This window comes from Lepeophtheirus salmonis, chromosome 7 (assembly GCF_016086655.4).
Source record: "Lepeophtheirus salmonis chromosome 7, UVic_Lsal_1.4, whole genome shotgun sequence".
NCBI lineage: Eukaryota > Metazoa > Arthropoda > Copepoda > Siphonostomatoida > Caligidae > Lepeophtheirus > Lepeophtheirus salmonis.
Genome location: NC_052137.2, coordinates 41,211,357 through 41,283,445, shown reverse-complemented (window position 1 = coordinate 41,283,445; position 72,089 = coordinate 41,211,357). Strand labels below are relative to the sequence as shown.

General features: G+C 31.2%; 4 protein-coding genes and 2 long non-coding RNA genes across 8 annotated transcripts; 3 read left to right on the top strand and 3 right to left on the bottom strand.

Annotated features, from left to right (window-relative positions):
• Positions 1–6,833: 6,833 nt before the first annotated feature.
• Positions 6,834–11,644, top strand: LOC121121791 (rho guanine nucleotide exchange factor 25). Of its 2 annotated transcripts, none has more exons than XM_040716766.1 (7): positions 6,834–6,924; positions 6,980–7,204; positions 7,264–7,514; positions 8,327–8,486; positions 8,542–8,769; positions 9,914–10,120; positions 11,337–11,644. In XM_040716766.1, the coding sequence occupies exons 1-7, from the start codon at positions 6,844–6,846 to the stop codon at positions 11,595–11,597; spliced, it is 1,413 nt and encodes a 470-aa protein (XP_040572700.1). In that variant the 5' UTR covers positions 6,834–6,843; the 3' UTR covers positions 11,598–11,644. The 2 variants fall into 2 exon arrangements, with proteins under 2 accessions (XP_040572700.1, XP_071746084.1); XM_071889983.1 differs by having other exon boundaries at positions 7,252–7,514.
• Positions 11,645–12,224: 580 nt separating this feature from the next.
• Positions 12,225–14,772, bottom strand: LOC139905950 (uncharacterized). Its single transcript, XR_011781113.1, has 3 exons — positions 12,908–14,772; positions 12,764–12,841; positions 12,225–12,705 (listed from the first exon to the last, which is right to left on the bottom strand). It is a non-coding gene; the product is annotated as an uncharacterized lncRNA (long non-coding RNA).
• A 34,972-nt stretch (positions 14,773–49,744) lies between these two features.
• Positions 49,745–50,654, bottom strand: LOC139905915 (uncharacterized). Its single transcript, XR_011781043.1, has 2 exons — positions 50,515–50,654; positions 49,745–50,452 (listed from the first exon to the last, which is right to left on the bottom strand). It is a non-coding gene; the product is annotated as an uncharacterized lncRNA (long non-coding RNA).
• A 5,737-nt stretch (positions 50,655–56,391) lies between these two features.
• On the top strand, positions 56,392–58,375 carry LOC121121718 (uncharacterized). Its single transcript, XM_040716688.2, has one exon. The coding sequence runs from the start codon at positions 56,477–56,479 to the stop codon at positions 57,254–57,256; it is 780 nt and encodes a 259-aa protein (XP_040572622.1). The 5' UTR covers positions 56,392–56,476; the 3' UTR covers positions 57,257–58,375.
• On the bottom strand, positions 57,716–60,483 carry LOC121121421 (uncharacterized). Of its 2 annotated transcripts, none has more exons than XM_040716346.2 (4): positions 60,170–60,483; positions 59,828–60,106; positions 59,182–59,594; positions 57,716–58,213 (listed from the first exon to the last, which is right to left on the bottom strand). In XM_040716346.2, exons 1-4 carry the CDS (start codon positions 60,351–60,353, stop codon positions 58,082–58,084), a joined length of 1,008 nt encoding a protein of 335 aa, XP_040572280.1. In that variant the 5' UTR covers positions 60,354–60,483; the 3' UTR covers positions 57,716–58,081. The 2 variants fall into 2 exon arrangements, with proteins under 2 accessions (XP_040572280.1, XP_040572281.1); XM_040716347.2 differs by having other exon boundaries at positions 59,915–60,106; positions 60,170–60,460.
• A 4,689-nt stretch (positions 60,484–65,172) lies between these two features.
• Positions 65,173–71,735, top strand: Set2 (SET domain containing 2). Its single transcript, XM_071889809.1, has 7 exons — positions 65,173–65,669; positions 65,768–67,345; positions 67,494–67,742; positions 67,804–68,005; positions 68,065–70,878; positions 71,063–71,371; positions 71,441–71,735. The coding sequence occupies exons 1-7, from the start codon at positions 65,173–65,175 to the stop codon at positions 71,597–71,599; spliced, it is 5,808 nt and encodes a 1,935-aa protein (XP_071745910.1). The 3' UTR covers positions 71,600–71,735.
• The last annotated feature ends 354 nt before the right edge of the window (positions 71,736–72,089 follow it).

Here is a 72,089-nt window from a genome sequence, read left to right as displayed (position 1 = left end):
ACCTTGTTAATATCAGCTGCCTGTTATATGATTTTTGAGGTGAAAGTGAATTACTGCTATAAAGAGGGTATCCTTTTACATTGAAAGTAGCGTTAGTGCCGGGGAAATATTATAGTTATATTTAAATACATATAAATTTATTTTATTACGCTTTAGAGGGAGAGGTTAACACCACGGCGAACATTTAAATAATGAACAAAAAAAGATGCACCAATCGTTTTTCCTTTTCTAATTAAATTCTTCTTGTTTCTTCAATAACTTTTGTGTAATGATCGTTTAAATAATATGTCTCAAGTGACAAACTTAATCGAAAATAAATTTCTAGCTTTAGGTAGCCATATCTACTGATAAGAAAGGACTACAGGCTTGATTTACATATCATTTTATTGGAAACTTAATAAGCTTTAAATTGATACATAATTTAGACTATATCTTGTAGATAAACATTTAAAAAAAATAAAAATATTAAAGCTACTCCCTAATTTTATTGAAGTCTGAAAAAAATACCGACGGTCTTTAAAATGGATGGTACATAAAAATATTTGGAGGTAGATACTTGAAAATTTGATCATTTGTACTTAAAATCGTATATTTTAGGGTGATATTTTTTTTTTTTTTTCTTTTACCATCTGTAATATTTCCGATTTACGCATTTAAAACTTTATGCAAAATTTTGCATTACAAGGGTCTTCAACCAAAATACGGAATGAGCGATAAACGTGAAAACTTAATCGATTGTGCCGAAGATATACTTTTTTATGAATCTGATACCCAATTTGAGTCAAACCACATGATACTTCTGGATTTTTTTTTCTTTACGAAACAACAGAAACTCGATTTTTGAGTAAAATATCCATATTTCGTAACGTGTCATATTGTGCAATCATATGACCATTAGCTACTCTATATTGACTAAATCAAGGTCCAATTTGTCACAAAACAACTACAGATTCTCAAAACCACATGTATTTGACTAATTGATTCATTTGTAGAACTTGAAAATGCTGCAGAGATATTTTTATTTCTGTTAGATGGGACGAGCCTTTACAAAAAGGAGTATATCTATTCTATAATATATTCAGATAACATGTATTACTTGATATTTCCCCATTTTGGCAGTGAAACCAGGGTCGAATCTTAAACCATAGCTTATATAATATTTCAATATTAACGACCAAACAATTTATGACATACTTTGGTCCCTTATGGGATTTATGCTTAAATTTTTGCGATGGGATGAAATAATCAAGAATATTATCCATTATAGCTATAAAAGTGGTTATGATTTGAAATTACTTTTTAAATATAATATATATCCAATAATATCTAAGCAAGAGAGAAACAGAAGCGCCACGAAACCTCAAACCGACAATCAAACTACTTCATCAGTTGAAGGAGGAAGAAATAAAATGATTTAGCACATTTTTGCAAAAATAGTTTGTGTGATAAACTTTAGTCATCAAATTAATTACTTTTAAGACAATAATGATGGTTTATATGGATCTTTTTCACAGAACATCCGTATATACGGATCTGAGTCAAGTCATATTTCCATTGAATTCATATTTGTTTATGACATTGGGATATTCATGATGTTCAGAGATCTCATCTCTTTAGAAAAGGTTCTTGTGCCTGACTTGGTAGATGGTATCTAATTTAATGGAAGTATCAGTCAGTGTGCAGATGTTTTTTAAGGTCCAAATATATTACTTCATCATCCATTAGTTCCAATACATATCCTTCCTTCTGTATCTTGTAACTAGTATGGAATCATTTTATAATTCTATAGGAACTAAGGATATGTTTAATCAAGATGAATAATACTGGAATTAAATGTAGAGTGAGGAACAAAGTGACTTATCATCCTTCATCTGCAGCTCTTCCATTGAAACTCTTTACTCTTACTTAATCTACTCTTTTTTGTCTCTTAATATTCGTAGAAACCTTTTTATTGATTGGGGTCCTTAAGTATCATTGATCTACATAACAAAACAACAACTCATATCTGTGAGATTAAGTCCATTTATAAGACTGTTATATTTCTGTAATTCTAGATACTTTATCTTCACTTACGATTCTCTTCTATCATAGGAAAGCTGCAGAAGACGATCCTAGACCTTGAATTTAATGTGGTCTTCTTTTCCAGATATATTTAGCTGCAAAGCCGCAAAATATATTCAACTCTCCTATATTACCTACACATATGCAGAAATAGAGAATGGGAACTCTTAAGGGATAAATAATTATTGGTGGTTTTATAACTTTTGTCAAGGAAGTCTATAAATGTCCATTTTTTAATAGACTTATATTGGAAAATATGAATTTAGTTTAATACACTTCAAGAGTCAGTAGGTGGGGAGTCATTTTCTGAATTTTTAAATCACTTGTCATCATATTTATATATGACTCGATCGTGAGGATTTAGGATCTCCACATCAATATTCAATAAATAAATTACGGATTACACTAAATGCCTATGATGAGACAAAACTGTATATAAGAACGATTATTTCAGTATTCATTGACACTCCATAATAGATTATGTAAAGCCTATTAACATGACATTAACAGTTAAAATTATTTTCTTATTTATCAAATGTAAATAATGGTTTGATGCAAATATGTATTTATTTATTTGTTTCATTGATTTAAGTTTATATTTTTATTTTGATATGGTGTTCAATGCTTCGTTCCAGAAGGCATCAAAGTCTAACAAAATTAAGTCCAGTGCTTACTTTTCTTATTGTGTTTGTTTTGCTATTCAATATTTTCAGTAATTAAAAACAACAGGTATATATTGAAGAAAAATATATCTTCAACATAAAAATAGAAAATAATATTTTCACTAATTATAATAATTTAAAACTAAAAGTGGAAGACCTATATTTGCTGGAAATTCTTGACGTTGAACCTGATGAAGATCATCATTTTGACTGTTTCATATTTCGGTCAAATTTTATAAGTGCATGACAAAACAATTAGTTATCCCAGTAAATAATAATATTCAAAAATACATAAAAATAACTTTTATTAGAATAATTACTAAAGAGTAAGAAAAGTTTCAAAAATTGAATATTGGAGATTATAATGATGATTTATTTTATTAGAAATATTGATAATGTTGTTCAACCTTAATTTAAATTTCACTTGTCTAAATGTATTGTACAATATTTTTTTATATTAATATTGAATAAATTCACTAAAATCTACTCTTATTTACAATAATATACCTATCAATGAAGTAAAAACATAAGAATACCTCATACCGTATTCCATCTCGCACGCATTCTCTTCCTTCAAGCTAAGTATTCATTGATATATCATACTCACACCCTGTGAGGAATATCTACGTATTAAATCTAATTTCTACTAATCTACATACAATCATAAAATTAGTTATATTTTCTTAAATTAATGATGAAAATATTTGATAGACTATCTATCATTGGAAGTACCCGGAGTTATTTGGTGTCAACGAACAGACACACTCTGAGTTGGAGTAATTCTTACTCATTTCTTTGTTTATTTCCTTCTCCCGCTCTTCCTTTGTCATGGTTGATCTAATGAAACATCATGACAGCTAAGCTGTTCTCCTCCAAAACATTCTTCTAATTATAAAAGATACTCCGTTGATTTTTGATTGTTTTATTTTTAACATGCCCAGAATACACACGATTTTCATCTCTACTAAAGATCCTAGCTTCGTTAGAATTGAAATTGAAAATGTGCAATGAGGAGTTTAAAAATTAGAATCCAGCATCATTCTACGAATTATCAATCTCATGGAATATTCATTTAATTACCATTATGTAACCCATTAGTTTTATAATCATGTTTTACTTAGTTACTTGATCAATTAAACCCAAGGTTAATAGATATGGAATGTTTTACCAAAACGCGTGTACGACTGTAGGTTGACTTCTACCACACTTTTAAAAATAGACGACATATTGTATGGTTCAAGGTCAAAGTTACACAAAAGGTCAAAAACGCATAATGGACCATCAATTGAGAACAAATTGAGATACATATATAAAATAATTTCTTTTAAGCACACAATACAATTATTTAGATATACTAAAATCGGCACTTGGTAGCAAAACCTCTGCTTAAAATCAAATTGAGTAATCTATCTCAATTTGTTCTAAACTCATGGTCGATTATGCATTTTTTACGCTTTGTGTTAGCTTGATCTTTGAACTTGATCTGGAAAAATTAGTGTTAGTGTTATAAATAATAACTATCATTATTTAAATTATAATCACCTAATGAAACTACTTTGTTCAATGGGCAATGCTTTTGGGATGAATTAGTCCAATGATCTCTATTTGCGTAGGTTCGCGTAGTTTTTTGAGAAGTACATATACTTCACGTATATGTTCTTCAAATAAGATTCTTAGGTGAGATGGAGTAAATCTAATTCTATAATAATTATTGATACCTAATTAGTAAAAAATCCATGTGACCAATTTAAGGAACATTAAAAAAATCAGGTATCAAACCTCTTCTTTTTTAACTTCTGATATAATTATAAATAGAATATTGACCTTTATTGGTTAAATTGTGTTTGAATCCCAACTAAGTGATAGAATCAATATGTTCCAAAGAAGAATTGGATATTTAACAGCTGTTTGTACATGTGTAAATTATATGATAAATTAAGATATGAAAAAGAGACAATTCTGGAATCTAACAAAATCTCTAAAATGTCTGCAATCCTACCTCTTAGAAAGAAGTTATCCCCTGTCAAGTATATACCAAGAGTAGACAATATTCTAAAACTTTTACATCTATCATTGTGTAAAAGCCAATCGATGTCTCGGGATGTCGGAACTTTTGAAATTCGACAATTTTTGACAGAATTTTAAACATATTTCTTTGAATTTTCTTATTTTTTTGATAGGTTTTTTTTTTCAGTATTTGATGACCTTTTTTAGTAAAAGTTTTTTTTAGATAAACTTTTTCCAAACAATAAATGTTTTTAATTTATTTGACAAATTTATAAAATGTATTTCTTATTCTAGCTACAAAATTAGTTAGAGGCTGTTGTATCCCCACCCCCCCCCCGATCTACCAAAGGGCTCCACGTATCGAAAAAAGAGAATTTGTGTACCACGAGTAACAAAGTTTGATACCCGCTACTCTAATAGGAGCCTTTACTCAAAATATGCTCATGGATTGGACCTGTTAACATAATTGGCTGGACGGAATACGAAAAATTAATAATCTATAGCTCCCTTCACCTCTATTAGGAGTCGTAATTTAGAGTTACCCTTTTATGAAAGGGGCACATAAATTATTGCTTATCAGAAATAGTTTTAATTTAACAAGCCTTATAAGTTTTCTTCAACTTTAAATGTAGTAATTTGCTCAAATTTAACCTCTTCCAAAAAAAAGCACACCCTACCATTAGTCCTATGGACATACCTGTATTAGTATATTTTCAATGCAAAATATCAAGGTAGATAACCTTCTAATATAATCTTTTATATGGTAGAATCTTTACATTTTATATTAATAAATAGTCGCAAACTTCTTTAGCCCCCTACCTTAGTGAACATACTTTTTATAACGCGGTTTGTGATTTGGGGAAAAAATAAAACGTACATGATAAAAAGTTAAACAATTATAATTATTGCGTTATTTAAATTTTGTATGACTGTTCTATCTATTAAATCCATTTTCTATTTGTATATATTAATTAAAATGCTAAAAATACTTATATGAAGATAAGAATTCGGGAAAAATAAATCCTTATCTTAATCCATTCTCTCCTGGTGATCGTAAATATTATAAAATGAAGAAATGTTTAGAATCCAAATCTTATTTAAATATGGATTATAAAACTCATAAAATACGTAGATTAATACTGTATCAGCTGAATTATGTAGGTTCAATTATTTAAAATTTTAAAAATTCACTATTTACATCGTATATTTTTTTTGAATTTTGAAAAGAATAAATTAATTCGGGTAGAAAGTGGGAAAATAATCTTAACAACATGGGCTGGTCTGTTTTAATGATATATAATTTGTTATTCTAATAGTAATAACATTAATTTTTTACTATTGCTAAAAATTTCCATGAAATATAAATATCTTTATTGTATTGTGGGAATCAAATTAGTACAAATCCGTTTTGATGAGGTTGCAGCTGTTATATAATATAATAGCTGCAATATTAAATTCCCTCAGATTGAAAAAAATAAGAATCCAGGAAGGTAAAAATTGTTAAAATAGTTTCAGTCTTCTAAAGATATCAAGCCAAATACATATAGCTTAAAATCATATTTTTTCAACATGAAGTCAACTGTTGATGATCAAAAGCTCAAGGACCAAGATCTCAGTCGTTAGCAAACAATCCATTAGTTTTAAGTTAATTAAATCCATTAAATAGATTGATCAAAACTAATTTTCCATTTTCGGGAAGTTCAAACTCACGCAAAAATAGGGTTATAAAATTTACTAAACCTCGATTAAAAATGGCTAAATATGCAAATATATTCTAGACCAAGTATTTCATTGATAAATAATGAATTGCATGTAATATTTTTTAATATTTCAGGATCATGCTGAAAAGTATTAGTGATCAAATGTGGGTTCAAAGGATTGAAAATCATCTTTATTAATCTTGGGGTGTTGAATATCCCAGTTCACTAACAGAGTCTATTCCATTTCTTAAAGAAAACGACACTGAAATTGATAAGACAAAAATAATTGAATATTTATTATTAATTCAATTCTACCGGATATGCTTTAGCTATTTAGGGTCAAAGATAATCCCCCCCTGTTCATTTTTTCACAAATATATGTATATTTTTACATTACATTCAGTTGCAAAGTAATGGCTGACGTAGAATCTGTTAAAAATAGAAAAAATGAAACCAGAAAACAAGGACGATACAAGACCATTTCAGGGATTTTGGTAATTTAAAGTTACATCACTTACCAACCCCAAATAATAAATCCATCCTTTTCAGAAAACTGTGACTGGAATAAGTCATTTTCGTCATAAAAATGGAGAACCCGTAAGATCTAGATCCTTTGAAAAAATACCCTCTACACAATCAGACTCTGAAACTCCAAATGAAACCACTATATCAAATATCGAAAGAAAAGACATATCCCACATAAAGAAAAAAGAGTTTAAACGCCGGCACAGTGAGTTTAGTATAAGTACTTCGGCAAGACCACGGCAACCTTCTGTAAGTTGAAAAGAATATATCAAAGTAACCTCTGGATTTCCTTCAAGTTTTTTTAACAGATAACCATAAAAGAGTTGGATGATAATATGCGTAAAATGAGCTACAACAAGGCCAAGAAAAAGCTAAAAGAACTTCTTGATACAGAAATCCGCTATGTGGAAAATGAACTACATTTGATTGTAGATGGCTACTATGCACATATTGATGAATTACGAAGAAAGAATGTTTCAACGTTACCAAAAGCTTTTTTCAATGGTTGTGATTTGATCATTTTTGCGAATATTAAGGATATATATGACTTTCACTCTCGGTAATCATTGAAATTATTTAGTTAATTTTTTACATTGTAGTAGGTTCAGTCATAAACCATAATTTGCATGTACCATAAAAACTCGATTTCTTTATAAAAAAAACCTAAAATAACCATACAATCATATCACATACTTGTCTTGGAATACTATTATGTCTTGGCAGTGGCCTCATAACTTTTTAAGTTGGTCCAAGAGTTCCTCTTCCATCAACTTCTTCACCACACATCAAAATCCCATCAAAATCGTCCTTACAGAGTAGATGATTGATCTTCATGAACAGGAAACATGCATTCAGGTTCAGATCGAGGTTGTAGAGGGCTTGTTTAACGATCCGGACGCCTCTACTTTTCAGTTTTTACTCAAGAGCTGTGTGTACCCTAGATGGTGTGTCAGGATCTGATAATCGTTTTTTGTAGTAGACAGACGTCTGCTGTAACTTGTTGAGTGCTCAGCCAATGGTTGGAGTAGATTAGGTCAGAAAAACGGGGGATATTGTCGAGGGCCTGTTTTCCCCATAGACGTCCTGGACGACCCTTCTTCTCCAGAGTGCAAGTGCCATCCTTCATGGCTCTAGTCCAGTTTAAAACAGTATGAGAAAAATGATGATGACAGATTTTTTCGTCTAGTGATTGTGAGAAAAAAAGTCATGCCACTTGTAAATTATTTATGACTCAACCTAATATCCAGGATTAATATTTCCAAATATGGCAATATAAAAATTTTGAGTCATTCTATTATCTCAAAAACATTACTTCCTCCTATATTTATTTTTTTATTCTCATATTTCTATTTACATATATGGCTGATACAGAACTTTTTTACCCGAACTAAAAGCCGCAGTGGATGATCCTATAACGTTGAAAAATCTTTTTGAAGATAGGAAAGATTCATTTAAGTATAAGTATGGTCGTTATTGCGTTAATAAACCTCTCTCAGAAGAGAAACTAATGGAACATAAATTGTTTTTTGATGTAAGTGTTTCTCAAATCTACAATGTATATATTCAAAAAAATATTTTCTTTATAGAATATTTTGAAAGAAAAAAGTTTAAGTAGATCTCTCAATGATTTGATGACAACCCCCGTGCGAAGAATTCAAATGTACTCTCTTTTACTCAAGGATATATCAAAGCTCATGGAGAAAGCAGAACAATTCGAAAAAGCAAGGCAAATAAATGAAGCAATTGTTATAGCATCCGGAATGGCTAACTATGTGAATGATATGATGATTGTTGGACGCATCGATGGATTTTATGTTAGTATAAATAGGGAGGTCCGCAGGATTATATATATAATCCTTGATGAGACAAAATACAGTTCAAACTAAACAATTGCTTAAAAAGTAACACGTGCTACATACACGCACTATATCAGGGGCATTTATACCCTGGGGGAGGTAAATTCAAAATATTAAACTTTTTGGAAAACAATTTCAAAAATCCATAGCTATTCTAAAATAATTTATTTTTTTGGAGAAAAATTCAAAATTCTTCAACTGTTTACAAAAAATTAAAGTTTTTGGAAAAAAATTTATTTCAAATATTAATATTTAAAAAAAAAAAAGTTGAAATAATAATTTTTTGGGAAAAACCCCATAGCTATGTACAGAAAATTAAATTATTTGGAAAAAATTTCCAAAATCTATAGCTATTTACAAAAAAATTATAATTCAAATATTAAATTTTTGGGAGAAAAATTTCAAAAATCTATAGCTATTTACAAAAAAAATTATAATTCAAATATTAAATTTTTGGGGGAAAAATTTCAAAAATCAATAGCTATTCTTATATAATTAATTTTTTTGAGAAAAATTGTAAAATTGTGTAATTGATTGGAAAAATAATTTCACAAATTATATTTAATTTTTGAAAAATAATTTCAAATATATACTTTTCTAGTTAAAAGAAACAATTCTTTAATTTGGGGGGAGGCTACAGCCCTCCAACCTACACCCTGCGGATGTCCCTGATATTGTATGTGTATGTAACACGTGTTAGGAAAAGTCCCTGGTTTAACAAAGAAACACGTTTTTTTTCCCTTCACAATAGCCCTTTTAAATCACTATTATTATTTGCTGTATGAAAGGAGTCCCCTTAACACTTTTGAATCAAGCCTGAACTGAATTTTGTCTCATCAGGAAGCAGTCTAAAATTAATGCATGAAATTGTTTTTTATTAATATTGTTTTGCAAATAACAAATGTAGCCTCACACTTAGCACAATAACTCACAAACTAAAGAACAGATTGTCATGGAATTTTGACTGCTGTCTTTTAAAGATTAATACTTTCAGAAAATAAGGTTAATTAAAAAAAAAATAAAACCTAATGTGAAACTTGGGGTTTTTCGGTCCATGTGCTAAATTATTTATTATGTATTGTTTTATTTATACAATTGTCAGGGAGATGTTACCAAGCATGGTCTTTTATTAAAACGAGGAGTGGTTGAATGTGCTGAAAAACCCCCGATAGGCCAAAAGAATTGGAAATACAAAAAATGTCATATATTCTTATTTCAAGAGTCAATTGTCATATGTACGGATGAAGACAAATACAAAGAAGTTAATGTCAACACCATCCCTGAATTAAAATATTGGCATCACTATCCAGTAAGTTTGCGGCTAATAACAACATATAACTTAGTCCTTTTGAAAAATTTAAAAGTTCAAATATTTGTTTCGGCTCTGAATTTGATCAAATCAAGAAAGCCTTTCAAGATTTGTTTCCCCTATTTATCTGTTCATTTTTTTAAGAGAGATATTCTTTAATTGTTCGTGATAAAAATCATAGATTGAAGGAAGGGGCAGGAGGGGATGTAGCCCCCTCTGGAAACGCCTCTGTATAATCAAATGCAAATTGGCACAACTTTTAGAGGGAGGACATGTTTAAATTTTAACGCCTCTACACTGCAGATTTACAAAAGTAAATATTTTCTTTTTAGTTCTTCGTTAGAATAATTTCAGATATTGCAGTTCTTTTTTAGAATAGAGACTTATGTTGTTCTTTTTTTTTTTCATTAAGCAGAGCTAGATTATGATTCTCCTTTTCAGAACATATCCCCCCCCCCCATCCACAAACACACAAAAAACATTAAGGAAGGTTTGCTTAATAGAATTTTTTTTGGAAATAATAAATAAAATTATGTGAAATTAGGAGTAAAAATTTGATTTTCTGTGAATAGCTATGGATTTTTTGAAATTTTTATTAGAAAATGTAATATTTGAAATCTAATTTTATAATTTTTTCCCCAAAAAATAATTTTTTGTGAATGGGGATTTTGTTAAAAAATTAATTTGATAAAGAATTTTTTTTTTTGGTGAAATTAGGAATAAAAATTTAATATTTTGTTAATAGCTATGGATTTTTGAATTTTTTTCCCCAAAGTTTAATATTTGAAGTTTGAATTTATAAACGTTTTTCCAAAACAGTAAATATTTTGTGAATAGGTGTTGATTTTTGAAAAAAAAATTAATATTTGAAATTCATTTTCAAAAAAAAATTATAATAAAATTTAATTTTCCGTGAATGGCTATGAATTTGAATGTAGTAAATTTCATTTTTCAATTTGTTTACAAAAATTTAATTTAAAAAAAAAATCAAAAATCAAAAACCCTACTTCTGCCCAGGGTGGTTATTTTTTTAAAAATGGGAATATGTATATTAATATTTTAACACAATCTGGGCCTTTAGAAAAGATATCTAATACTTGTTTTGTATTATGGGGAGCACCCTAACTTTTGATTGCCCAGAAAATACTCCACCTCTGCGTGTAATGATATCAAATATAAGTTATAATTAAATACGTCTTCTTTATCTACCAAATAGATGAATAAACTCATCATCGCAGAAATTTCGGATGAAAACAACACATTCGAATTGAAGAATGATCTCACGGATCTAAGAAATGAAGACGATGACAACGAAAAATATGATGATACAGATGAAGTTGATAATAAAGAAAATGACCATTGTATCATCTTCAAGTGTGAGGACGAAGAATCAAGAAATTCCTGGTATAGAGAATTTAATTTGCACAAAAGTTATCTCAGCAATTTTGCTGATGCCCTTTCCAATCCTGTAATGTGATAAACGACAATCTTTTTATTAAGTTTATAAAATAATTAAATTAGAAACTTCCTCTTTATTTTCTTACTATTCACACAACGTTACCATAAAAAGATTCACATAGTCTGTTAAACTTCTAGATACAACCCATCACACCGGAAATCAATCCGGTATCAGGCGGTAAAGGTTCATCTATGAGTTTCCAACTTCATTATTATATTATAATAAATCATAATTACACAACATCTTAAAAATCCACAAAAGTTGCTTCTCCGTGGATCTTTTCTTTTCATAGCAAGTTCAGGCATTTCCTGCATTGTACGGCCACAGTCATAGATAAGATGGAATGGTGTTTCCTCATCTTCTTCACAGAGTTGACAGATCGGGTTCAGGGTTATACCCATTTTAGAAAGATGTATATTAAGTAATATGTCACTACTAACCCTACCAACTATACTTGAGATGTGATGTCTCTTGTGTTTGCGAATTTTTGTTCAAATGTATTGCTTAGATTGGTGGCAGCCATACAACTGTTGCCAGATAGTTTGCGACTCATTCAAGGTACCTTTTCAAATAGGTTTCTTAGCCTGACACACGGAATTGGGGACAGAGACTGGCGTACCCCTTTCAGCACCCTCCTTAGCCAAAGGCATCAGCAAACTCGTTCACTGTGCTATTATTATGACCCTACATCTTTTCAACTGTGATATCAAACTTGGAATTCTCAACGGAATTTTTACAGCAAGGAATTTCTTCTATTAATATATTTATATTTAAACTATCTATAACGGACAGGCTATCAGATAATATTAATATTTGACAAAACAAATGGCAGATTACTTGCTAGTTTATTTATAGCTTCATCTTCAGCTTGGAATACTGTGTGTGTATCCTCAAGTCTTAATGAACATTTCTCAATAACGGCGTTATGTTGTGTTAGGGCCCATCCAGCACTTGTGTGACAATTTATTCTTGATCTGTCAGTATATCCACCTATATCACATTCATTTATTTATATATTCACGTTGTCTTTAATGTAGAAAGAATCTTCATTTTCTCAAATCTGGGTCGGTTCGGATCCTTAGAGTTAAATATTTGAGTACCCAAACTTTCAGATTCAGATCCGAAGCTAAAATTAGACGGATACTTGCCTCAAATTGTGTTAACATTTTTGCCAAAGTTCAGACCTTAACAAAATAATGTATAGTCCGGATGAAGGATACATTTTTACTGACTCCGAAGCAATTAATGTCCCATTGCCATCACTATTAGAGCATAATTATAAGATATTATTATAATTATTGTTATAATATTATTGGACACTTCGTTACCGATACCGTATCTTGCAGCCTCTGCCTCGAAAAGAAACAGAAAGAAGGCCATGGATCGACGTGGCTCCAAGCACTTACCAAGATAAAAATAGATACTACGTTCAATATATATATATTTTTTTTTTTAGAACTAGGATTAAGCAATACTAAAAGCTTTCTAAGATCCGAAAAATCGCTGGATCTTTGATAAGATCCAATAAAAGTTCGAGTACCCGAAGTCGGTTCGAATCTCGGATCTTTTTGTGTAAAAGACAAGATTACTTATACCATAACCATTTACCCGTCCTATCCCTAATTGTATTTTATTGACAGCTGTCGATTTTTTCTACTTCCTTTTTCTTTATCAATATTATGAATGTTGATTGGTTGAGTTCTAATTATATCTGGTTAAACTGCAAGTCATTTCCAAAAATTATTAGTTTATAGTTATTTATTTGGAAAGAATTGGCTGATTATCAACTGATTTTGTACCGTTTATCTGTTTCTTTTTGGAGGAAAGGTTGTGAGGTGCAATAAAAGTAAGGACTTTTTTTTTTTTCAATAAATCACATTAAGCTGAACAACATTCTATAAAATTTATTACATTTTAAAAAGTAGATAAATCATATGGTAAAGATTTAATAACTATTTACATGCACATTAATCATCTTCACTAAACTGCGTTCCTTTATCTTTGCTCCAAAGTTTCATCTCTTGATCCTGAACTGGTATATTGAGTACTTCCTTGAGTGTTTGAATCTTACCTTTTAGAAGATTCATGTTCCAAATGATTTCATTCGCCTCGTTTTGTATTTGCATTTGTCGACTTTCAATACTATTTCTTTTCCTTTGTTCCAAAGACTCAATGTCACTAAGAAGGCTACAGAAGGATCTATCCCAACTCATGGTTTCTTCACAGACTTATTTAAATTGTATTAGTGTTAGAACTTTTATTACTATTAAACAAACAAAAAAAAACTAACATATGCGTGTGTAAGGCATAAGGAAAAGAAACAAGGACAATATTACGAGTGGTAAAATAACAAAATATCTCTTTGTTGCCATAGTTTTCTACTTAGCAAAAAAAGTTTTGATATAAGAATAATCTTTATACTAGTGACCTACATATAATTTTACTTATTGATCAAGCAATTAATTTATCAACTCTCCTGAAAATTCCAGAGTACAAACACTCCAACTGATCTAAATTATCCTTCACTTTTTGTAAGTTAACATTGATGAAGGACATTTTTGAGCCCATGTCACCTAGTACTTGACCAAAGGATTCATTCACACTTGCAATTATGTCTAGATTTTGTTGGAAGGTCTTTTTTGTTCTAAAATGGATTCCTTCGCAAATGTTACATTGTAATGGATTATACTCAACGATGAAGGCACATCGCTTTTTTTTCATGGATTCAGGAGTGGGAAAGAAATGTTGGTCTTGCTCTGATGCAACTTTTGTCAAGAACAGAGGATCGTCCTCTTCTTCATCGTCCACGGTTTTATTTTTATTCTTTTTCTTCCTTCGTTTCCGTCTCCGTTTTCGACCTTTCTTTTTTCCATCCTTTGAGAGCCCTAATTTACTCGACACTTTTGTTTTCTTTTTGGGACGTGTCTTTTTTTTCACTTTGGATATGAGAAGATTTTGAACATATTTGGCAGCACTTCTTGGACTAAGTTCCTCTGGTGGTTCAAAATCATTTCCATTCAGAATAGATGAAAATTGACTAACATTATCGATATCAATATTTCGTCTATATCTAATTTGAAAAATTCTTTTTTTCGATTTTTTAATTGACTTTGATAGAAGGGTTTTTTTAATTTTCCGAGATGGAATCCTGGATTTGACTGAAGTTACTTTGCCCCCATCTTCAACTTCCACATTTAAACTGAATTAAAAATGAATTTATTGAGGTAAATTATGCATTAGCTGTAATAATATTATTGTAAATATCAATCAAAAAGATATAACATATTATATTTAGAGGTATCAACGGTCATCCTGTTAAGTTACATTTATTATAATAATAAATGTTTCTTGTACAAAACACTAGCTTTAAAATAATAAATATCTTCAGAGTGCAAAAAATTAATAAATGATGAAAATTTCTAGTTATATCACCTAAAATCTATATTTATGTGAAGTCTCAGGTATTTTTTTTATAATTTTTCATTTTGTATGAATTAAAAAAGGGAACAGGACATCTTCACCATTAATTGACATCTTACTCCAAGTGAGCAAACCTGTCCTTTTACCCCCTAACATTTCACTCCCCCATCCATTTTTATCATTATTATTGAGAAGTACAGCTAGTAAACGATAGAGGGACAAGGTCATAAATGAACTTTATGGTTGTGAGGAGTAGTTCTTGGGTAATACTACATTGGAGTTCGATTAAAAAAGTAATTACTAATTAGGATTCACAAAAATGATCTGTAAATATTTTGATGTGAAATTGTTCGTATCCAGGTCTGAACTACCTCTTTTGTTATAGAAGCTCAGGCAAAGTGTACAAAGGGACTTGAATCCTGGAGTCTTGGGGGATCACTATTTATTAAACCATTTTCAAAGATAAGTAGTTGATATTTCTACTTAATTAAGTCATCAATGGGTGAGGGTTAGGGGAAAAACAAATCATCACTGCTACCGCTTATTTATAACACGGGATAATATGTTAACTTTACATAAACCTTTGAATAGCTCTAAGGACAGCTTGAACTCTGCATGTTGCAGTTGTCGCCACAGAAATAAGATTTGCCATGATCAGATATATTAAAACAAGAAGAAAAGGGATTTTTGAAGAACAAAATATTGCTTGTCAATTGGATTAGAGACTTTCCAAAATCCCAGATAAAATAATAATAAAGTTTATATAAATTGTATTTACAAGCGATGGTATCAAAAGAAGTCCGATACATCATTAATAATTACGTCATTAAGTGAAATTATTATTTAACCTTATATGGATGTTAAATGATTGAATGTTTGGTTGTATGGTTGCTATTTACTGTAATAGGGGGTAAAATGCTTAGGGCAGATTGGTCGGGGACTTACATCCTAGGGAATAAAATAATAGGTGTTATTTTTGCAGAGATCCAAAAAGCCCAAGAACGTTTAAAAAGATCTGGGGAAATACTAAGTGATTATTTTTTTTAACGTCTATTTGCGTCTATTTCTAGCTTCAATACTTTGCTAATGTGCAAAATTAAATAAAATAACAGTCAATTTTAACAACTCCGAGTGATTTACAAAGACATTTCTTGGTTTTGTATAATCGAAATTATTATACAAAGAAGATTTAAATAATATTTTATAATAGTTAAATAACATTTCACTACTCAATACTAAATAAATCTTATATATTTTTTTCAATAGAGTTGATTTATGCAAAATGACAGTGAGGATATGGTCAAAGCTATTGACCATTAGTGGCCAGATATTTTGAAGCGATTGACCTTCATTTCCCAATGGTCTGATCATGGACATTGACACATTAAATTATATATCTTACATGAGACAGACCGAATTTTATTTTCAAAGGAATTAGAACGTTATTAGGAAGCCTTTCTTTCTCAAAGAAAGCATGCCAAATCAGCAGTCTCACATAACCGATAAGTTTTTATAACAGTGTCACACGAGTTTTAGACAAGCAAGGTAGGCAAACGTCTGGACACTACCTTTAAATGTTACTGCTTTGAAGTCAGGTAAAATTAACTTCAGGTGCTTTCTTTTCATTAAAAGATATAGTGTATTTATTATAATCAGAACTTATCTTGTAGATATTTAGTAATTAGTTAAATAAACAATCATAATTTTACAATATTCAAAATATTGTACGTAGATTCAATACCTTAATTTGGAAGCATTTGGCTATTAATTAATCTGCAAAAATTTGTAAACAATTATTATTCCTTGCATTTTTCTGGAATTATTAAAAACGATAAATAATATAAAGGAAAAAAAATATTCGTTAGCAATTTTTAGATGAAATAATTACTAGAGGTATATGTAATGTTTTATACAAATTACGTTGCAGGCCCATGAAGTAATTTCCTATAATAATTGAAATCTTGTTTCTACGGAACTTTTATAGTTTCACTAGTCAACCTCAAATAATTTTTGTCTTAAAATCGCCATTAAATTTTGTTGAATTATGCCTTTAAGAACTTTATACACATTTGAACCAAAAATAATATATCTTTAATATGAGTGCAAAATCCTTTAAAAGATGTATTTTTGAACTATACATTTGTTTTAAATTATTACTTAATATATCTTAAAAAATAAAATAAATAAATACTATTAAAATTTTGAAAGAATAACCATATGATTTCATAGAAAATGCTTAGGATACTAAAAAAATATTTGTGATAAACTAATAAAAATAATACATGAATTAGCTATTGAATCCCAAACTTTATTTTGGATATAATATTAGCTAAGTATTTCACAAGAATGATTTTCGTTCATTGGTAGCAATCTACCTTTTTATATTATAGTTTAGGAAAGAAGAATCCGCTAAAGCCAGGTCTCAACTGATAAGAAAATTTGTTTGCTATAAAAGAAATCTGCCTTATAGAATTAATTAAACACTATGATCAGAGGCGCCTGGAGAGGGTAGGCTGTAGCCCCCCTCGCCAAATTAAGGAATTTTACTTTTTACTTGAAAACTTTTTGGTCAGAATGAAAAAATATTACGCAAAAATAGGGAAAATAGCATTATAGCAATAGATTTTCGAATTTTTTTTTCAAAAAATGAAAATTTGTTATCTAATTTTTTGAATTTTTTTCGAAAAAATGTAGTTTTTGTGAGCAGCTGTGACTTTTTGAGGGTTTTTTTTTTAAATTTACTTGAAAAACTGTGGATTTTAGTAAAAAAATCAAATAAAGTAAGATTTGAATTTTCATTTTTTTAGATTTTCGGTAAATAACTATGGAAAAATAAAGGCTAACTAATTCAAATTTCCACAAATATCCGTACTACACTATTACACAGCGTAAACCTCACTTATACAAATTTTTGAATTGTATTTGGTTATCAGCTTCCGATTTTTCTGAACTACAGCCCCTCCCGCCCCTGAAGTAAAATTTAGGAGTATTGGGCCAGATTCATTTATTGAAATAGAATGAGCTCTTTTTAAGCTGTGAATACTTTTTAACAATTATTGAATATTTATTCCATAGTTGAGAAGAATTGGCTAACTCTCGACTGATTTTGGGCATTTTTTATATTTCTTTTCGAATGAAAGGTTGTGTGGTATGAAAAGGTAGTGACGTACAGGGGTGTCCTTTTGGGGAGTCACAGGGGTTGTAGTCCCCCCCCCCCCATTGTGCTAACCTTCTTCTAGTAACCTAGATTTTTGTGCTAGTGAGGTAACGCCGTGTGCTGTATACATAAATAGTTTTAAGTGAGAAAAATACGGAATTAGACAAAAGTAAGAAAAACACACAACCTCTTACAGTTAATACTTAGCTCAATACCTCTTCTTATAAAATATCTATGTTTTAGACCTTTTTTGCCAATTAAAAAGCTATACCACTTACTTATTAAGAGAGGATTCTGAACTACTTGACATCTCATTCCTTGCTTCAGAAATAATACATTCTTGATCCCTTGAAAATTCCGGATTTTGAACTTCTTCTATATTGATTTTGATTGTCCTTTTCGAAATCCTTGATGAAAAATCATTTTTTTTTAAATAAAATATATTAACAATGTAATCATAACTTAAAATATATTCTCAGGACATCCTGAAAAATTTTAATTACTAAATGGATTTGACTAAAATTTAATATACGGTATTATTAACATTAGAGTAGCTCAGACATGAAATTTTGGATCTGTAACAGAATCCAACTCTGAGTTCTAAGGTCTTAAAAATAACGAAATTTTCATTTTGATGAATATTTGATAAGGGATATCTCATTATCCAAAGCAATGATAGTCAAGAATACATCATTAATGAGCTATCAGTTAGTTCTGGGGTGACCAAATCTGTGGGTAGATCCGGTCTTTGCCGTCTATTCATATGGATCGCAGAGGGTAATTGAATTTTCTTTATAAAACGTATAGAGCACGAATCTTCGAGATAAAATTTAAATTGAATATGTTTTTGGGGAAACTAGAACATATTAATTGCTGTGTGACTTACATTTACAATAGTTGTTGTCTATTTTATACAAATTTTATTTTATATAACTAAAGAGTCTCTTCGTCTTGCTATATGCATTTCAAGAAATATATATTTAGTTTATATGGAGCACCTGCAGGAGGTCCATTCATTTTCTCTCCATCTCCGTTTGGGTATCCTACAATGATGTACCTACCTTTCCCATTCTTTCATTTTCAGATCCCGTTTCCTTTACTCTTTATTATGGCAACTAAAAAAGTAAAAAGTGGACACCGATTGTCACTTTTAAAGAAGAGTGGGGAGTAAAGTATTTCTTTGTGGAGACAAAGGACCAGAAAGCTAGTTGCTTAATATGCAGCAAAAGTGTTGCAGTTTCGAAAGAAGAAAATCTTTGTCGTCACAATGAAGCAAAACATCTACCAAAAGTTTACTGGAACGTTACACTCTAAGAATTATGAGGCCATGAAATGTAATTTAGAAACTCAAAGAAACTTCTTCACTAGATAGTTTGCTGAAAATAAATCTGTCACTGTTTGAAGTCACAAAACATAAAGATTATGTGAACAATGCTCGCCATTCTTTCATTTATCAGGCCCGTAGTAAAAAAAAAGTTTGGTGACCCCTGAGTTAGCTTAACAGGCTATGCATATTTTTTTTTTTTGTTTGGTTTTTCTTATGAAAAAAAGACTATCATAATTTTGTATATTAAAATTTTCAAGGTATAGGGTCTTATAGGTTTTTTTATATATATAATTATAAGAATCTTACCTCTATATGTATATTAAAATTTAAAAAAATCAAAGACAATATACCTTAAAAACGTCAAAAATAAACTCATGGTTTACTACTTATTCTTATAACATAAATCAAATAAGTTATAAACATAAGTATGGTTAAGCTAACTGATAGATTTTCAATGATGTATTACACTTGCATTGTTTCATTGTATATCACTAATCAAATATTCATCAAAATGCTCATTTATTCCTATTTATGGCCTTAAAACTCATAGTTGGATTGATAATCAGATCCAAAATTTGATTTCTAACTTTGTTTAATATAAAATCTGTTTCCTCGTGAAAAATTTTCATATATACATATTGTATATACAGGTCCCTCCGTCTGAAATGTAACTTTTTTTTAAAGGAGGCGCCTATCTCCTATTTGTTATATTTCGATGTTTGTCTAAAGAAACTGTATACAAAAAATAAGCAATGTAAACGGAGATATGAGGGTGTCATAATTTGAACAAATTAGCAATACAGAGCTGCAAATCTGGAGCCATTAGCGCGTGGAAAATCATTATCAGATATCTCTAAAGTGATGGGCTGAAACCGCTGCAATGTGTACTGAGAGGCCCGCCAAAAGCTTCCTCAAGGTCCAGATTAAGGCCAAAGAGGCTAAGAGAATTGTTTGAGGTAGCTAAAGCACCATTGAAGGCAGAAGTGTCCAGGTGACCGTCAATTACATTGCTCGTGAATTTGAAAGCAGCCCGACTACTATATCTCGCGTGGTGAACCAATACTTAAGATTTAATGCCTAAAAAAGAATTCCTCGTCAGGATTTGAAGCCTTTGGATCGATTAAAGTGTGTTACCCGCTGCAAAATCCTCCTCAACAAGCTTGAAGAGCATTACTCTTAGCCTCCAAACAGCCACAAATTTCCTCCCTGGGCTTTCGTATTTTTAGGCACTCAAAGAGGAAGCTCTCGGAAGTCTGATACACAACAATGGATTGGAAATAAAGGCTGCATCATGACTCCTTGGGGGAACCTAGAGCCGAGGTTTTTAAAGAACTGTTGTGCAAAGTTCCGAACCATCCTGGAAGTGGTCATTAAGGCAATATGAGGCTATATTGATTGACAATGTAAGTGAGGTGTCCCTTGACTATATTAATATATTTAAATTTTCCAAATTTAAATGTATTTCTTGCAATATGACAATTTTTGTAATTTTCAAAAAGTATTGGATTTTAGACGGAGGAGCCTGTATCAGAAAATATAGTTATATACTTTTCTTTTAAATAGACATTTAAGTTTAATTAATTATACAATGAGCATACAATGTTAACTTTCAATATATTTAGATACACTCATAGAAGGAATCAACAAGGTTTGAATGTATCATTTTTATTTGATATGAAATTACGCCATTATAGAACACATAGGGACACTTTGAATGAATACTTGACTTTTATTGAACACAATTACCAGTGATTTCATTTATTTTTTAAACAAAAACTAAAAATAGCCTTTACCTACTCATAATAACACACATCCCATTCCCTAATAAATTAATTATGACAATTATTGCATCAGTCAATTTAAAGTAGGAAATGACAGTCCTTCCATTGTGACGCAATCTATTTATGTATCTAAATATCCTATACTTATATAAATTGGTATGTTTTATAATGTACATATAAATATTTGTGAAGTAATATAGTAATGCATTCTACTAAAATTAATTATCTGTCATATTTTTGAAAAATACATATTATGTATTGACAATGTCTCATTAGTTATAGACTCTTCCATGTCGAGACAAAATTTAATTATATACTCTAATACTACAAAATACACCCTTCATTTATGGTTTGGGAACAGTTGTGTTTCTGTTGAATTACTTTACATTAAGTAAAACAAGGCTCGAATTGTAGGATGATGGTGGAATGCCTTCCCCTTATAACAAAAATGGTCTAGAATCACCCCACCCCAATCAATGAGAATGGTCTAAAACCATCCCCGCTTAATAAAAATGCTCGAAAATCATCCCTTCTAAAAGAAAATGATCTAAAATCATCCCTCCCTCAAAATGAATGGTCTAAAATTATTCCTCCTGAATCAAAATACTCTAACATCATACCAACTTCTATACAAATGATCTAAAATTATCCATCTTCAATTTAAATTGTTTAAAATCATCTATCCTCAATGTAAATATTCCAAAATCATCCCCCCCTCCTCAGTAAAAATGGTATAAAAACATTTAAAAATTTGCAAGGAAATTTTATTGCAATAATATTACTCATACTTGAAGGTACTCCCATCGGAAAGGAACACACAAATATGCTTAGATATTTGTCATAAATAATATTAAACAAAACTATAATTTGTTATTATTCATCATGAAGTCTGATCAAAATACGGTCAATATTCCTAACAAGCAATTTTCCTCCATGGCAATTTTTCACTGGCAATTTTCCCCAGGTCAGTTTTCCGCGCATGATAGGCTATATATGTATATTTGCATATTGTATTAAAATTGCCCTGAAATCAACAGTATTTTTAATATTTTCTCGCGTGAGAAATCCTTAAGCCTGCAATAATAAGAATCCATCACTGATTATCCCCCTGGTTTGTTTTACAATTCGCCGCGTAGGTAAAAAGTACTAAACAAAAGTAAAAATTTACGTCTGATCCTAGGCCTGGGATCTTTTACTCAAGAAGCACTAGCGCTGGAATGTATTTGCAAGTGGGACCAATGGACCTCATGGGTCCATCGCTAATAACGTGAAGTAACTAAAGAGGAAGGGACAAAAAGGTATTTGACCATGGGTCTTTAATAAAAACAAACAAAAATATTATTTTTTATATTTGACAAATGTCAAAAATTTAAGGAAAACTATACAATTGATTAAATATTTATATTTGATCAAGGACCGTACAACATCAATCTTGTGAGATTCTTAGTGTAGTGTTGGATTCGAGTCAAAAATTTCGATTTTGGCCGAGTTAGCAGAACATACCAATTTTTTTAGTTTGGTCAAGTTTGAGTTTTTGATAATTTCCACTGCTAATACCAATCTGCTTCTCGCACTGTGTGTGGCGACTAGGGTAATGTTTTTCTTAGCAATTGATAGATTTAAGATATTTTCTACAATATTATTTATATGAAAGTTGTAAGAAATTACTCTCAACCTCTCAAAATTTGCATAATCGGGATGACTAAATTATAAAAGTTGACCTTCAACTAATAGCCAAACATTCCCTTATTAATGTATAAAATAAATTAAAAAGATATTCTCAATCTCATTCTACGTTTATTATACGCACACTCACACGTTGTTACTCAAAACTTAGATCATCTCTCCTCAAGAATGAAAGACTAATTATAACAGCTAGAGAATATTAAAGAAACATTTTTTTTAACTGATGTAAAAGCAATTTATATATTTTACAACGCAAAATTAAGGCATAAAACTGCAAGTATTTGTAGATCATCTAAACAACGATTGCTATTACAGTATTAAACATAAATATACTGAGGTATATCAGAAGTAAATTAGTTCTGTTATCAAATAAAACATGACAAATGCTTTTCTCAAGAATTATGACGCAATGATAATTGTTTATGCATTTATTCAAAACCTTCAGATCTTTTTAAGCATATCAAAAGAATTATTTTTATTTTTTGATAAATTAAAAAATAATTCGATTTTAAGAGTTCTTTGAGTTTACAAAAATCCTTTCTTCCATAATTATTGCACTACTTTACGACCTCAATGAATAGTTTTCTTTGACAGATACCCTAAGCCTAAATTCATTGGCCATTTTATTTTTTTTCTAAATAAGTTTGAAGGATCCTTACGTCCTAAGTCTCTCTGTATTTTGAGGACGGAGAATGACTGTTCAATAAATCCTCCATGAATTTTAAAAGATTAACGTTCCCCTCAATTTTCTTACATCTACTTGGTGATTTAAGATGCTTTAAAATGGACTCCTTATGACAAGCTACTGCAATAACGATAGTTAGTCCTTATCTCGGGCTGAAAACTTACTCCAGCTCAGTATCGGTCCATTCCAGTTCAGTCCTGCATGCCAATTCTAAAACTTATAAAGGCTGGGCCGTTGTGATTCTTTTTTTTTTTTCAATCAGTTCTAGTACTGACAGTCTTAAGGACCGGTTCCAAGACTGGATTGCACCGAATAAATAAGGACTGACACACCACTAATGATAGGCATCAACATGCATTAATTTGTTTTCCGTAACTTATTTCATTGATTAACTCTTTTGATCTGCTCCATTTAATTATAGAGCAGAGCTACTCAGTATTTAACTATTATAATCAAAAGCACAGTTAGACAAGTTCCAACATTTTTATAGGTCCATAAATTTGTCACCTTGACCTTTATGCTCTTTAACTATATGATTTCCTCCTGAAGCCTTCCGTCCAACAACAATAGTCAGAAGATCCGCGGACCACTAGTTACTTAGAATACAGTTACTTATAAATTTTTACACACATTCCTAATTTAAGCCATAAATGATGTTGTAGTAATTATAAAATTACTTCTCTGGAAATTTTTTATTCACTTTTGTATACTATTTTGAGAAACGACATATAAAGATATTATGTAAGAGCAGGATATTAGCAATTTTTGAACGTCAGAGCACCTCAAAAGAAACCATTGAATGTTTACGGGGAACCAAATCTATGAACAGCGTTTATTTTTAAGAGATCTTGTATATATGTATGGTACCCCTGTTTTAAGGTACTTGTATACCTAGGATATTGTGCCATAGAATAGAGCTGAATGAGGACGTCAGATAATAAACGATATTAATTTAATTAAGACTAAGTAGAGTTGATGATTTTGTGTGAAAAACAGTTTTTGCGTGTGTTCTTTCTTGTTTTTTTTTTTGCTCATTATTTAATTTGTCATTGTGGTTTTAACTTTTGCCCCTCTAGTAAGCATTCTCGTCAATTTTTGTTCTAAATTGTTTTAAAAATGCATTATAAAATAAATATATATGAAGTTAAATATAATTAAAATATTTTTCCCTGAGCCAATGTTTTTTTAATTGTAGAAGGTGGTTCTCCTTTTTATAACAGTAAATTACGGTTTTGTACAAAAATCATATAACCCACTGCTAATATTAACAAGTGACTTCATTCAGTAGCACCATATGTTTTGCTCACGCCTTCTCCTTGCGCTCTTTCTTTTCTTTCGAAAATGTCAACACTATTTAATCATAAAACCACCTGCTAATATTAACAAGTGACTTCATTCAGTAGCACCATATGTTTTGTTTACGCCTTCTCCTCACGCTATTTCTTTTCTTTCGAAAATGTCAACTCTAGTTATTACATAATGTCAGACGTGGGATAATGAAGGAGGAAATAGTGACGTATACTTTGACTCTTTTGATAACTATATGAGCTGTATCCGAGACAATCAAGACTCTGTCAGTACATCTATATTCCTTTCAACAGCAGGACAGAAGTATACAGAAGCAGTGAGCTATCAAACGCCAAGAGATTCGATGACAAGGTGGATAGAGGGAAGTTCGAGGAGACTTATTAAAAAAGATACATTACTTCATAGACAAACATATCATTCCAACATCGTTACGTGTTGATAGATATATTTCATTTGAATCGGGTAAATTAATGAGAGGGAAAAAGTAATATTACGAAGAACAATTACATATTTTTTTAGTGTAATTATTCAAAGAACTCCCTTGGATCTGAAAGAATCGGAACTTGAATAGTATATAAGCAAATGTAAATACAAACTACTAAAATAAATAAATATATATCATGATCAAAAATACATACTTTAGTAACTGTAACATAATACTTGCAGTGAAAGGAATCGCAAAAATATGCATATAATCCTTTTATTGCATCAACAGAGTTAAATTATAGCAAAGTTCTTTATTTTTTGTTAAAAAAAGCTCAACTTAAAGCTTTTTTTATATGAAGCAACAGATGGAAAACTGAAGGAGAGAGTGGAGCTAATTAGCGCAGCTTTTACTTTTTGTCATACTTCTCAGATTGTAGGAGTGATACTGAGATCTGAGCTTCTTTTTTTTTCTAAAGTTTAAAACAATATTCTATGATATTTAAATCATATATTTAAATTAGTTAAGAGTACTTTATAGTGTTGAGACTACGTCCAGCACCGATTTTTTTCGCTTCGGTCCTTAGTGATTCTTTATAGACCGATTTGGACCAATACTTCGGTCCAGATCGTGGTCTCATACGGTGGGTCGATTTTTTTTCCGTCTCATATATTATGAGAGACCAAATTTCTTATTTTCTAGATCAACCGTCATTGATTTTTCAAAAAAATCTCAAAAGTACAAGACATTCTCTAGAAAAAATACAGTATACATATAATATAAATTTATTTATTTCGATTATACTAGAAAATCAGTTGTGTAATACATAGTACGTCGTATAAGTAATAAGAATTAAGAATCCGTCACCCCCCCATTGATTTGTTTTATTATGTGGACTTCTATGTTCTCTAAGATTTAGAACCACATAAAGATAAAAGGAATCAACGAAAGATATTTCTAACTTGATCATCCATCTCAAGAGAGATTCGAATTCAGAATTCTGTATTCCAAGAGAGACGACGGGATTATAATTCTTCCGAACTCTCTCTGTTTAAACTTTCTATCACGTCATTGTACTTGAAAATACATATGAGGTCATGTTATAAGCCAAATTTTTCCTTAGGACCGATCTAGACAATTTTTTCTTTTGGACCGATCAAGACCAGATTCGTCCTTTGGACCGATTTAGACCAAATTTTTCTTTTAGACCAATCTAGACCAAACACTAGAGTACTTTAGCTGTAATATCAAATATATTATTCATGAAGAAAGTAAAAGATAAACACTGAATTATCGAAACAAAACTAAATTTAAGTATATTTCAAACAATGTAACAAACATATGTTTATTAAATCTCATGCTTTGTGACGTCAGATTTACGCCCGGGAAATTTTTAGTCTTCTTTCGTATGTATATCACGTTGTTACCTTTATTGTATGATGCAACCTTTCCACGAAAACGAAACAGTCAAAATCAGCTTGTAGTTAACCAAATAAACAATGACACCAACTGTTATTTATATTCTAGGCGTAGCTATAACACATGGCCTCAAATGTCCCGGACTTAAGAAAAAAAATAGGGGTTTTTTCCTTCATTTTTTTTTTCTTCAAGCCATGGCTTAGCTTGAATGGTTTTTTTTTCACATCAAAAAACAGTGTTAAAGTAAAAACGTAATTGTTTTTTGATCCATTGTTTTAGAAATAACATAACTAGCGTCACACTTAGCCCAATAACTCACAAACTGAAGAGCAGATTGTCATGTAATTTTGATAGCTGTCTTTTGAAGGTTGGAACTAACTGAAAATGAGGCTAATTATTAAAAAAAAACAGCACCATCTATGTGTGAAGCCCGGAAAATTTTCACCCATGTGTTCCTTTATTTATGATTGGCAAATTTTAAATTATTTAAATTTATGTTCTGTTCGATAACTTGTTGCCAAAGAGAATCCAACTTCATAATGTTTTTTTCGTAGAAACCCTTGTCCCTATTGGAGAAAAAATGTAATAAAAATTTTTTACAGGCCTCTATTGAGGCCAAATTTGTACTCCCAAACGTGTTGTCCGTGGATAGAGGCAGGTGAGAGTAACTTGTTTACAAGTCTGGACTGTAAAGTGGATCCATAAAAACTTCCCATCCGAGCTCCCGGAGCTTCTGACGCGTCATCAAAGATGTGTGCAGCTTGGAGTTGTAATATTGTGTCCTATTCACTAATACTGCCCGATTCTGTTAGATCGCCAGCTTCAAACGGTCGAGTTGTTCAGAGTAAAGGGACGAATTGACGGGGGGGCGGGGATTAAAAATCGTTCCAACCAATATTGTGCAACATGACCCAAAAAAGTATCGACCCTGTATAATTGCAAATTTTGTAGGTTGCTTTCGAAGCGTTTTTCCGTTTCAGTGTGTTAAAATGTAAAATATGGAGAGTTTCTTTCTTTGAGGCCTCCTTACTCGACGCACTATAATGCACGACTGAACTGTCCAATCGCAATACTGTGTGAAAAGCGTATGTAGTATATACTCACACATTTACAATACTTTATTTTACGATTCGATGTGACCAATGATGAACAAGATATAAATAGCTTATGAAAGGGGAGGGAAATACAAAATTGATTTCTCCCATGGCTAATTTATACCATAAGGGATCAATAAGAAAGTGTATTCCTGTTCTTTTGGAAACGGGGAATAACTATAGAATAACTTATTACTTCTTTTATTTATCAAAAATAATAAATTATGAAATAGTCATGACATATTAAATGAGACGAGGGAATTAAATGCTAACACAAAAACATTGGGTGTTTTTGTCATAGCAAAGCTGGGATATTTTACTCACTATTGTACAGAGCGCCAGAAATTTTCCACGATCAAGAAACAAAACAAAAACCTTAATAACTTTTTATTAGAAAAGTATAATTTTAAAAAGTTATTAAAAAAAAAATTACCAAATAATCTTGCCAAGAATTATTAAATTAAGACCTATTACAGCCTCCATATTAGGTGAGAACTTGGCTCAGGTCGCCTCAAAATAATTGACGGACATGTTGGCCCATTGCTTCTATATACAGGCCTTAAGATCATGTATATTATTGGATGATGTCTTCCCAATCTTGCATTCTAACACAATCCACTCACTGAACTCGAGGGGATTGAGATCAGGACTGGAAGAGGACCAGAAGGGCTTGTCCCAAATCAACACAATACTTCTTGCAAATGTTCTCTGTCTTCAAGACAGTATGGCTGGGGCGCCGTCTTCGGTCCACACATAGTTGTTCTCAGGATAGTTAACCTTTAACCAGGGCAAGATTTTCCACCTCAGGACCTTAGAGAAGTCCTCAGCATTTTCTCATCGGGCTTGAAGAAGAAGAGCTCCATTTTCTTCCCGTTAGAGGCAACGACTTCTGAGCACATTTTTTAGGGTGGATGTTTTCCAAACCTGGTCGACTGTGAAGTTCTTCACATTTACTATTTCCATACCATTTATTTTTAATAGAAACAGGGTCGACGGAAAGTTCTGTTAAATGTTTATTACAACCAGACCGGGTTTACCCTGAGCAGTGCCTAGATCATCCATCCCATATCTTTTATATAATCTTAAAAATAATGTTTTACATTAATACAAAAGCACACAATTTATAAAATATATTTTTGCCTTCAATTTATTGAACCCCCACTTCGTTCTGGTAGTCTTATAATTGAAATTTAGTTCAATAAGTCAAAAAACTTGCATTTTCTCAGGAGAACTTGCAATGGCATCGATGATCTTCCAAAGCGTCGTGGGCATCGTTTATTTTGCGATAAAATACTTGCTCAAGTTGAATTGAATAAAGTAAATTTAAAAATCGAATCTGGGTCGACAACCGTCAAGTTGAACACCCTGATACAATTATATATACAGACAGAACCAAAGAAGAGAAAGGCAACACAGGTGTGGAATGGAGTATCACTCAAGGTGACAAGTCAATTCCTCAATTATACGCATCATTGAATAACAAAGAATCGGTTTTGCAAGCAAAAATCATTGCCATTACACAATCAGTGGTAGTTTTTCTTAACCAAGACAGCCATCAAAAAACGTAATAATTCGATCAGATTCTCAATCGGCAATTGCTGTTATTCTAAATCTGTTTACAAGAAGTGATACGGTTAAGATGTGGTACTTGTCTCACATAAAGAAAGTGGCGAGACCATCCTCTTTGTAAAACAGATTCAATCAAAGAATATGAACAGATTTTAAAGGGTCGCGTCAAAATATGAACTTACTTGTTCAAGGCTAGAAAAGTAAATTTTTTTGTAAAATTGCAAAAATTCCAAATTTGGGAAAAACCAAAAGCTACAGCCACCTTGTTAATAGATGTTCATTATTCTCCAATGAGAAGATGCAAGAAGGGATTAAGATCTTCCTCTACAAAAATGAAACAAAATATTGATAAAAACTCTAAAATTGACTTGACTTTAAATCAGACTGATCCAAACCGATTTTTTTTTTGAGACTGTTCAAGACCAAACTTCTTGAGACAAGTTCGGTCCACTAAAAACCAATACGGTCTAAGATTTACATACCAAAAGCTAACACTAGTACGTAAATTTATATATTTGGAGCACACTGTGTGACGTACATACGTCATTTTCTAGGTAAGTTTTATCGTTGTTTTACAGGAACTGCATTTCCCTTGTGTTACGTTGATTGTTAGTAAAGGTGATGAATTGATTATTATTTTTAACATGCTATTAGGTGAATGTATCTACTTAAGCTTGTAAACAAAGAGAAAGAATTACGTAATCTTTGAATCGTTTCCAAACACAAACTTCCACTTCTGTTGATGTGCTGTGCTGTAATAGAGTAATTTCATGTGACGTTAGCTCTGTCGATGCCCCCCCCCCAAAGGATTTTTTTTATTCTTACAAGAAAATGTAATATTTGAAAAAAAAAAAAATTCAAAATATATTATATTTGAAATTTAATTAAATTTTTAAATTATTTTCTGAAAAATATAATTTTTTCTAAATAGCTATAAATTTAATTTTTGTTTTTTTTTTCAAAAAATTTTATATTTGAAATTTAATTTTAGAAATTTTTTTTCAAAAATTTAATTATTTTCTGAACAGTTCTATATTTTTAAAATTTTGTGCCAAAAAATTTAATTTCTTTGAGAATAGTTATGGATTTTTGAAATTTTTCTCCGAAATATTCAATATTTGAAATTTTTTTCCATAAAATTTTATATTTGAAATTTAATTATATTTTTGAAATTTTTTTCCAAAAAAATTAATTTTTTGGAAAAAACTATTAATTTAATATTTGAATTTTTTTTTTTTTTTCAAAAAATTTTATACTTGAAATTTAATTTTACAAAAATTTTAGTATTTTCTGAACAGTTCTACATTTTTGGAAACTAATTTCAAAAATATAATTAAATTTCAAATATAAAATTTTATGGAAAAAAATTTCAAATATTGTGATTTTAAAGGCATTTGATGGAGTTTAATCAAGACTAATGTTCTCTCTATCGTTATTTAGGACTGGAAACTGTGTTACAGTCACTTTTAGTTCAGTCTCAGTCCGGTCCAGTTCAGTCCTGTATATAAGTCCTAAAGAGGATGACTTGATGACGTCACTCAATTGATTTCTTCTTTTTTAATCAGATCTAGTACTGACGACGGTTGTTACTAGCTTTCATCAATTGGGCAGGGGTCTTGGCTTAGCCTACAAAATTATTAACACCGTTATATAAATATATACAGTGTGAGGCCGTTGTTTAATAACTAACTTTGAGCTCGCGCAGATAGATGTTGTTTATTATGTTGGCGGCTAGCCAGAGATATTTAGTGTCAGTTAAAAACTGGACATCGATCATCGAAATACATACTCCTCAATCATGGAAAAGGCAGACTGTGTTTGTTGCAATCCGTTCCGGATGAGATCATGTTGAGATTGCAAAATTCTTAAACCTGGACGGGTCCATTGTCTGGAAATTGAGGAAGGAACTGAAAGACTTTGGAGGTGGTTATGAAGCCAAACTGCACAAAAAAACAAAAAACATTGACGTGTTAGTCAGAATTTGTGTTGACTTTGTTGGATCCATGTTTGAACTCCAAGTTCAGCAGACCTCAACCCCGTTGACTTCATTATGTGGGGTGCAGTTGAGCAACACACCAATAGATCCTCCTACGAAACAAAATATGAGCGGATATCCTGGAGGAATTTCATAATCTGTCAACTGAGATGTTCATCAAGACCTGCTTCTATTTATTAGGTCGAGTCGATGCTATTATTGACGCCAAAGGTGATTATATAGAATAATATTAATTTTTATTTATTCAGTCTTCATTGCACATGGATTTTTATTAAGTTTAGGAGAAATCTTTGTTTTTTTTTTAAAGCGTGCTAGTCGTTAAATAAAGGTTGCACACTAAATATCTGATTAAAAATATGTGAGACTTCAGATACTTTGGGGATGGGCCTTGAATCCTCTTAAAAAGTGGCTAGCGACGCCCTGGTACTGACTGTCTGAATGGGTGATAGTCTTAAGGACTGGTCCAGAGATTGAATGAACAACACTAATCATGTCCATTTTCTGTAGTAAAAATAGCTGCTTTGAGCCCCAAAAACATCGTTTCCATTAATTATCATGTAATTTATGACATCAGTGGAAACTCTCTATAAGAAATAACCAGGGAAACAATTCACAGATTGTGTATAAATTAATACTCAAATCCCCACATCGGGATAAATATAAACTTTGACAAAAAAACTATGGTCTATCATTAATGTTAAATGACTTATAAAATAGTTCATTAATTCTAATTATATATTTTTTTAAATATATGAAAAAAGGTTCCACCCAATCAAAAAGCATTAAAATAAATGATTACTAATTAAATTATTAGATTGTCAAATTAACAACTCATCGTTGGAACATTTATAGTGATCATTGTGCATGAATAACGTAGTCAACTGTTGACATCAGAACAAATAAGTAACAATATCTTTACAGTCAACAAATTTATGTTTACCTATGTAGGTATAAATTTGTAAAAAAAACAAGAAGGATTTTTAGGGGTTTAAATATTGAAATGAATAAAAGAAGGGTTGATCAAAGGAGATAAGAATTTGAATGAATATTTGTAACTCTTATCTTAAGTTCTATGAATGATATTTTTATGACTTTTTTTGTAAAAAAGCAACAACAACTTTTAATACTTTTTTTCTATGAATGATTTTTTTTTGTATAAAAGAGATTTTTCCTGAAATTTATTATAAAATATTTTGTTTTGTGTATGTGACATTGAGCAAGACTTTTTTGTTGTTGTATAAATTACATTCTTTGTTAGTTTTATTACTTTTTTGTATAAAATCATTTTTTATTATAAGTTTTTAAAAAACACATTTTTGATGATTTTTATTTGTATAGAAAACATTTTTATGAATTTTTTTATGAAATACATTTTTTGTGAATTTTCTACTAAAAGAAATAATTTATGAAACTTTTTATTAATGAAAAATGTATATCAAATTTTGTACAAAAGTTTTTTTTATTTTTTCTATGCAAACTATAACATTTTTTTAATACTTTTTTTTTTGTATAGATGACATTTTTATGGAAGACATTTTTGGTGATTTTTTTTTGTTTTTGGTGTGTGTATACAATATTTATTATCACAAGTGATAGGAAAATTAATCGGAATCGGAGAATCGTTTTTTTTTTCTGAAATTAGGATCAGTATAAGACAATAATGTTCATTTTTTTGGATTTTTTGCTTTTTACTGAACGATTTAACAATTGAAATTTAACTTTTCAATTGTTTTTCCAAATAATTTAACTTTGTGTGAATAACTATATATTTTTTTTATTTTTCTCTGTAAAATTTAATATTTTTTTTTTTCTCTGTATTTTTTTTTATATTTCTCTGTAAAATTTAATATTTTTTTATTTTTTCTGTAAAATTTAATATTGTTTTTATTTTTCTCTGTAAAATTTAATATTTTTTTTATTTTTCTCTGTAAAATTTAATATTTTTTTTTTATTTTTCTCTGTAAAATTTAATTTTTTTTTTTAAATTTATATAAGAAACTTAATTTTTGATTTTTTTTTTTTTTTAATTTATATAAGAAACTTAATTTTTTTTTTTTTTTTTTAATTTATATAAGATTTTTTTGATTTTTTTTTCGCATTTTTTTTTAGAACAGCTGAATATTTTTAAAAAAATTATCCAAAAAATTTTATATTTGTAATTTTTTTCCAAAAAATTTTATTTTGGTGAATAATTGTAGATTTTGGAAATTTTTCCAAATTTTTTTTTTGAAAATTGTTATAGGTTTTTGCATTATTATTATTATTATTTTTTATTGAGAATAGATGGAGATTTTTAAAGGTTTTTTCAAAAAATTTCATATTTAAATTTTTATCCAAAACATTTAAATTTTTGTGAATAATTGTGGATATTAAAAGTTTAAATTCTTCCGAATTTTCAGTAGATGTATGAAAAAAATTTAAATATCAAATTGTATATTTACAAAAAATTTCAAATTTTTGTCTGACCACCTTAAAAAAAATAGAAAGAATTGGAATTGGCATCGGTAATTTTTTCTAGAATTGCATCGGGATCTGGTTTAGCGATTTTTTTTTAATTGTCCCATCACTAATTATGACTTCTTTTTTTTTTTTGTAAATGTAAGACATTCTTTTTTTGTGTGTATATGACATTATTTTTTTACTCTTTTGTATAAAATACGTTTTTCATGATTTGTTTTTTTAGAAAACATCGTTTTTATAAAAAAACATTTTTATTACTTTTTTTGTTTATATGACATAATTTTATTACTTTTTTGTATAAAATGCATTTATTATTTTTTTTTTAATTGTTCTGTATAAAGTACATTTTTCTAGAAAATAATTAAACTCCAAGTATTGACGAAAAATTCCTCAATTTGAAGATTTAAGTTGCATTAAGAAATGCATTATCTTCAATATACTGACTTTGATCGAATTACTACTAAAAGAATATGCACTCCACTTTTTCATATTAGTCATCATGATTGCGTTGCACAAGACAAACTTAATCATTAATCCGTATTAGCGTGTGTGTGAATAAAATTAAGTATTTAAAGACGTAGGAACATTTTGAGCACTATGCACATAATTTGATATTTTAGTTGGTATATAGTGCATGTGAATATGGGTGAATTTCGTGGCGTCATGTTGAGGTACTTAAGTCTTCACATCTTTCTTGTCTAATCTTTGTTGTTGTATTGAATTTCTGTCTATGTTTATACAATATACATATATAGGGCATCATAAGATAATGATGAGTTTTCAATCTAAATTAGTATGTACATTGTTCTGATTATAATGTATAATCGTTTTATACTCAATTACCTAAGAATTATGTATTATTACATAGATACATTACAAGGTGGGGGTTTTATATTCGGAAAGGATAATGTACCAAGTTGTTCATTATCATCTGGAGACATTGAATTTATAGCTTCTACAAAAAATAAAATTAATTAATTAACAATAGACTTTCAACAAAATTAATACTATAAATAGATGTGTATCTGAGTTATCTTATTCATTAATGTAGCCGCCGTTAGCGGTAATGATGGCTTGCAGGAGGTGGTGGAAGGACAGGCAGACGCTTGGGATATAGTCCTCTGTCATGGCGTCCCAGTGCTGTATGACAGTAGCTTTGAGTACATAGATGACGGACACTGTAGGCCTTTCACTTGATGTGTACCCAAAAGATGTAGTCAAGAGGGTTGGCCTCAAGGTTCTAGGGGGGCTAAAAGTATCGAAAAAGAGTTCAAAAGACTCATTCAAAAGAGTTTTGTAACTGGAGGATATGGGTTTCTCTCATTGCTGGTGTCGAAAGTGGTACCTTGACCCTCACAAGGATCTTTCCACCCACGCTTTCATAGCTCTCAGAACAGTCTGGTGTGGAACCCGGAGATCTCTTGTATGGGCCCTCATGAACTTGAGGAGATTGGCCTGAGCTTTTTTCTTTAACTCAGTTTGGCCATTTTAACAGAGCCCTTCCTCCTCTATAATGTTGAAAATTCGTCAATCAAGTTCAAGTGTCATATTCTCCTCTTGTGCCTAAGCTAGAGAGCTCAGATTTGTTTTGTTTTGTAACTATTTTGTTTAAGCTTTAAAGTATCAAAATATGAACTAATTTCAATCACTCAACCTACATTAAGTATTGAATTAGTAAGCGTTCATATTTCAATGGACCATCTGGTATATTACAATTTATTGCGCAAAAGTAATTCAACAATTCACAAATACTTTGCTTTTATATGACGGGATCTATATTGAAAACAATCACTCAGACCAACGCCATCCAGGTTCAACCTCAGCTTCTAACCTACCTCTGATCCTGACACAAGCCTTGATGATGAACTCCTTGTCCATGTTGGCCACTGCGTCGAAAATGGAAGCCTGCAACAGTATTATGTGCACATTTATTGAACTATCTCTCCCAAACGCCCCACACATCCTAGTCCTAGGGGTTCAGATCCGTATAGTTGGAAGGCTGCATGTCCATTCACTTTCATCGTGTGTTGTATTGAATTATTAGCCGTTATTAGCCTAATATGATCATTACTTTTTCTTGCTGATAATTCCGACCCATCAGACTCCTTTAAAGCATTGGTAACATCGTAACAAGTGAGATCCGGAGCTTCCAAAACTCTATAAAATCCTCAGGCGTGCACCCGGCACGGAGGCACACAATAACAGCAGTACAAAATGTCGAATTCAGAGGATATCTCACGGATATTGTATTTTTTCTTTTACAGTTTTGACAGCTGTATCTGATCAGCACATAGTGCACATAGATTTCAAGGTTGCAAAGGTATAGAAGTTCAAGCTGGCTCCGGATTTAAAATCCCTACCCTGTATATTATATATCTACACTTAACTATATTTATGTATATAAAGAATAAATATTATATAATTTGAGCTACTCACTTTTCCTGCCTCAAGGTATCATATTGCGATTGCATTAAATTTAACTCAAAACATTTTATAACTTATAAAATTAGACATCAATCATTAATATGGAATAATCAAGCTGGATTTTCCCCACCACATGATGTGTTAGTTTATTCAATTAAGTGCGAGTACGATTTGCTTCAAGCATTCGCTGGCTACAAAAAATGAACAAGAATATTTTTCCTTTTTTCTAATTGCATCATATCGAAATATCAGTTTTCCCATTTCGATCCGATATATCAGCCCACGTCTAAGTAGAATCTGGGCCAAGGATTTTGTTTTTTCAGAAAAGAAATTTCGAGTAGGATATATAATTTTTTTTTTTTTTTTTTTTTTTGATTATTTCACTTATATTTTGATAATTAATAATAATTTGGTAATTTTTTTTTTTTAAAAGTGGAAATTTAATTTATGGTTATGAGGAAAGTTATACAATGATCGATATGCCCAAGATCGTTCTTCCTGAGTATTCAGAGGTGGAAAAAAAAATACAATCGGCTATTGGATTTTGTTCCCAAAATAATAGATATTGACCTAAAAAGACATATCGGCTAACTATTAAGAATAAGATATGAGATGTTGAATCATTGAACCTTAACGAATATAATGTATAATAGAATTTGACTTAAAAAAACATATCGGCTAACCATTAATAATAAAATATGAGATGTTGAATCATAGAACCTTAACGAATATAATGTAAAGGAGTTAAGAAAAACTATTTTTATTGTTAGTAAATCAATTTTTATCGAAAATCAAAATATTTTGAGTGTACCTCCTGGTATTTTGATTCCGAATCTTAATTTTTTAAGAGACAAAATACAATCAAATCTGGATGTAATAAGAATACGCTTATAGTCAATGTTCTCTCAGATAACAATTGTTTACTACATAAAATATATTATATGGAAGAAACACAAAGAAAAAAACCCGCTTAAAGTTAACTTTTTCTTCACTTTTTGAGTATTAACATCATAGGAAGTAGGGGAGTCCGCAGGGGGTGGGCTGGAGGGGCTGTTTTTGAAATTTAGTATAATTTTCCAGAAAAATTTCGTCAAATTTAATTTTTCTCAAAATAGCTGTTGATTTTTGAAAAAAAAAATTCAAAAAATTTAATTTCTAATTAACAGCTGTTGATTTTGAATTTTTTGAGATAAGTTATGGATTTTTGAACTTCTTTTCAAAAGAATTAGTATTTAATTTTTTTATCAAAAAAATTAATACTTGAAATTTTATTTTCTGTGATTAACTATGGAATTTTTTGATTGTTATAAAAAAAATTAGTGTTTGGAATTTAATTTTCCAATTTTTTTTCCAAAAAATGAATTCTTTGCGAACAGCTGTGGATTTTGAATTTTTTTGAGAATAGCTGTGGGTTTTTGATTTTTCTTTTCATGAAAAATCCAAAAACCAAGCCCCTCTCCCCCTGCAGACGGACCTGGGTAGTGTTTTGTTGTTCCTTATTTAGGACCAATGGCCGCAGTCCAGTCAAATTTCACGTGTCGGTCTTTATTTATTTTTTAAATTATTTTGTTATACATATATTATAATTATAAAAACACGTAAAAATATATTATGTTCGTTTTATATTTTATTACAATGAGAAAATGAATATTTTTTGGCAAGATATGTGCAATGTTCTATGTATACATATATCTTATTTAGCTAAATAAGCTATCGATATTTGTATGAAAAAATCCAAGGACCAATAGTACCGATTCTAGTACTAAACTGTATAAGAACGAATAACTAAATACCGTCACAACCCTCATAGGAATTATTTATGTGAATGAAGGATTTTTTCTTTTATAGATACATATCAGAAGTAATATATATGTACCTGTTTTTTGCCAATGTCACCTCACATTTATACATATTATTCAAATCATTCTTCAAAGACCAATCATAATTTAACTATTCTAATTTAAAATATCAACTTAATGTAAAAAACGGACTGTAATAAAGATTAGTTAGATTTTACAAAAGCTTACTTTTTGAATGTGTTACCAGTTGTTGAGGGATCAACATCAACGCCTTCTACGTCTTCCTCAAAGAAGTTGGTCGTAGATTCAGAATCATACAAGTCTGAGTCCAACATGATTGAGATCTCAAATAACAATAATCCGAGCTTATAATATTTACTTTTAACACACACAAAATAACAAATTATAGGAACGTCTATTGTTTAATTTTTTTTTTTTTTTTTTTGCTCTCTTTTCCTTGACCAATATTCCAAAATAATGACCTTTTTCCCCCCATCCCCTCTCTTTTTTAACAAATAGTTTTTGATCAAAAAACTGTCATCAAATTTATATTTCGTTTACAGTATATAATTTTGACGGGTGATATGAAAGGTGAACCCCCAACCCACCCTTTTCTCTAATAATAAATAATATTGTAGTAATAAAAATATACAATATCTTGTTCAAATTACTCTGTAGTATATCAAACAACTTGCTTCAAATATTTTTTTTAGTTTGTAGTACATAATATTCAACATTAAATGAAATTTTAAGGAAGGGGACTTTGTGAGATTGGAAAAAAAATGCCTCTCTCATTATTTTTTGTTGCATATTAAAAAAAAACTGTATCTAATTTGTATATACATCCTGTTGGTAAGTGAACCACCTTTGTAATATTTAGCAAAGTCACAGATCTTGTTCGGTTTATATTTGAAGTAGAATAACTTTTTTAGGAGAGTCCATAATGTACTTGCTTTATGTAATAAATCAAAGAATCCACGTAACAATACAGCGTGTCTAAGCAAATCATGAATGAAAATTTGGAAAGGTTTTATTGACTTACCAAATAATTTGCCCATTCTCCCCCGTAATATCTCTTAGTAGAGTTATAAAAACAAACTATTCTTGTGAAACGAATATATTCATCATACCCAAAATTTAAAGAAATACAAGGTTATACAAAACATTTTTATCACTGATGTTTGACCTCCACCACGCTTTTTAATAACAACGTCATAGAGTATGATTAGTTGAGTGTTTTGTTTATATTTTCCATCGTTTAAAGAAAAAAATATTTACAATCTTAATTCCCCACATTGACAAGGTCTTCATTCTATTCAGGACATTCAAACCCATTGAGGATCTTCTACGTTGTTTGTGAAGCATATGAAGCTAAGTTTTAGTTTCTCAAGAGGATAACTTTGCCATAGTAGACGATAGTGAGGAACAAAGACGACTGTCTGATTTAAATAAAATCTATTAGGAAGATGAAATTGAAGGCTTATTTTGTGTTGACTCTTTAGCCTTGTCATCATCAATTTTATAATTCAATCCAAGATCAAATATACACTGGCAAGAAAAAGTTTGGAAAAAAAAAAATACTTTTTTCGTTATTTTCATCAATATTTATGACTTTATCAATATTTTTTATTCTAACCCGATGAAAATTATAATGAAAAAAATAGATCCATAAAATATTTTTTGTTTATTTGTCTGTAAAAATCCAGCTGTTTTTGGACAGACTTAACTTCAAATTATATGTTTCTCTCTGGCAAGTATGAGAGATTGGTAGTGAATTCCTTAAGAAAGGTTAGCATATTATCCTGAACACCCAAGCCATTCCTTCTGAATATAGATTAATTGAAAGTAAGTCTGTTTTTCAACAAGACAACGACCCAAAACATACATCAAAGCTCTGCAAAAACTTCTTGAAAAAGAATGAAGCCTCTGACATCTAATCTACTTTGCAATGGCCAGCTCAATCTCCTGATTTGAATAAAATAGAGCTATTGTGGGAATACCTAAATGGAAAAGTTCCCCACAAGTAAGTGAAACATTTTGAAGAATGCTTGGAATGATATCACACACCTACATATCTTGAAAAACTAACAGCGAGAATGCCAAAAATCTGTAAAACAGTTATGGTGGCAAAGGGAGGATGAAGCTAAAATTTAAATAAACATATTTTGGTTTTTTACAAATATATGTTTATAGCCATATTGACCCTTATTTTTTTTCATTTTTATAGCCTAATTACTGTCTTACCTGATGATAAAGTCATAAGTAGTTAGAAAAATAAGTGAAATTTAATTTTCCTAAATTTTTTCTCGCCAGTATAGTCAATCTATATATATTTGTAATTACTTATTAGTTATTTCTGTTGACTGTCATTTGTTAGGATGCCTATCAGTTATGACAAGCATTCTTCATCACATACAATTTCTAAATTAACCTTGTTCAGATCCAGAACAACTGCGATGGAGATCAAAAGAAATCCTGTGTCTACGGACCTTGCCTCTACAAGTTATGATGTCCCCTACACCAAGGGTCTTATTACTTAAGTAAAAAGCTGAAAGATGACAACAAGAGCCTTGAGAGGAAGCCTGGAAGTGGTGAGCAACACCGGAAAAGAACAGGCGATACCCCAAGTTTTTTGATTTCCAATGGGGCTCAAGATAAGTGCGGTCGTGTATTTGGAGATGAAGAAGACAGTGGTGTGGCCAACTATCCGAAGGGCAATTATGTTTTTTTGAGAGTTGAAAGAAAAAATTTCGGGCCATTTTTCAGAGAATTGATATTTCCATCATTTTATTGGCTGACAAAAAAAAATAACCTACAATTTGTCACTAACAACTAGTGATGGGATGATTCGAGAAAAAATCTCAATACCAATTCGAATTCGAATCTTGTGAAAATTCCCGATGCCGATTCTTTAATATTTTAAATGAAAGTTAAAAAAAACATTTTCCCTCCAAATTTCAAAGCATTACAATCCATAAAATAAATGGCGTACCTTATTTATTGTAAATAATTATTAAGTTCAATAAAGGAATGCAATTCCTCTGCCCGACGAGCTTTTTCCAATCCAAAAGTTTCATTAAGCCTATTAATCCCACGTCAAATTTCCCAAAGTCGAGCTTTCCTAGATCCCATATTTTTTTTCATTTCTTCGAAAACTAATGAATAGTTAAATACCAAGGTTAATAGAAATACAAAGTACGACTGATCTTTGACTTCCAACACACTTTTTAATATTGACGTCTTAGTGTATGAGTAGCAGTGTGTTTTGCTAAAATCTGTCTTTTTGCACAGTAGTCTGTACGATACATCAAATTGAACATTTTAGGAATAGTGTCGTCAATAGTGTTGTTCTGTGTTTTGTTAAAATCTGCCCGTCTTTCCCAGCAGTTGGCAAAATAAATCAAATTGAAAATTCCAGCAAGTCCGATTATCTTATGGGTTAACTTCATATTTCTATTAACTTTGTTAAATACCAGTTATAAATAGCAAAACATAAGAATCGCAATCGGAAATTGAACATTATTTTCCCAATGTGACAAAATACAAAATACTATGATGCACTCCAAAACCAACGCGTTTAAAACAATGACGAACCAATAAGCCGAGAACAAGTTCTGAAACTTCAAAAACACCCGAAAAATTAACAAAAAATGTATAAAATAACGAAGAAAAAAAAAATAAGTAAATGACTATTTCGAACTAAAAGATTTGAATTTTTTAAAATTGAAAATAATCTTACACAAAACCATTAAGAATCCTGCTGAGAATTAAGGATGGAATTAAAAGTGTATTACTCCATTATTACTAAATGATATTAAAGTTTCAATAAAAAATATTTAGAAATGTAAATATGTTTAAGTTCTTTTTTAAGTTAGTTAGTTTTGCTTAAAAATGATTTTTTTTAATAATTTGCAATGAAGTCAAACTAACTTTTTGAAAAAATACATTTTATAGAACTACACATAGTCTGTCATGATTCTTTTTTTACATTGTGCCTCAAAAATCATTCCTTCCTATTCAAAAAAGAATAACAAATACGTAAACACTGTATGTTAAACGCGTATAGCGCGCACTATGAAAACTCCCTCTTTATAACAGCACAATTTTCGAATTAGCTACCAAATATATATATATATACATATGGTTTTCGTATAAAATTGAAACTCATTAGTATGCAATAAATTATTATAAAAATTAGTAATACCATCCGTTTTTTCTCTATAAATATAAGGACGATTAATTATAATTTCTTGTCAATATATTTACATTCATTCGAAGTACCCTTGTTTTAAATTGCCCATGCCTAAGATAGTGTACCCCTCAGTACTCATTAAGTAGCTCGGTGCCACCAAGATTTGGACTTATATGCCTGATTTTCTAAAAAAATGCCTAATAAATTATATTTAAATTAATTTATAATCGTTAAATATATATTGAAATATTAAACAGCCCTTACATCTACCCCTTGCGCTTTGTAGTTTGGGGTGTCTTAGAAAATAATATCTGCCTCACTCCTCATCTCAACATGAATTCACTCCGACATAAAGGACTCTAGGCAAAGAGATGACACTCAAGGCAAGGAAGGTAAGGTTTAGTAGTTCTCAATTCCGATTCCGTTAGAATGGGAAACTGCTACATGTCCCTCCAGGCACGCAGCCAGTGTGAGGGTGGAGGGCAAAGTGAAAGAGTTTGAGAGGATTAGATTTGAGGATTTTAGAGGGTGAGCTAGGCGTGCTTCATTTATCACTCTTCTCTTTAATACATCCCAGCCTTCGTCGGTAGTAAGAAAAATAACAAAGTGATGTTATATGAAAAGCGACATATTGCAAAAAAGTGTTCAAACCCTGCACCATTCTATTTCGTCAGTCTAGCAGTCGCGTTTCGCTACTTGGTTTAAAGCTTTAGGTAGTATTAATAAGTTTGAATAAGCAATAATAACGTATATAATTTATTATAATCTTAAATATTTTATATTTACATGTTATTATAAAGCAAATTTGAAACAAATTCCTTCAAAATAATGGGTCATTCTAGTGTCTGAGGATGCAAAAATAGAACTGAGTCAAATTTCCAAAAGTATTAAGGAAACAATCACTTTTTTAAATTTCCCAATACCAAAAATCCAAAAGAAGTCGCAAGAAGAAAAAAAATGGATATCAAATCTTAAATATCTTCCTAATTGGAAACCTGTCGACCATTCTGTATGTGAAAATCAATTGGAATCATAATTCCCTTTCCATAATTGTTCAAGCAAAAAATATATGAATAATAAAGTAAATTAAAGTAGAAAATGTACAGTACTTGACTCATTCACGAGAGAACAGGAAATGATTCTCTAAAATGCTTGAAATAATAATATCTCTAGTGGACAAAAAAAGTAAATTTGACCAAGATATTATTTTCCCACTAATAATGACGTTAGCCTTCGATGCGCTACTTGGTTTAATGCTTTAGCTCCGACCTACCATCATGACAGTGTAGTACGCCATGGCCGTTATCGTCAAGAACTGTCAATCTGTTAGCCGGCGTGTCGAGGCTTATATAGGAGCACATATTTAATAAAAAATATATTTATATATAGTATTCAAACGTATCACAAATAGGTTTTGAAGTGTCTTTTCTTGGTTCTATTAAAATCACATTGTTCGTAATTAAGTCATGTTACTGCAAGTTTCGGGTTCCCCACTTTGTAATCTTTAAATTTTTTGCTATGAGTGCGGTATTCAATATATAACCGTTGTAGGTATGAATGAGTAAAACAATACATTGGAAAATGCCTGTTGCATCATCCTCGCCAAGAAGTAACATTGCAAATTCAAAATGGCTTCCATTTTGAATTTGAATACGTCATAATATTATTAATGCTCAAACAATAGTCAAACATTTATACACAAATGATTTGAATGATAGTAATAATAATATTTATTGTCAAATAAACATGTAATTGAATGCATTTAATAGTGTTGCAACTCAGTCCGATCCCGATTTTTGTTAAGTTCGGTCTGAAGTATTTTTAAACAGGTATTTCGGTCGAGATCACTGTCTCAAACCGTGAACCAAAATTTTATACCCCAATTATACGAGTTGTACATACATGAAATCCTTTCAATGCCATCATGTTACAGATGTTACAACCATTTACAAACCGAATTTTAAATGAGACCGATCAAAAAAGAACTTATTTTGTGGGATCGAACTAGATCGAATCTTCCTTTAAGACCAATCCAGACGGAATTTTTTTTATGAGACCAGTCGATATTGAACTTTTTAATTAAACAAAATTATTGAGACCTCAGACCGATGTATGATTATCATAGCGAAAGCCAACACTTTTGCAAAATGAAAACTCTACTTCTTCTACAAAATGCATCAATTGACGCCTAAGTAATTTCATAGCAACTAAAAGATACAAGATGCAGGAATAAAAAAAAATCATGTTTTATTAAATATGACAATCAGTTAAAAAGTAAAAGTAATTGTAGGGTGGACGTGGTTTCTTTCTGGAGGCAAGATTCTATCGTTATCCTGAAAATACAGTCCGTTGCTAACATATTTTGTCTGTCATAAAAGAATTCTAAATTAGTGCAATATTTGCAAATCAGATAATTGGAACTGGATGTATTCTGGAAAGCCCAACATTTTTTATACATTTACAAAATCCCCAATGACTAATGATTCAATTAGCTAATTATCCACAATTAAAAAATAGGATATGTTGATAATTTAATTTTGCATCTTTTTTCAATAAAAAGTTATTCAAAGAGAAACTAAAAAAAAAAAATATGTCACTGGCTATTAAAGTTCAGTGCATGGACGATAAGGGACGTCACCTATTGGATATGGTTTTCAGAACTATATAAAAGCAAAACTTTAAACATGTACTATCATTATGGAACAAAAATTAAAGCTTGTATGATTTATCAAATTTATTTTATTTCCTTTTAGAAAAAGGAGGTTTTGTTGAGGCAACCTGTAGGTAGTTTATAAAACGCCTCTTCCTGATAATTATTAAATGTTTTAATAAGAAGAATAGGAAATTAGGAAATGTATGTAGATTATAGGACAGGGGTAGGTAACCTTTGAGACATGGAGTGCCAACTTCAACATTTATAATCAATGGTTGTGCCACTATCAACAATAATGGTAAAAAAACACACAAACTATGTGTTCTAATTTGCGTGTACCAGTGAATATGCATCTGCGTTCCAGTAGGGGCACGTGTGCCATAGGTTGCCGACCCCTTTTATAGAATTTGCATACTCACTTGCTTGAATAATTCATATTATAGTACCAAAATCTTTGATATTATGATTAAATGAAGCTTCACGTTCTGAGTATGCATGTAATGTGTCGTTATATCATTATCGATAAATAATAAAGATATGTGAGTACCAGAGAAGAAGCCCAACCACAATAGTTCATTACGTAATTAAATGTGTTTTTAATGACATCCGCTTTGTACATACAATTGAACACCCTCCCCCTATTTTTCTCCTCCATATATACATTAGTATAAATGATAGACAACACTATAGTTTACCTACTGCTTACGTATAAACGCCATTAGAAATTAATTGGCTAAGGAATTGTAAGGTTAATTATGAGGCTCGAGTACTTTAATCATTTGGCTGACTTTGCTACAATGATTTATATTGGTGTTCCATGGAATTATAGAGAATGGGAACCCAAAACGTGCAAAAGGATTTAATTACAATCCTCGTTATTTTTAATCAGAAGGTTTCAATACGAAAAAAAATAAACAAGTTTTGTTTTATCGCATGCACGTCCTTACCTTTATTATATGACGCAACCTTTCATTATAAAAAAAAGATCTTAAAATCATCTGGTAGTTAGCCAAATAAGTCAATCATACCAACTGCTATATATCATCGTCATATTATTTCTTCACCCTTTTTAAAATGAATTACATATATATATATATATTTCGTAATATTAAAATCTATATAGTATTTTAGCCGAAACTGTATTATAATATATCTCAGTAATATTCAATTAAAAGCGTGGCTCGAAATTTGTATTTCTATATGATAGCCAAAATTTCTTCATATAAATAATTAGAAGGCCAATATTTGTTGAGGGATCAACAAGAAATTGTATTCATGTTCTTTTGGAAATGGAGCATAAGTTTAAAATAACTTGGTTTATTTATCAAAAAGAATACATTATGAAATAACCATGACGTATCAAACAAAAGGAGGTAATCGACAGCTGACAACAAGATACATAGGGTATTTTAGTGTTAGCGAGGTAACACCGTGCATGTCTCTAATTGTAACTGCAAAAAATGTAACCTTGCGTGTGTTCAATCTCCTCCGCGCTGGGGTTAGTGCTGAAAAGGCTGCACATACGCTTTGCATCTAAATACGACCTCCCTAGAGCAACAAAAGTCCATTATATCTCCCATATAGCCGAGAGGAATCAACATTTCTGTAGCAAAAATATGGCTTAATTCTCCACTGCCTCCTTGTGGCTCTCCTCCAGTCCAGGAGGTTGGCTGGAGGGGCTGTATCTCTCCCCCATTATCCAAATTTCCAAAAAATCTCATTCTTCAATTTTTTTTTCCAAAAAATTAATTATAAAGGAATCGCTTTGGATTTTTGGATTTTTTTTCTTCAAATAACGTAATAACTATAATCTGATTTTTGAATTTTTTTGTAGATGGATATGAATTTTCGAAATCTTTTCCAAACAATTTAATATTTCAAATTAAACTTTTTTGCAAAAATTTAATTATTTTATAGTTTTTTGTATTAACAGCTGTGGATTAAATTTTTTTTTTTTTTTTTTGGAAATTTAGTTTTTGGATTTTTTTTTAATGATTCAAAAAATCTGCGTATACCCCTTAGTTTGGAGTGTGTTGGAGAAGAATACACACACTACTCATCCAAATTTGGATTCTCTCTGAGCTGCCATCATGACTGCGTGGTACGCCATGATCACGGCCTTCATCTTCAAGAGCTACCAATATGTTCGCTGTTGTCTCGAAGCTATTGTTGCTGTTGAAGGAGAAGATATCACTATTAAAAAGCTTGGTGGAAGTATAAAATCAGTCCGAAAATGTCCTTTGACCTTGTATTTATATTGGCCTTCTTTTTCTTTATTTCCCCTCTTGAAGGAATTGAGTAATAAATTATGTAGATTTTTTTCCCCTTTTATATTCCCCTCATGCGGGGGAAAAAGATATTCCTGATCTTTAGAATTCATTGGATGTATTGTACACTATACAATGAACATGAATAGGAAAGAAGGGTAAAAGTTCACAGTCATGAAGCTCAGCAATTTTGGTGAGTTTAGTTTTAACACTCTATAAAAAAAAACAATAATGTATATTTATAGGTCAAAATACGATTTTTTTGTAAGTCCTTCTTCCTATTTCACTCCGACCTCAATATATTTTACATTATCACACACACACGCACTAAAAAAAGATAAATAAAATTTAATTCATTCATTTTGGCCCATAGTAACCTTGCAACCAGTATAATGTATAATCTACAAAAATATCAAAAGAAAAATCTCCTTATTTTGTATATAGGAATGAATGAATTAATAAATATGTAATAAATATCTTGATAACGTCATTGATCATCCTCATCAAAATGACTAATTTCGAATCTCATCGTTACTCATAGAAATAACTACTCACATAAACTTGTTGTAGGACGTAAGTACAACATAATATAATGCATAATTTGGAACAATGATGTTCGCATATTTTAACCTTCAAAGATATAACCTAGTTACCAGTTATCTTTATAAATTGATGTACATATTTGTGTACGCGTGGAAAGGTGAAAACATATTAAATATAGAATGCTAGAAGGTTAGGTAGATCAAACCGTGAAGCTTTCCATAATGGTGAGTTCAGAGCTTTTCAACAAAAGAATATTTAATGTTGGATCGCTCTACAAAAAACTAAGAAGACGGCAGTCTTATCAGTCCGATCCTAATAAAATGTGCAAAATTCTATGCAGCCTACACAATTGTTGGGTGTAAAGCGGCGAGGCCACAAAGTAATATTTGTGCCTTAAAGAGACTGTTGTGTCCATGACGAGGTTGGGAGATACCATCTACATATTTAGTACCAGGAATCCAGGACGACCAAGAGAAACGAGGAAGAGAAGACAAAGAGGAATAATGCAAGGATTGGTTCAATAGGAACACATGTATATTCTTGTTAGATATCTTAATCAACACTACTCTGATACATACATACAAGGCATGGCTATTTATACAAAGAATGACAAAGGCTTTACATAGATACAGACCACATCTTAAGAAATCATATTATTAATAATAAGAGGGCGAGATTAAAAGGGAAGGATAACCTTTTAACATACACCACAGAGACCCAAAGGAGTGTGGGAAACTAGGAGAATATCTTTGACTCTTCATAGCATGAATTAAATAGAAGATTCAGGGCGTCTGGCTAGAGGAGCTCTGCCCCCCCCAATTTTTATAACAAAACTTAATTTATGAAATTTAAGCTAATTTTACAGACAAAAAAATTCACAAAAATTTAATATTCTATGAAACGCTATGGATTTTTTAATTTTTTCTCCAAAAAATTTTATTTTTTAAATATAACTTTCCAATTTGCTTTCCAAAAAAATTAATTTTCTGTCAATAATTATGGTTTTATGAAATTTTTCTCCAAAAAATTCAATATTTGAAATTTTTGTTCAAAAAATGTTATAATAATTCCCCCCCCCAATATATTCCTACTGACGCCTCTCAGATAACAGATGAAATAATAAACAATAACTATTATTAATAATAAAATTTAAATAAATGGCGGTGACGACAAAAGAATTCTGATACATCACTAATACCTACGTCATTAAGTTAAATTAATATTACGTTTGTATGGCTGTTGAAAGATTGAATATTTGATCCTATGGTTGCTATTTATTGTAATAGGGTGTAAAATTCTCGGGGATAGATGATGGCTCGGGGAGTAAAATGCAAGGGGGTAGTCGTACAGAGGCGTAGGAGCCCTTGAATCGTCAGTGCTAGGACTGGTCTTATCTGTCATTTATGGTAACTACAACAGCTGAAATGACATAGATACTAACTTCGTCATTTCAACGCTTGAAGTTTTATCATAACCTTTTTCAAAGAGACATTATACCTATAGTTTAGAGTAAGATGTGTGTGGCTAGAAATTATAATTCTCATGTAATATACGTTCTATTAATAATTTATTTTTTTGTTTGTCTTAATATTCTTCATTCCTAGCTAGGAAGTCTGGAAGAGGGGGCTGATGAGGAAATCAGTCCTAGGCTGATCCAACTCTACAGGCATCATTATAGTTGATAATATTGTAGAGAAAAACGCGTGCAAGGAGGAGGGGAAAAAAAGACATATGGTATCATTGTTTAAAATACTGATGTGATTATCATCTGCCTGCTTTATTATGATTTTTGAGGGTATAACGAATGTATTTATTAGCAAAATGTTTAATGAAGATATACTACGTATAATTGACTTCGACGTTTTTTATCCGTTACAGTAGATTTGAAAACGTCACACTCCATGAAATTGTAATTCATTATGAACCTTATTCTCAGAATAATAGCTAATGAAACGACAAAGTAGAGTATTTGAAATATATTTGAAGCTCAAAGTTTAAAAAAGAAGGCTTTAATTAAATATAATCTACATACTAAAAAATAAACCATTAAACATTTAAGTTAAATATACAAAATTAAACAATTAAAATCATATAACTATTAATAATAATAAATTATAAATACAGAATATTGAAATAATAGATTGATCCAGATAATTTTTTCTTGTTTTAACATCGGAATTCAGTTAAATATGTCATAACTTTAGGTTGCAATACACAAGCGAGACGTGGAGTTTAATCAAAACGATAATCACCCCTCTTCTTCATGTGGAAGTTGTTATATACAATTGTGCACAGGATAGATATATCTCTACCGATGAGATCTAACTAATTATTAATAATAAAGTAAATGTCAAAATCATAAAATTAGACAATAAATATATTAATAAAAAAATGTTAGAAATAAATTCATCGTAAAGATTTAGAGCAAAAGCTAATTATGTATCCGGCGATATTACTCCCTATTAAGAGCATCAAAAAAGATTTCCCCCCGTTATTTAGGTATGCTTATATAACAACATACTATTATTATGAAGGATATACACAATTGTTAATTATAATGCAACACTCAATGTAACTACCCTCGTTGTTGTGACCATTTAAACAGTTGTTTTTGCCTTTTATGAGTTTTCTGAACGCCATTTTTTGGAGCCCATCAACCATAACTAAGCCTTAAGTGATAAAAAAGTAATATTTATTGACTATGTAATATTGGAAAACCTAATTATCATACCCAAGTCTTAAAGCGAAGTAAGTAGTCTCAGACAAACTAGTTGCAAACCATCCAAAGCTACTACCCCCGTTGTTGTGACCATTTAAGCAGTTGTTTTTGCCCTTTACTGAGTTGTGTATCATAATTCTTGACATGTTTAGCTAAAATAGAATCATATTTTATGGTTAGATTTTAAAAAAAATTGAATACTTACTGTGAGATAGTACAAAATTCAGAGTTCCATTTCGATATTCGTAAATACTTTTTACTGATAACTTGATCATCATTTGGTGTGGATGACTCAAAACATTTTTATATGTATTTCTATATATGACATCAGTACCAACATCCTCCATTAATTTAATGATGGTTCCTCGGGAACCAATATGTTTACCCTTGTATTTCTCCATAAATTTTTTGAACGTAGATGATTAGCAATGGATAAGGTTATATTACATGCAATATGCATCGTTGTGAGATCAAAGTTAAAGTCTGACATGATGTATTTATCATCAAATTGATTTTATAGATGAATATCCATACTCTTGTTATGAGATGAGGATAATGAGTGGCGTGTAATTTTAGACAGGGGACTAAAGGCACATTTATATCGACAAATCCGACAAACCATCTGTTTCTCATCCGGTAAGTATTTTCCAAATTCCTGGGCCTCCATTTTCATAAATCCAGACAGAAGGCGACGTTATTTTAGGCATTTTATTCAGTTCTCTATCGACTATCCCCATCTAATATTATTATATTAATATTGAATAATAAAGGCGGGAATGATAACGTTCATGATTGATAGAAGACGATGTATATTATTTAATCGATGATGCCATAAGTAATTCTTCTTTTCTCCTCGCACGCTTTTCTATTCTTACCAAAATTATCACCCTTAGGCATCATATCAATACGTGATAAACATTATTCAAAGTGATTTCCTTTTACAGAAGTTACAGGCTGAAGTCTGTTGTTAGAAAAGGTATTGCTCAGACGAGGTCCACTTCATTAGAAAGACCTTCAAATGCTTTTTGTATCCCCAGTCGTCCTTCACAATTTAATATTTCCCAAATCCATCAAATTCAAATCCGAACTGGATGGAGATCACAATTAGCATTTCCAAAATCCAGGAAGATGAGTTTTATGCACAACTTCTCTGTATTTTTGGATTTGTGAGAGGAAGCACTATTTTGTTGACAGGTATAAGCCTATTTTCTGATGTGGAATTACCACATAGCAAGATATATTTCCCTAAGATGGTGTTCATGTACACAATGCTGTTAATTTTGGCCTTCTGAAAGATCGGAGGCTGACAGCACTCCAGAAAATTACTGATTGTGGTTTAAGCGTCTAGCACATCCAGAGGGCATAGCCTTCAAGAAACCCCATCTACATTTGGATACACTGAAATTCTCCCTAATTTGGGAAGATGAAAACATTTCTATGAAGGTAGTGCCTGCCTGCTGAAATGCTGTCCCTAACAGCTTCATTCTGTGACTTCTACAAAAGAAGTTCATTTAAATAATTCGTTTTTGTCACATATTAATATATCCAGTGGTATTCATGCAAAATTTTGCCTGAATTGAGTGTATTTCTTCAAATTGGTAACACAGCTTGATCTAAAACTGTAGTTCTCAAACTTTTTACATTGTGTAGCACATGAGAAAATATCAGTATCTTTAAGTATCCCCATTATTTAGAATTTGAAATCTTTTGAAAGAATGTTGTGACTTGCTCATCATTTTTATAACCCACACACCCCCTTATTGCCTTGTCCACGCATCACGGATTGAGAACCATTGACCTAGAAATACATTCTAAAGTCTTTTATATTTTCCTAAATAATAATCTGCCAGTGTTTTGTAGTATCTCGGCGTTGTGGTCTCTGATGGAAAGAAGATGCCTCCGTTCTTTTTCAAGGCTGGACAGAAAATCGGCCAGGAGACCTACTATAAAGTACTTAGGTATACCATCTCACCATGGCTGAAGAACAACTACCCAGAGGGTAACTACGTGTTGACTTAGGAATGAGCCTCCTCTCACAAGTCCACCATGTGCCAAAAGTTCTGTGCAGATAACATGGATCGATTCTGCTCCAAAGAGATATGGGCCCTTCCTCACCAGATTTGAACACACTGGACTGTTCTATATGAGGCACTTTGGCGAGGGAAATCAACAGAACCTCACACCCAAATGTGGAATCACTGCAGTTCTCCATAGTGACTACATGGTACAACATGCTAGAGGAGTTTCCCATCAACTCCTCCATGGCCTTCAGGCGACGTGTAAAGGCTGTGATGGATAATGAAGGTGGCCATATTGAGTGAAACAAGTTTTGCAAAAACCTTGTCTCCATGTTTTCGTAACATTATTTCTTTGCCTTTTATTGAAAATATAAAATTGTTAATTATTTTCTAAATCCATCTCTTGAGTACACGTTTTGTTGCCCTACCTGCATTAGTCTGCGGCTTCTAGTTTAAGCTGGAGATTAAACTTTATGTGAAAAAAATAATAAAGTGTCAATTTCTTTCAAAGTTTAAATGATTTTATAATATTATGAATAATTTTAAATGAAATACTTGGGATGAGGATAATGAAATTATTGAAGATTCCATAGATGATGCATAAATTAATGGTGTAATTACCTCCACCTATAAAGTTGTTTTTCCCGCTGCTTGTTTGTTTGTTTGTTAGTCACCAGGATTACAACAAAAGCTTCGTTTCAAACTTGGTACAAAGATTATTTATGGTCACAGTAAGAGGCCATTAAATTTTGAAAGGTCAAGGTAAAAGTTCAAGGGAACACAAAACGTAAAAATGCATAATCGACCATAACTTTGGAAAAAATTGAGAAACAAATTCAATTTGATTTGAGGTGGAGGTTTTGCGGTCTACTGTTCTACTATTCTAGTGTATTGCTATTTTAATGCAAATGACTAAAATATGACTATTATTTGCCATATTATAAAATTCAAATACCCATAGTTATATTACTTATAAATATATGTATAATAACCGTGAAGTTTTAATAGTTCAAAATCAAATGATATGATCAATTAATAGTTGAGCAATAGAATGACGAATGTTGTAATCAAATAAGGGATTTTAAGGAAAATAAATTGCAACTTGTACATCCTATATGTATACTGTAGAGTTTAAGTATATAAATATATTATGTATAACATATAGCTAACAGGATGAAATAATGTTCTATTAACATGTACGAATATATGTATGTATTGAATTTCAAAATATTATTAAATTTCTATGTTGTATACGCATTTTTAATATTTAAAAAGGTATATTTCGTAGCATGCCTATATATATATAAATAAGAGTATCTATATAAACAGGCCTATCTCTCCTCACACACAAAGAACTTTGAAATATGTAAAGAGAGAGAAAAACTCAAAAATGTAATGTTGGAAGAAAGTTGATAAAAAAAAGCTTCGACAAGGGAACCAAGTATGTACTAAAGATACTTTTTTATTTTTCTATACCAAAATCCCGTCCATAACAATAATGCCAGGTCAAAGAGTGACTTCGCACAGAAAAAAATATATACACCTATCAAAATCTCTTTTTTCCTTTGGGTTTAGATCAGTGATTCTCATAGAGCTACACGGATTAAGTATAAGTAAAATTTATAGAATTAAAATGACGTTGTTTGTAAGTGCAATCTCAAGAGGGGTTTTTGTTTTCCAAAGCTTCTTTATTATTCTATTCTTGAAGAGAGAACAATAAATAAAAAGTAATCACTATTGAGGGTAAGAAACTCTGAGGATTTGTTGTGGAGTTATAAGTTGAAGTCCTTGTGGGACTCGGAGTAAAATTGAAGATTGACATCGTTGTAATTCCTGCATATACATTGCTATATCAGGGGCGTCCCAGGATTATATACATAATATATATTGGGGAGTTGGAGGCTACATCCCTGCAGACAGTCCAGTAGATAGCGAGTGGAGTTTGTGTTTATTTATCTCATCTAATGAAACATAATGACAGCTAAACTTCTATCCTCGCAAACCTTCCTCAATTAGTAAGGATGACCACGTTTATTTTCGGTTTCTTTTTTTAACATACAGGCATTGTATACTATTTGAATCTCTGTTTATATTTCCATCTCTATGAGCGCTCGGGAATCGAACCTACGTACATTGAATTAAATAGAATAATTTATCCAGAGCGCGTTGTCCATTGAACTACGTTGCTCCACCGAGCAACTAATTTTGCTCGAATATTTGGGTCTATGATTTTTTAAAGGATTTTTTTAATGATATTTATTATTAAAGACATTTCTTGATTACCTTGATAACCTCACAAAGCCTTAAACTATGCATTCTGGATCCCCGATTGGGAATCACTGATTTAGAGTCTCATTATTAAATACTAATCAATATGTTCGAAATAAATGTTGGATAAATAAAGGGAAAGTTTTACTTTATTGACTACAACTCATAAACTTTGAAGGATAATTACATAATAGATAAATACTTTAAAAAATTGTATAGTTTAAATAGATATTATATTGAATTAATTGTGTTAAAGTTTACTCTACGTGCCAATTCCTCATTGACCATTTCCCAAAAAGTAAACGGTTGAACTCTAATGCAACATTGGAATAAAAGGATGTACGTCTATAAGTATTTTTAGTACTCTATATCATGAATTTTTAATGGATAATTATTTATCATTGTCCTTGAAATAAGTTTCTAACTCATACATACTTAGTAATTAGCATGTTGCATTGCTGCATGCTACTCAAAACATTCTACGTCTCGATCGGAGTAATAAAAAAGAAGAGACAGAAAATTATATATTACAGATGTTTTAAGACAAATCGAAAAAATATATTTATTTACTCACTTTTAGTCATATACTTAGGACGTACATGCTAGATCGTATTTGCTTGTAATAGTGGACATTCTGTACACAATATGCAAAAGCTTCATCGAGCATCACTTTTGTTTAATGTGTAGTATCATTCAAAAGATGCTGGACTCCTATTTAGGTTCAAATGAATCCTACCAGTTAATGATACTCCTCTATAACTACCAACAAAGTTATATATGGAATGAACATGCCTGCTATGTTGAGTACAAATTGTAACTTGTACAAGCAGATTGTACTAGTTGCAACGACAAAATGAGAGAAAGCTTTTCAAATGAAGAGTTTACAGTACTCACAATTAATGTTATTTAATTAGATCTTTGGTATGTCAAAGAAGTAAATTTTAACTTGTCTGATGAAAATTAATAATTAATTAATGGATGAGTATACTATGACGCAATGGAATTCAGCGACCCTTATAGTTCCATCTATCCCTTGTGAATATAAAATAATTAAGTAATTTTATCTGATCAAATAAAATGATATTAGTATCAACTAGTAATTGGTTATTAAACGGAATAAAGTGTTATGATTGTAACTTGTACAATCACCACGTACAAGTTACAACTTGTATGCAAGACCTAGGTACATCCTTAACACTTATAAAACACTTGTGAATGAAAAATTAAGAGTCACACGCACATCCATGCGTAAAAACGAAGATAATATATTAATTCATATAATTTTTGCTTTCATAATATCTCTCATGTCATTCATACAAAATTTAATAAATATACATTTAAGCTCAACTTTCCTCAAAGGAAATCCAGGTGCCTACATTAACTCTATGGATTAAAATGACCCCTGGCCCCAATTTCTCAAGGGTGGAGATAAAAAAATAAGTGGGACAACAACCACTTTTTATCAACATTAAATTTAAAAATAAATACGTACATACATACTCGGTAACTCAGTCGTCATATCCACCATACAATATACGAATGCAATCCCTTTTATAATATGTAAGTACCTACCTACTTACGATAAAACACTTCAGCGTGCCTTCATAAAAAATTTGTTCACGCAATGTATCCTTAGAGGAATACAAATTTTTAGTAATTAAACAACGTTTCATGAGGATCCATCCGTCATGTCCATGTATAGTAATTTTAATCGAAGGCTCCCATCATGGAAGAATAACGACGAAGATGAAGAAGACAAGTTTTTTTCTTCCCGATATTGGGATGAATTTAAGAGACGCAGTAAGAGAATGACTGAAGAAACAAATGAAATTTGGCAAAATATGGACGACTCTCGTCGTCTTGCGTCTTCGTCCATGTCCATGATGTCTTCATCCATGGAAAAAAAACGTTCACCAAAAGACTATGGAAAAATATCGTCAGGGAATAATAATCCTAGCAATAGCAAGAGAAAAGATGGCGATGATGTAATGAAAAAGAAAGATGATGAACCTTCATGGAGAAGAAGTCAGAGTCTAAACAGAAATGAGTCTGGCTTGGGAGGGAATTATAAACGTAAAATACGTTTTGGGGATGAAGAGACGAAACCCGAATCCTCATCAAAGGCAAATGAGAGTACAAATAATATAAAGGATAGCAATATGGAAATGGGACAGATTAAAGATGATGACGAATGTTTTGAAGTGACCATAGACGTTTCAACATACACTCCAAATGAATTAAAAATCAGTGTGGGCTCCAATCGGATTCTTATCATTGAAGGAAAACATGAGGATGAGCGTGTCTCCCGTACTTTTAATAGAAAATTTTCATTGCCATATAATTGTTTGATCGAGAAAATTGTTCCAACTCTCAGGACCTCAAAGCAAAAACTCGTTATTTGGATACCAAAAAGTTCGGAGGAAATTGATATGGAATCAAAGCAAGTACCCCTTATAGTGAAAGATTAAGGCTTTTCTCTTATAATTAAATAGCTCATAATACATCATCATAACCTATGTTCGGCACAACTTGATGCTAAGTATTAAATGGAATTATTAGTTTATAATCAAAATGTCAGATAGATTCGTCAAATTTGAACACTATCCGAAAAATTATAATAACTACTTCTTTGCAACTTGGGTCAAATGCAAAAACATTTACCTACAACAATGTGGGAGCGTTCTACGTGATTTGAGAAATATTGTGGCTTATATTGATAAAAACATTTTTTTAATACAAGAGTATGTTGAATGTTAAGTTTAGTTCTTCTAATCATAATTATTTATGAAAGAAAACATATGCTCCCTTTTAGAGACATATTTCTTTTGCAATACTACTATGAATCAAAACATCAAATAAAGTAAGTGTAATAGGACTCCAACATAATGCATCTAAAGATCGATTTCTAGTCAATGAGATGGAAATAATTTCTGAAAACAAACGTTTAGTATAATTATTCGTTTCTTAACCATTATACAAAGATTATTAAAGTATATAAATTACATTATCATGATAAAATAAAAATAAATAAATTACATTAATAAAAATATCACAACTAAAATGGCTGATAATTAGACTAGCAATGATTGTTAAAAAATGTTTCCAATACAAAACTCAATTTAAAAAAAGAAGGCTTTTGAAGAATTTTATATCACCTGGGTGAATACTGAGCTGCTGAATAAAAAGAGACAATAAAATACAAGTGGAAGAATTCATCCTTTTTAAAAACGACATAAAAATGAAAATATTCGAGGCTATAGTGATCATCAATCCTTCTATGCACTTAATTCAAACTAATTGAGTGAAGATGTTTCTCCAAGTTTGGGACTTATCATTTTCCGAGGTAGTGGTGGTGGAGGAGGAGGAGTGGGAGGAGTACCAACGGGCTTTTCTTTAACAGTCGCTGGTTTTACTTTTGTATCAACCTTTGGAGGGAAAAAAATATCATATCAAAAATTGAGAAATGGAACAATAAACTAATATTATTATAAATATTTTATGTGAATTTTATCCTTATTAAAACATAATATTTCACCACTAATACATAGTTTAGAATAAATAAAAATGGCTAAGTTTACTTTTAACAATTTTATATTTATCTTATTGAAGTAAAAATATAAAAAAGTAGCTAAAACTGTCTCTAAATGAAATATTATCTTAATTGTACAATGTACAATCTCATAATAAAATAAGTAAATCAAGTCGATCTATCTTAAATTTAAATGCCATTCACAGAAGCAATGTCAAGCTTCATAACAACTCTCATCAGAGCTCATTTACTTGACAAACTTAGATCATCAAATACTTTTTTTTTCAGTAAGCGAAGCCTATTGATAAATTGGCTAACCGACTTATTATAGCCGCCAGGTAATAATTAACCAACATTTTGTCGATTACTATCAATAGGTAGATATTATAATATCCCTTGATTTGTAACAAATAAATAAAAACGATTTTAAAAAGCTCTATATGTACATAAAAAGAAAAAAAATACTTAAAACCAATGTTTCGAAACGAATCATTAGACAAAAAAAACAAAAAACGATATAATAAACTACCAAATGATTTTCTAACTTTAAATACCTTACACATGAGATTTAACTCTTATTAGAAATAAATGAGTTTATCCCAATACAAATAATTAATGAACTTGTTAAAAGTTGCCCCATAGACTTTGAGGGGGGAGCAATTAATTGATAATCAGACGTTTATTCATACAAATAATCGGTATCAAATATTCGGATCAGTCGCACCCTACATTCAAAAATTTTTGTCTAATAAACTCATATCAATATAATGAATTGGTATCTTAAATACTGAAAATATATCATTTTAAATGTAACTATCCACTGAGAGAGAAGATTTAAACAAAGTGATACTAATGTAATCTCACCTCTTTAGTCTTGAAAGGTGATAAGGGTAAAGATTTGACTCCCCTCCCTTCATTCACACATTGATAAGTGACACCTCCATCCTCGGACGTAAGTTTCAAAGCAACTAGTAGGTGTTTCAGTCCATCAAAAATAATGTTGAAATGATGATTCTTTGATGAAGTTAAACTTCCCTTCAATGACACAAAGTCTTCCTCCATTTGATTTACCTTGAGTTCGCCAATACGGATAGTGTGAAAAATGGACTTTCTTAATCCCCTTATAAAAGAAAGAAACCCTTTTCTCATATTCATTAATTTAGTGAAAACACCTAGAGTAAATAAATGAAATCCGCGAACTAGAAAGGAGCTTTTGGTTTTTTTTGCATCATTTGTATCCTTTGGTATGTCCGTATTTATCTCAGATATTTCCACAACTATGTATAAAAAAGAAGCATGAATATTCTGGCCTTTAAAATGACTTAAAAAGTATGCTAGTTTCATGCTACATAAAATGTACAAAATGTCAAATTTACTTAATTCTACAAAAAATTGATACGAAAATGAAGATGAGAAGATAAAGAGAGTTCCTATGATTTGACCTTACTCAGTGGTAAAAGATAAGGGGAGTCGAGTCTAGGATTCACACCTAATCCCAATATAATCTCACCTCCACTAAAAGGCACAAAGGGCCTTTCCACAATCCTTAAAACCCATTCAATAATTTTGAGTGAGAAACGCCCCAATGGATTCGTACCCAAATTGTTGCGACTTTGTGCAAAAAATTCTGTTGATCGCTCTCGAAGAGCTCCTACGACGACACTGAGGCGTTCAGTTAGAATTGGATACCTGGACGTCAATCCAAGAACCAGAGTTTGTGCCAGGGAATCAGTTTCGAGGATGCGATGACGGATCCAATCTTTAATGGGCTGTAGGCGACGACTCAAAACTACAATAATATGGAAGGCTCTAGATTAGAAAAGAAAGAAAGAGGAGAGACACAAAAGATTACAGGTCGGAGTCATCCTTCCAAGAATCACAAATGTACGACGTAGGAAGGCAAATGATGTTTCAAATACTTTGGAGAATAGAGAAATGAGGAAAGAGGGAAGGAAGGAATGGGAGTGAACAGCAACATCTTGAACGATGGGTAACATCCAGATTGCTTCAAGGGATTTAAAGGGCCCTGTCATCATGATATCCAACGATTTAAATTCTTTCCCGGGAGGATTAATTGCTGTTAAAGGGCAGAAGGAAGAAGAAAAGGAAAGAGTTATAAAGAGAGAAAAAGAAAATATTTTTCTTAAGAACGTAGCTAAGAAAATTAACTTAAAAAAGAGAAGAGTCATAAGGGGCAGTCACTCAACCTCGTGTAGGAAGACTTGTATTTTTTAGCCTTAAAATCCAAATTGCAAAACCAGAGAGAAGGGCTAAACCTATGTATGGACAGGGAAGTATAGAACAGAGATAAATTATTCCGGAAGGTAGGAAGATGCAGTGACTTATAGCTTGATTCCAAATGGGGGTGTTAACTAGTAGTAAGAGTGGATCCTTCCTATAATTGGGAACAATTCAAACTTAAGTTTGATATCTATATAAATTGTTTCCAAGACATTCAAGACTGTTAAGGCATTTATATTCCTTTCAACAGTAGGACAGGAAGCGTTGGAAGTGCACAGAAGCTTCGATCTATCAGACGCCGAGAGATTCAATTACAAGGTGGTCAGAGGAAAGTTCGAGGAGTATTTCAGAACAAAGAAGAACGTAATATTTGAATCCTATATGTTCTGGTTCGTCTGAAAAGGAGGTATAGAAACTTGGGAGGACTTCTATTTGGGGATGAGGCAAACGTCTGCAAATTGCGATTTTGCATCTCAGCGGTACAGACACAAATTATTATTATCTATAACGGACTCTCAGATGGACTTGAAGAAGAGTTGCTCTCTAGGACAGAGCTGACATAGATTGTATGCTTAAGGGAAATGCGACTGTATGAGAGTAGTGAGAAAAATTGAGGAATAGCAGTCAAGGGTAGTTAAAATTTTGATAATGAACATCATTGAGTAGTTCGGGAATAAAACATAACACGGTTTCAAACACCGCGGATTTTGTATAACGCAGTGTTTGGAATTATTCTGACTCCTTGTCCATCCTTGTTAAAAAAACTATATGTTGAATTATACAAGAATTTTTGTAGTTGATGCATGAGACCTACTCAAAAATATGCTTTTTTGAATTTTGGTATGTTCCCGAATTTTTTTCCATGCTTTAAGATATGAGAAGCTCGAAAATCATTTTTTTACGGATCGAAGTATGTCTTATACTATACCTTATTTCATCGGTCCTAAAGTTTTTCCAAAGTGCATTTTTTGCTGATTTTGCGTAGTTTTTTGGGACACACCATTAAATGCCAAAAAAAAAAGAAGATATTAAACTAAAATATAACCATTTTTGAATAGTAATTTATATATATTTTATTATATCAGTATCAAGATTATCCAGTGAAATGAAGGTAAAGATAAACATCTAAGTGCGCGGACCGTAGTACTAAAATTGTATATGCCATCTATAAATGTTATTTTCTCTTATTTTCTTAGCCATTTTTTGCGGAAAAGATATTAATATTTTCGAAATAATTTTTTATTTCAGAATAATATTTGAAAATCAGAATGATATAGCTTTTATATTATTTTACATAATTTCTTAGACTTCTATTACTAAAAATGTAAAATTACAACAAGAAGTTATTGAAAGTATACTTTTCAATAGGTACAATATATTTATATTCATACAATAGAAGTGTATAATTCTGGATAGAGTCTCCTGTAAGTATTGTATATGATACTTAGACTAAAAACTTTAGCTGATTATTTATTGTACAAACTTGCAATTAAAAAGGTTGCTGAATAAATATTGGTTCCGAATATTTTAATATTACAGTAGTGAAATGACCAGATTATCAAGTAATTTCCCGATTAAGATTAAATTTTACAATGATCTTGTCGGGAATAAATTATGTTAAATAATTTATAATGAATAAAATAATTTTTATTGTCCTAAGTCCTAACCATACTAGAAAAGCAAAAGAAAAATAGTAATAAGTGTACTTCGAAAAATAATTTCTCACATTTTACAGGTTTAGTACTAAAAAAAGTCCCCGTACAACGCGGATTTTTCTTGTTTCAATATTAGAAATGCCCCCTCCCCCCCTGAAAAAAAAAATTGAGCAAAATATGAACTCACTGAATGTATACAATTCAAAAATCAAATAGATGAATGTTAAACTGTATTCTCAAGTAAACTTTTAAAAACTGCTGAATTAATTATTTAAACTGATGAATTTGCTCTTCAAAAATTAAGTATCAACTTCAGATCGTGTTTGTACAAGATTATGTAAAAAGTTTATTCAAATAATATGAAAAATTATATCGTTGATTGATTTTTGAACAATAATGTTATTAATTCAAAACTTCATACAGACTGTATCGATTGTCCATATCCACAATTCATGAACTTTAAAAGGATCAAAATATTACTTTTAAGTAATTATATTTAATTGAGCGGGGAGTTAGTAAAGTCGCATGTATTTACGGACGGTGTTGAATGGATTTGGAATTAAAATGAATTCACTTCAAATAATATTAAATATTCCTCCATTAATGTTTCATTAATAATGTAATTAATTCATTGAGATGAGCAAGATTTTCTTATGTTAGATGCCGAAAAGGAACCAATTAGAAACATCAGTCCGACTGTATCAATTTTCTATATCTCTATCGTATCTATGAGCTTAAAAGGATCAAAATAATTGAATTTTTAGTAATGATGCACGTCTAATTCTCATGAAGTAATAACCATGTCTCATAACTAAGCAAGAAGTCAGATGTGTAACGTATTTAAACACAGAGTCGGATGTACTTGGAAAATAAAGAATATGCATATTTATACATGATTTAGATTATAAATTTTTAAATAGCTGGATTCCAAGCCGGGATCTTTAAATATTATAAATCCAACCTCAAGAAACAATACGAATCATACTTTATAAATTAAATTTTATTGTTTTAGTTCCTAAAATAAAATATCAAGATAAACTATTTCATTAAATCAACACACAATATATAATAATCAATTATTCTTAATCTTCAATATGGAAATAAGAAATTGTTTTACGATGTAATAACAAATTTTTAATGCATATTATGGTGAGATATATAAAAAATAAGGCAATAGTGGATGAAACTTTTGCAGATAGTAAGGTTGAACAGTCGTTGATCCCATTTTGGCATTCAATAGTTCACTTAATATGAAGAAAAAAAGGGTTTTTATTGTTATAAATCTTGGTTGTTTAGGCCCCAAAAATGGTTGACATCAACAATTTTGACGTCGCGTGGAAGCCCTAGAGCATATTAAAAATCGAGCTTCAAAAGAAAGTAAAATTTAAAATAAATAAAGACAAAAAATTCGGAAAATATTTAAAGTTCAAAATATCCTATCTATAAAAACCTGGAATCAAGAAAAATGTATTAATACTATATATATATATATGTGTGCTAAAGAAAGAGGCGACAAACATATAAATGAAGAAATATAATTATCACATTAAATTATCATAGGTTTGAAATTATTTACTATATTTTGTTGATCTTTGTTGATGCGCATTGTTAAGAATGGGATTTTTGGTACAGAAAAATAACAGTGAGTCTCTTTATCCCCCTTCTAAAACCGACACAGATTGAAAATCAAAATAGTCACCTAAATAAGACTAAATTTAGTTCTCAAAACAGAGTCTAGATGAATTCCAAAATAATTCATGTAGCTTTATGAGACCATCTACAATTTGCACATCTTTTAGCGTCCTAGACAAAAAGTTGTAATTTATGCAACTCGAATAATGATATTCTTGTGATTACTACTACTAAGAATGGAATGTCAAATGATGAAAGTCATCAATAGCATCATAATTGAAGGAGACGCCATTTAAAGGGCTTAAAGTTGATATTTTTACTATATGAAATGGACAAATTTCCAAAAACCTTGATAGATCTACATCAAATACCTTGATGAATAAAACAAGACATACATTTGCATAGGATACTAGATAATGCTACATAGTAAACACTGATATTTGAATTAAATCAAAGTTATATTTAATTATTTACTGAAAAACCTTAAAAAACGTTAGATTTGTAGAACTTTTTTTTGATGAATTAAGGACGAAAATAATATGATAATTAGAGATAAATGTCTTATTCTTTAAATATTATAGTTAATTTTTATCTAAAATTTACAAATACGATTGTCCCAGGATTGTATAACTATATGATAACATTTTTAATACATTTTAGGGTCTTATATTTAATAAAACAAGGTAATTGAGCAATAAAAATTCTATAGACAGTAAGACTTAAGTCCTTCTATTTGTTGGTACCATTTTAACAAGTTTAATAGTTGACTCTTTTCCTTAATATTAATAGAAAAAGGGTTTTGATTGTTATAAAACTTTGTATTTTAGACACTCAAAATGGACGATATCAAAATTGTGACGTCACATGAAAACGCTCTATTCAAAGAACTTTGTAAGTCTGGAAAGGGATATGCATACTAATGCTATTGTGTTCTCAGCTCCCTCTCAGCAACTTCAAGCTGTATGTATAATAATAATAATGAATTTAGGTACTTAAGATTCTTATGATCATTAATTAATGGATTGAGGGAAATGTCTGTTTTTCCTTTTGTGCCTCTGTTTGTTTTCTTTTTCTTTCCTTTTTCCTTTTTTTTCTTTTCTTTTCTTCTCGTTGGTGTTGTGGATGCTGTTGTTGTTGTTTACTGTGGTTGAGTGGAATCGAGCCAGATTGAGCTAGAGCTTTGTGAATTCTTCCAGGTCCATCGGCCATCGCTTCATGACTCGATCCTTCCAAAAAGGAGAACCGAGGAGGGGGTAAAGTAGTAAAGGATCTCTTGGAGGCCTCTTCCACATGATTCCACTCCTGACCTGCCCTAGTAGCTCCAATAATGAAACGGAGTGAGAATGCTCCGGCGGCTTCTCCTGGAGGAATGGTACTTCGCCGACGAAGTAAGACTTTAATTACAGATGAGTTGAAAGCTCCGGTTCGGAAGAGAGGTCTCTCTCTCACACGACCCCCAAAGGCTCCGAAAAAGCCACGTCAGATGTCATTAGAGGAAGAGAAAGATCCAGATCAGGACCAGGACTCTGATTCTTCTCATCTCCAAGTCATGGCCATATCCATTCACAGAACAGAAATCCCTACCCCTCGAATTCCGCCACCTCCAAATCAAAATAATGAAGTGAAACATCCTGACGAAGAGCCAAGTCTCATATCTGGAGCAACTCGGAGGACCAGACGCTCAAATTCCCTCACCCCTGTCATTGGAGCTTCAAAGAAAACTTTGGGCTTGAATCGACGAGTCAATATCCCTAAAAAAGAAGACTTGCAACAGCATTCAACTACTAATACCACTAACCATATGACTCAGACCTCTGCGCTAGAGTCAAAAAAAGGTCCAATCCCATTAATTAATGAAAATAATAAAGACCCTCATACAGATGCATTTAAAGAGAATAATGTGGATGCGTCCTGTAATCTAGACTCACCAAAAAAGAAGATGCTTTAGATGAGAAGAAAACCTGTGAGGATACAAATTCTGATAATACAACATCTTCAGAAGATTCAGAAATCCAAGGTACGGATAAACATATTTGCTCAGAAGATACGTCTGAGTTGACTCAATCGGTGTCAAATATTTTAACTCATAATCCAAAGGACTCAACCCCGACTCATTCAGTTTCACAGAGTGATTTGAATACAGAGGATAGTCAAAATTCCAATGAGCCCAGTGAAAATAGTTTAAAATTAGATTCTGATATGTCTTTTAAAATATTAGATACCAATAAGGGAGGCAGTGTTAATGTGAAGACTGATGAATACCTACATAATTCAGAGAAGAGTAACATTAATCTAACCAATGTCTCTGATTTTTCGAAGGAAAAGTTAAATCACAATTCCAATGAGCCTAAGCTACAAAATAATATTCTAGAGACTCTAAATGTTTCTACACATTCTTCATTAGTGAAAACTAAACCAGGCAATCACATAGATAGCTCTACTCATTTCAGTAATTTACGAGTCAAATCACCTCCGATATCTACTGGGGAATGTGATTATAAATGTGATCTCGAGAACGTTAAATTAAAACAAAAAGATGAAGATACATCTGGAAAAACTGTTAAATACGATGGACCATCGTTATCCCCATCAAAAAGTGAGAAAGAGACTCAATGTACTGAATGGAAATCCCAAAACATTTATTCACTATGTGATCTTGAGCGCAATACAAAACTTATTGATAGAAATATTAGTCATAATTCTAATGATCATACCCAATTATGTCTCAATAATCATGATGATATTGAATATGATGTTAGATCCCCCAAAACAACCCAAGATACGTCCATCATCAAACAGGAGCCAACAACTGATGTAACAGTTCCGAGTTGTGATAGTAATGTCCCTCAAGAATTATCTTCAATCACGAAAGAGGAAGTTACTGAGCCTTTAGTGTCATCTAATGTTTCTACCATACTCCCCTCAAAGACTAAGAGGACTCGATGTAAACAAAAATCCACTGCATCTAAAGAAGATGGCGAAAGTGATCCAATTCCAGTTAAAAGATCATTAAGATCAATGACTATTAGTAATGCTAATCAAAATTCTAATGTACCTAGTCCTAAGACAGAAAATGAGGATAGTGGTAAGGCTATGTCTACAATTCTCAAGAAAGAAAGTGCTCCCGTTAAAAGAAAATATAGAAGAAGAAAAGTAGTCAATCAAAATATTGAGGGCCAAAAAGATATAAAAGGTAAAAAACCTGGACGAAAACCTCGAGCTCGAAATTTAAAACGGCCCCTTAATAAAAATACAACCAAGAACTCATATAAATCTTCGGCAAAGATCAAGTCTGTTAGTGAAGTATATAATAATGCTGCCTCAGATCATAGTAGTGATGAGCCCCTTGTTCCTTTAAACGGATCCAAAGCTCTAACAAATGATACAATTCAAAATGCTGTAATCGCTGATCTCAAAGATCCTCAAGCTGTGAAAGAAGAAATAAAACAAAGATTAAGTTCATTTGAACATATCAAAGAAAATATATTTATTTGTGAAAGGTATGTCATTTTATTATTATCTCTAAATAGTATTAACATATATAATTTCATAGTATATATTAAAATGAAGCTAATTTGTTCTCTTGATCCCAATTTTTTTCTTAGGGATATGATATTTTTACATAGATATTAATATTTTTATTTATAGGCGTTCTAATAAGCAAAGCCGTGGCATGGAGTGTGACTGTTCCTTAACTAAGGAAGAAATTTCACTGAACAAGAGAGGTTGTGGTGAAAATTGCCTCAATCGATTACTAAAGATTGAGTGTAGCAAGTTGTGTTCTCTTGGCAAATTATGTGGAAATAAGAAGTTTCAAAGTTCGGATAATGCACCTGTGGAAGTATTCAAGACCAATTGTAAAGGATTCGGAATTCGAGCCACTGCTAACATACCTGGGTAAGTTTATCTTCAGCATAAATATTGGCTCCTGTAACTTTTTTTTATGACTGTTCTACAGGGATACTTTTATCATGGAATACGTGGGCGAAGTCTTGGATGCGAAGCAGTTTCGTAAAAGAGCTAAAAGATACGCTAAAGAGGATGTTCGTCATTTTTATTTTATGGCTCTTTCTACTGAAAATTGCATTGATGCTGGTTCCAAAGGAAATATATCTAGATTTATCAATCATAGCTGCTCTCCTAATTCTGAGACTCAAAAGGTATGAAAAGTTTACTTATTTAAAAAAAATAATCAATTAACGTTAATTTACTTTATTAGTGGATGGTTGATGGTGGGATGCGAATAGGTTTCTTCACGAAAAGAAAAGTTTCGAGTGGAGAAGAGATAACTTTCGATTACAAGTACGAGCGGTATGGCCAGGAGGCACAAGAATGTTTGTGTGAGGCAGAAAACTGCCGTGGATGGCTCGGAGGAGAGCCATTAAAAGGGGGAGAGGATGTTGAAGAAGAGGATGAAGATGATTTGGAAGAGGATGACTACTGGTCATCTTCAGAAGAAGAATGCCAACCTGACGAGGAACCTCGTGCTCTTTCTCCTCTAGCACCTTTAGAACATTCTGTCGTAGTTGAAGAAACAAGTAAAAATGACGAAGAAGAGCAGAAGGACATGGACTTTGTTTTGCATCAACAAAACGTTGACATTTCCGAGGAAGACAAAACCATTGTTCCAACTGAGGTGGTTCCTGCTCCTAAAAAAAGAAGGCGTCGTAGAAGATCACCTCGCAAAATTAAAAATTATGAAGATGTTGAAGACGAAGATGAGATCGAAAAACTCAAATCCACTGGGATTCGTACAAAGAATCATACTGTTGAGCTTTCTAGAATAATGGTTCGAACTACTGACACATATAGTCGAAGTATTCTCGCTGAACTTCTTCAGAATGCTGATACGCCATGTAAAAGATTATTTATGGATTACTATGGACTGAGAATTTTATATGGATGGATGTCGGAAAATGTGTGGACTGATTTGCGTGAATTAGATCTCAAAATTCAAATTTTGAACATTCTAGTCCTTTTGGGAATACCACATAAAACCATGCTTGTAGATTGTAAAATTTGGTCTTTAGTTAGTGCTTGGGCTTGTGGGAAACTTGGTGAAGCCTCTGAAGACAACTCCGAATTAAATTCAGGTTACACTTCTCCGGTTAACAATGAATTACTCACAAATGATCTGCAACAGTCACTGCCGTCATGTAATAGTTTAAAGAAAGAAAATATAACCTTAGATAATGAGAAGGTCGAATCTGATAATGATCCATCTTCATCTACTGCATCATCAATTGAGGATATAGATTCTTTAAAATTGGAGGAATTAAATAAAACTGCAAATAATGTAGTTGATTCTCCTATAAAAGAAGAAAAAGATGATAAAGTTATCCAATCGTCTGAAGATAAGGATCTTCATAAAACCTTTAGTGATCAGCCCACTCTTAAGGAAGAAGTATTCCAAGCAGATATACAACCTATTACCAAAGCTACACCAAGTCTAGATGATGATATTTCGAAGAAATCGAATGAGGAAATAGATAATAGATGTAAATTAATTATAGAAAAGTCATCAACACTGATAGACTCTTGGAAGTCTTTAAAAGAAGTGTTTAAGATTCCTAAAAAAGATAGAATTGCTCTCAGAGCTGAGCATGAACGAGAAGCTGACCAAGCTGCATCTCAAATTCCTTCAACTCCCGTTATCAACTCCTCTGTACCATCAGTCAGGAATGCTATCACAACGATTATTACCAACAATGCTTGCGTGACTATTCCTCAAGGTAGCACTCCATCCGCAAATGGTAATTTATTGATAAAAAATTCTGGCTACTTTGCTAACCGTACTCCTGAGCCAACTGTTAGCAAAAGGTTGTGTTCTAGATGGGATGATCGTAGTGGAAAACTTCACCGTAATAAAATAAGTAGAGAAGAGCGGCGGCAATTATTTGCTCTCCGAGTGAAGCAGCAAGAAGAGGAAAAGAAAAAACGTGAACTCTTATTGGAACATCATAGGAATAAATGCTTTTACCTGAATCTTCCTTCTGATGAAACACCCATGTTTCCTCATTATCCTGACTTTGTTTTTAATCCTGAGGATGGTAATTGGTATCAAATGCCAGAACCTTATCCTAGAGTCAATGTAACTTGGGGATATGCAACGATGGCAGAATTACCTTCTGAAGCTTATCAGGGTGGAGATGAACCTCTACCTAATAGAGCCTACCTTTATCCCCCTGGGGTCGTCCCTGTTTCTTATTTATATGGAATTCCTTTGACAACTCCTGAAGACTATTATAAGCAATTAGAACTACAACAACAGCCTCCCTCAATCCCTAATTCTGAGATTGATTCAAGTCAATTTCCTGAACAGGTTCCTATGGAAACCGTACGGAAATCTCCTTGTTCGAATAATACAGGTCTTTCTAAATTAAAACGACCTGATGAAGTGCCTAAATTGGAATCATCTGAAAATTTTACCAATGTTTCTTCTTCCCCGACACCTTTCCACTTAGAACACAGTAATGAAGTTATGTCTGAACCTTTGGAAACTTTGGATCCCAGTGTTCCCAAACAGACAACTGAATTGCCAGTCAGTATAACTAAGTCATCAACAGTATCCTCTAGTAGTACATCAAAAAAACAACGCGCTGAAATAATAATCAAATTACCTCCCAAGTGGAAAATGGCTCTTGATCCCAATGGTCGACCTTATTTTTACAATTTATTTACAAAGTGCACTCAATGGGAACCACCGTCCCATAGTGCTGAGGATAAATCGGAAAGTGACGTAGGGGAGTCAGCTGATGTAGTAGAAATTGACACTTTATCGACAGATTCAGATGAAGATAATGGAGAAGAAGAGGGTGAAGAATCCGACGAAGATGATGACGATGAAAGTGATGAAGAGAATTCAGCTCCAACTAGTGGAAATCAGTCAGAGTGCCGAGTTGATGAAATGGCCTCTGATTTAAGTGGAAAGGAAAAAGAAATATTACTACAACTTCCTAAGAAAAAGACCAAAGAAGAACGTCAACATGAAAGACGACAAAAACGTGAAAGGGATAGAGAAAAAACGAGAATATGAACGCAAGAGGAGGCGAGAGAGACATGGTAAACATCGAAGGGATGGATTAGTTCAAGAGTTCTTTATTCCAGTAAGTTTGATAATTTAAATTTGTTCCTTAATATATCTGTGCATATCATGTTTAACTTACAGCGACGTTCCGATAGTGAAAAAAGGGAAGTAATGGCGAATAGAGAAATAAAAGAAAGACTTCAAAATAGGGAAAAAACATCAATTAAATGAACGACTCTCTGTGAATCGAGATATCCAAGATAAGAAAAGTATCAATTCCAATAACAATGATACGAGTTCGGTATCTGGTGGTTCTTCGGCTCTTTCAACCAGTGCTTTACCTTCAACGTTTGATTCAGACAAAGAAAAGAAGTACAAAGATCGATTTCTAAAAGAAACATCAAAAGTTATTGTTAAGGTTCTTGATCCATATAGGAGATCAGATGCTCCTAATGGTCAAATAAAGTCTGTCGAAGATTTCAAACATTTAGCTAGAAAGGTAATAATATTTTATTGAATATAATAGCTTCAGTGTGATTCAATTATTTATATTTTTTATTTTGTTTAGTTGACTAATTTTGTTATGACAAAAGAACTGAAACATTGCCCTAAGATTGAAGATTTGAAGTGTTCGGAGTCTGTCAAGAAAAAAGCTGCAGAATTTGTTAAAAAGTATATGTCCAAATTTGGGGATGTATACAAACGATCTCCACAGCCTGGAATGTAATCATCATTTTTTATAATATATATATATATATAGACATATATATGATACTTACTCTACGCTAAAACTTTTATTTGTTTTTATTTAGTTTATTTTCGTCTTCACATTTTTGTGAAGTTAATAAAGAACATATCTCTTATTCTCATTATTTTAGAGATGCACTTGCTTAGTTCATGGAACAAGCCCCTACTCTTGAGAGTCTTAAAATATTGGAATTGCATTTGAGTTGAATGAATGCACTGTTATGTATTTTAAATTGATTTTTTCATTAATTTACATCTAAATTTTGAATAGCATTAATTTATTATAATTATTATTTGACAATAAATATTGTGTAAAGACTTATATATTCAAATGCTGTTAATCATCCATTCATATTGTCTTTTTAATTTATGATCATCAGTTTTTAGTTCCTTTTGCTTGTGGTAAATAAGGTATCTTCTATATAATTTTCAGATTTTAACTTGTTCACCTCAGAGTGAGTAGAATCCAG

Bases quoted from the DNA above. Each gene is read 5' to 3' on its own strand.
- LOC121121718 (XM_040716688.2), top strand. From the start codon at position 56,477: ATGTCCATGTATAGTAATTTTAATCGAAGGCTCCCATCATGGAAGAAT.
- LOC121121791 (XM_040716766.1), top strand. From the start codon at position 6,844: ATGGCTGACGTAGAATCTGTTAAAAATAGAAAAAATGAAACCAGAAAA. The intron at 7,205-7,263 runs GTAAGTTGAAAA...TTTTTTTAACAG, and splicing joins CAAGACCACGGCAACCTTCT to ATAACCATAAAAGAGTTGGA. The intron at 8,487-8,541 runs GTAAGTGTTTCT...TTTTCTTTATAG, and splicing joins AACATAAATTGTTTTTTGAT to AATATTTTGAAAGAAAAAAG.
- Set2 (XM_071889809.1), top strand. From the start codon at position 65,173: ATGAAACGGAGTGAGAATGCTCCGGCGGCTTCTCCTGGAGGAATGGTA. The intron at 67,346-67,493 runs GTATGTCATTTT...TTTTATTTATAG, and splicing joins AATATATTTATTTGTGAAAG to GCGTTCTAATAAGCAAAGCC. The intron at 71,372-71,440 runs GTAATAATATTT...TATTTTGTTTAG, and splicing joins TCAAACATTTAGCTAGAAAG to TTGACTAATTTTGTTATGAC.
- LOC121121421 (XM_040716346.2), bottom strand. From the start codon at position 60,353: ATGATGACAGGGCCCTTTAAATCCCTTGAAGCAATCTGGATGTTACCC. The intron at 59,595-59,827 runs GTGAGATTATAT...TTTTATACATAG, and splicing joins CTTTGTGCCTTTTAGTGGAG to TTGTGGAAATATCTGAGATA. The intron at 58,214-59,181 runs GTGAGATTACAT...TTCCCTCCAAAG, and splicing joins CACCTTTCAAGACTAAAGAG to GTTGATACAAAAGTAAAACC.